At 41.0% G+C, this 72,089-nt stretch overlaps 7 non-coding genes across 7 annotated transcripts; all 7 read left to right on the plus strand.

Moving 5' to 3' along the window:
* The first annotated feature begins 17,330 nt into the window (after positions 1-17,330).
* On the plus strand, positions 17,331-17,521 carry LOC147270648 (U2 spliceosomal RNA). The gene has a single exon (XR_015116415.1). It is a non-coding gene; the product is annotated as a U2 spliceosomal RNA (small nuclear RNA).
* A 775-nt stretch (positions 17,522-18,296) lies between these two features.
* On the plus strand, positions 18,297-18,460 carry LOC147270649 (U1 spliceosomal RNA). The gene has a single exon (XR_015116798.1). It is a non-coding gene; the product is annotated as a U1 spliceosomal RNA (small nuclear RNA).
* Positions 18,461-19,046: 586 nt separating this feature from the next.
* On the plus strand, positions 19,047-19,237 carry LOC147270650 (U2 spliceosomal RNA). The gene has a single exon (XR_015117421.1). It is a non-coding gene; the product is annotated as a U2 spliceosomal RNA (small nuclear RNA).
* Positions 19,238-20,012: 775 nt separating this feature from the next.
* On the plus strand, positions 20,013-20,176 carry LOC147270651 (U1 spliceosomal RNA). The gene has a single exon (XR_015116692.1). It is a non-coding gene; the product is annotated as a U1 spliceosomal RNA (small nuclear RNA).
* A 582-nt stretch (positions 20,177-20,758) lies between these two features.
* On the plus strand, positions 20,759-20,949 carry LOC147270652 (U2 spliceosomal RNA). Its single transcript, XR_015116408.1, has one exon. It is a non-coding gene; the product is annotated as a U2 spliceosomal RNA (small nuclear RNA).
* A 774-nt stretch (positions 20,950-21,723) lies between these two features.
* On the plus strand, positions 21,724-21,887 carry LOC147270653 (U1 spliceosomal RNA). Its single transcript, XR_015116769.1, has one exon. It is a non-coding gene; the product is annotated as a U1 spliceosomal RNA (small nuclear RNA).
* Positions 21,888-35,476: 13,589 nt separating this feature from the next.
* trnar-acg (transfer RNA arginine (anticodon ACG)) lies at positions 35,477-35,549 on the plus strand. The gene has a single exon. It is a non-coding gene; the product is annotated as a tRNA-Arg (tRNA).
* The last annotated feature ends 36,540 nt before the right edge of the window (positions 35,550-72,089 follow it).

The following is a 72,089-nucleotide window of genomic DNA, read 5'->3' on the forward strand; positions in this document are numbered from 1 at the left end:
TCTACGAACCTCAAAATAATGCGAAAGTGATGTCGGAAGAATTGCTAATGATCTCAAAATGATGCGACAGTGATGTAGTTAGAATTGCTAATGAACTCAAAATGATGCCAACAGTAATGGAGTGAAAGTTTCGAATAACCTCAAAGTGATGCTGACAGTCATGTAGTAAGTGTTGCAACGAACCTCAAAATAATGCGACAGTAATGTAGTAAAAGTTGCTACGAACCTCAAAATAATGTTACAGTGATGTCAGAAGAATTGCTAATGATCTCAAAATGATACGACAGTGATGTAGTAAGAATTGCTAATGAACTCAAAATGATGCTAACAGTAATGGAGTGAACGTTTCGAACAACCTCAAAGTGATGCTGACATTAATGTAGTAAGAGTTGCTACGAACCTCAAAAAAATTCGACAGTGATGTCAGAAGAATTGCTAAAGATCTCAAAATGATGCAACAGTTATGTAGTAAGAATTGCTCATGAACTCAAAAGGGTGCTAACAGTAATGGAGTGAAAGTTTCGAATCACCTCAAAGTCATGCTGACAGTCATGTGGTTTGAGTTGCGAGTAAATAAAAAATGATGCAAACAGTGATGTCGTAAGAATTGCTATTGAACTCAAAATGATGCTACAGTGATTTAGTAAGAATTGCAAATGATCTCAAAATGATGCTACAGTGATTTAGTAAGAATTGCTAATGAACTCAAAATGATGCTAACATTAATGGAGTGAAAGTTTCGAATAACCTCAAAGTGATGCTGACAGACATGTAGTAAGAGTTAATACGAACCTCAAAATATTGCGACAGGGATGTCGGAAGAATTGCTAATGAACTCAAGATGATGCTAACAGTAATGTAGCGATAGTTGCTAAAAAACTCAGTGATGCTTACAGTTATGTAGTAAGAGTTTCGAACAACCTCAAAGTGATGCTGACAGTCATGTAGAAAGAGTTGCTAATGAACTCAATTTAATGCTACTGTGATGTCGTAAGAATTGCTAATGAACTCAAAATGATGCTAACAGTAATGGAATGAAAGTTTCGAATAACCTCAAAGTGATGCTGACAGTCATGTAGTAAGAGTTGCTACGAACCTCAAAATAATGCGACAGTAATGTAGTAAAAGTTGCTACGAACCTCAAAATATTGCGACAGTGATGTCGGAAGATTTGCTAATGAACTCAAAATGATGCTAACAGTAATGTCGTGATAGTTGCTAATCAACTCAGTGATGCTTACAGTAATGTACTAAGTGTTTCGAACAACCTCAAAGTGATGCTGACAGTCATGTCTCATTACATCACTGTGGCATCATTTCTTAGGTTAGTAGCAACTCTCATTACATCACTGTCAGCATCATTTTGAGGTTTTTAGCAACTCTTACTGCATCACTGGAGCATCATTTTTTAGGTTAGTAGCAACTCTCACCACATCACTGTGGCATCATTTTAAGGTTTTAAGCAACTCTTACTTCATCACTGGAGCATCATTTTGAGATTTGAAGCAACTCTCACCACATCACTTTCGCATCATTTCTTAGATTAGTAGCAACTCTAACTACATCACTGCAGCATCATTTTGAGGTTTTTAGCATCTCTTCCTACATCACTGTAGCATCATTTTGAGGATAGTAGCAAATCTCACTTCATGACTGTCAGCATCATTTTGAGGTTCGTAGCAACTCTTACTACATCACTGGAGCATCATTTTTAGTTTTTTGAAACTATTACCACATCCTTGTCACATCATTTTGAGATTTTTAGCAACTCTCACGACATCACTGTAGCATCGTTTGGAGGATAGTAGCAACTCTCACTACATGACTGTCAGCATCATTTTTAAAGGTTTTAAGCAACTCTTATTGCATCACTGGAGCATCATTTTGAGGTTTTTAGTCAACCGAATACATTACTGTAGCATCATTTTGAGGATCGTAGCAACTCTCACTACATCACTGTAGCATCATTTTGAGGTTTTTAGCAACCTAATACATTACTGTAGCATCATTTTGAGGATCGTAGCAACTCTCACTACATCACTGTAGAATCATTTTGAGGTTCGTAGCAACTCTCACGACATTACTGTAGCATCATTTTGAGGTTCGTAGCAACTCTCACCATATCACTGTAGCATCATTTCTTAAGTAAGTAGCAACTCTCATTACATCACTTTGGCATGATTTTGAAATTACTATCAACTCTCACCACATCACTGTAGCATCATTTTGAGGTTCCTAACAACTCTCACTACATGACTGTCAGCATCATTTTGAGGTTTTAAGCAACTCTTACTGCATCACTGGAGCATCATTTTGAGGTCCGTAGCAAGTATCACTACATCACTGTAGCATCATTTGAGATTTTAAGCAACTGTCACTACATCACTGTAGCATCATTTGGAGGATAGAAGCAACTCTCACCACATCACTGGAGCATCATTTTGAGGTTCGTAGCAACTCTCACTACATTACTGTCAGCATCATTTTGAGGTCTTTAGCAACTCTTACCACATCACTGTCGCATCATTTTGAGATTTTAAGAAACTCTCACCACATCACTGTAGCATCATTTTGAGGTTTTAAGCAACTCTTACTGCATCACTGGAGCATCATTTTCAGGTCCGTAGCAACTCTCACTACATCACTGTAGCATCATTTTGAGGTTTTAAGCAACTCTCACCACATTACTGTAGCATCATTTTGAGGTCCGTAGCAACTCTCACGACATGACTGTCACCATCATTTTGAGGTGTGTAGCAACTCTCACTTCATCACTTTCAGCATCATTTTGAGGATAGTTGCAACTCTCACGACATCACTGTCAGCATCATTTTTAGGTTAGTAGCAACTCTCACGACATCACTCTTGCATCATTTTGAGGTCGGTAACAACTCTCACCACATCACTGTAGCATCATTTCTTAGGTACATAGCAACTTTCACAACATCACTTTAGCATCATTTTGAGATTAGTAGCAACTCTCACCACATCACTCTAGCATCATTTTGAGGTCGGTAACAACTCTCACCACATCACTGTTGCATCATTTCTTAGGTACATAGCAACTCTCACAACATCACTTTAGCATCATTTTGAGATTAGTAGCAACTATCACTACATCACAGTGGCATCATTTCTTAGGTTTGTAGCAACTGTCATTACATCACTGTAGCATCATTTTGAGGTTCGAAGAAACTCTCACGACATCACTGTCAGCATCATTTAAAGGTTAGCAGCAAGTCTCACTACATGACTGTCACCATCATTTTGAGGTTAGTAGCAACTCTCACCACATCACTTTAGCATCATTTCTTAGGTTAGTAGCAACTCTCATTACATCACTTTAGCATCATTTTGAGATTAGTAGCAACTCTCATTACATCACTGTGGCATCATTTCTTAGGTTAGTAGCAACTCTCATTACATCACTGTCAGCATCATTTTGAGGTTTTTAGCAACTCTCACTACATGACTGTAGCATCATTTTTTAGGTTAGTAGCAACTCTCACCACATCACTGTGGCATCATTTTAAGGTTTTAAGCAACTCTTATTTCATCACTGGAGCATCATTTTGAGATTTGAAGCAACTCTCACCACATCACTTTAGCATCATTTCTTAGATTAGTAGCAACTCTAACTACATCACTGCAGCATCATTTTGAGGTTTTTAGCATCTCTTCCTACATCACTGTAGCATCATTTTGAGGATAGTAGCAAATCTCACTTAATTACTGTTATCATCATTTTGAGGTTCGTAGCAACTCTTACTACATCACTGGAGCATCATTTTTAGTTTTTTGAAACTATTACCACATCCTTGTCACATCATTTTGAGATTTTTAGCAACTCTCACGACATCACTGTAGCATCGTTTGGAGGATAGTAGCAACTCTCACTACATGACTGTCAGCATCATTTTTAAAGGTTTTAAGCAACTCTTACTGCATCACTGGAGCATCATTTTGAGGTTTTTAGTCAACCGAATACATTACTGTAGCATCATTTTGAGGATCGTAGCAACTCTCACTACATCACTGTAGAATCATTTTGAGGTTCGTAGCAACTCTCACCACATCACTGTAGCATCATTTCTTAAGTAAGTAGCAACTCTCATTACATCACTTTGGCATGATTTTGAAATTACTATCAACTCTCACCACATCACTGTAGCATCATTTTGAGGTTCCTAACAACTCTCACTACATGACTGTCAGCATCATTTTGAGGTTTGAAGCAACTCTTACTGCATCACTGGAGCATCATTTTGAGGTCCGTAGCAACTATCACTACATCACTGTAGCATCATTTGAGATTTTAAGCAACTGTCACTACATCACTGTAGCATCATTTGGAGGATAGTAGCAACTCTCACCATATCAGTGTCGCATCATTTTAAGATTTTAAGAAACTCTCACCACATCACTGTAGCATCATTTTGAGATATGAAGCAACTCTCACTACATCACTTTAGCATCATTTGTTCGATGAGTAGCAACTCTCACTGTATCACTGTAGCATCATTTTGAGGGTCGTAGCAACTCTCACTACATTACTGACAGCATCATTTTGATTTTTTTTTTCAACTCTCACCACATCACTTTAGCATCATTTTGAGATTTTTAGCAACTCTTTCCACATTACTTTCGCATCATTTTGAGGTTTGGAGCAACTCTCACTACATTACTGGTGCATCATTTTGAGGTTCGTGGCAACTCTCACTACATCACTGTAGCATCATTTTGAGGATTTTAGCAACTCTCACCACATCACTTTAGCATCATTTTGAGATTTTTAGCAACACTTACAACATTACTCTAGCATTTTTGAGGTTCGTAGCAAGTCTCACTTCATTACTTACAGCATCATTTTGAGATTTTTAGCAACTCTCATCACATCACTTTAGCATCATTTTGAGGATAGTAGCAACTCTCACTACATGACTGTCAGCATCATTTTAAGGTTTTAAGCAACTCTTACTACATCACTGGAGCATCATTTTGACGTTCGTAGCAACTCTCACTACATCACTGTAGCATCATTTTGAGGTTTTAGCAACCTAATACATTACTGTAGCATCATTTTGAGGATCGTAGCAACTCTCACTACATCACTGTTGCGTCATTTGAGATTTTAAGCAACTCTCACTACATCACTGTAGCATCATTTGGAGGATAGTAGCAACTCTCACCACATCACTGGAGCATCATTTTGAGGTTCGTAGCAACTCTCACTATATCACTTTAGCATCATTTTGAGATTTTTAGCAACTCTCACCACATTACTTTCAGCATCATTTTGAGGTCTTTCGCAACTCTTACCACATCACTGTCGCATCATTTTGAGATTTTAAGAAACTCTCACCACATCACTGTAGCATCATTTTGAGGTTTTAAGCAACTCTTACTGCATCACTGGAGCATCATTTTCAGGTCCATAGCAACTCTCACTACATCACTGTAGCATCATTTTGAGGTTTTAAGCAACTCTCACCACATTACTGTAGCATCATTTTGAGGTTCGTAGCAACTCTCACTACATGACTGTCACCATCATTTTGAGGTTTGTAGCAACTCTCACTTCATCACTTTCAGCATCATTTTGAGGATAGTAGCAACTCTCACGACATCACTGTAAGCATCATTTCTAGGTTAGTAGCAACTCTCACGACATCACTCTTGCATCATTTTGAGGTCGGTAACAACTCTCACCACATCACTGTAGCATCATTTCTTAGGTACATAGCAACTTTCACAACATCACTTTAGCATCATTTTGAGATTAGTAGCAACTCTCACCACATCACTCTAGCATCATTTTGAGGTTGGTAACAATTCTCACCACATCACTGTAGCATCATTTCTTAGGTACATAGCAACTCTCACAACATCACTTTAGCATCATTTTGAGATTAGTAGCAACTATCACTACATCACAGTGGCATCATTTCTTAGGTTTGTAGCAACTCTCATTACATCACTGTAGCATCATTTTGAGGTTCGTAGAAACTCTCACGACATCACTTTCAGCATCATTTTGAGATTTGTAGCAACTCTCACCATATTACTTTAGCATCATTTTGAGATTTTTAGCAACTCTCACCACATCACTTTAGCAACATTTTGAGATTTTTAGCAACTCTTTCCACATTACTTTCGCATCATTTTGAGGTTTGGAGCAACTCTCACTACATTACTGGTGCATCATTTTGAGGTTCGTGGCAACTCTCACTACATCACTGTAGCATCATTTTGAGGATTTTAGCAACTCTCACCACATCACTTTAGCATCATTTTGAGATTTTTAGCAACACTTACAACATTACTCTAGCATTTTTGAGGTTCATAGCAAGTCTCACTTCATTACTTACAGCATCATTTTGAGATTTTTAGCAACTCTCATCACATCACTTTAGCATCATTTTGAGGATAGTAGCAACTCTCACTACATGACTGTCAGCATCATTTTAAGGTTTTAAGCAACTCTTACTACATCACTGGAGCATCATTTTGACGTTCGTAGCAACTCTCACTACATCACTGTAGCATCATTTTGAGGTTTTAGCAACCTAATACATTACTGTAGCATCATTTTGAGGATCGTAGCAACTCTCACTACATCACTGTTGCGTCATTTGAGATTTTAAGCAACTCTCACTACATCACTGTAGCATCATTTGGAGGATAGTAGCAACTCTCACCACATCACTGGAGCATCATTTTGAGGTTCGTAGCAACTCTCACTATATCACTTTAGCATCATTTTGAGATTTTTAGCAACTCTCACCACATTACTGTCAGCATCATTTTGAGGTCTTTCGCAACTCTTACCACATCACTGTCGCATCATTTTGAGATTTTAAGAAACTCTCACCACATCACTGTAGCATCATTTTGAGGTTTTAAGCAACTCTTACTGCATCACTGGAGCATCATTTTCAGGTCCATAGCAACTCTCACTACATCACTGTAGCATCATTTTGAGGTTTTAAGCAACTCTCACCACATTACTGTAGCATCATTTTGAAGTTCGTAGCAACTCTCACTACATGACTGTCACCATCATTTTGAGGTTTGTAGCAACTCTCACTTCATCACTTTCAGCATCATTTTGAGGATAGTAGCAACTCTCACGACATCACTGTAAGCATCATTTCTAGGTTAGTAGCAACTCTCACGACATCACTCTTGCATCATTTTGAGGTCGGTAACAACTCTCACCACATCACTGTAGCATCATTTCTTAGGTACATAGCAACTTTCACAACATCACTTTAGCATCATTTTGAGATTAGTAGCAACTCTCACCACATCACTCTAGCATCATTTTGAGGTTGGTAACAATTCTCACCACATTACTGTAGCATCATTTCTTAGGTACATAGCAACTCTCACAACATCACTTTAGCATCATTTTGAGATTAGTAGCAACTATCACTACATCACAGTGGCATCATTTCTTAGGTTTGTAGCAACTCTCATTACATCACTGTAGCATCATTTTGAGGTTCGTAGAAACTCTCACGACATCACTTTCAGCATCATTTTGAGATTAGTAGCAACTCTCACCATATTACTTTAGCATCATTTTGAGGATAGTAGCAACTCTCACGACATTACTGGAGCCTCATTTTGAGATTAGTAGCAACTCTCACCCCATCACTGTGGCATCATTTCTTAGGTTAGTAGCAACTCTCATTACATCACTGTCAGCATCATTTTGAGGTTTTTAGCAACTCTCAACACATCACTTTAGCATCATTTCTTAGATTAGTAGCAACTCTCACTACATCACTGCAGCATCATTTTGAGGTTTTTAGCATCTCTTCCTACATCACTGTAGCATCATTTTGAGGATAGTAGCAAATCTCACTTCATGACTGTCAGCATCATTTTGAGGTTCGTAGCAACTCTTACTACATCACTGGAGCATCACATTGAGTTTTTTGAAACTATTACCACATCACTGTCACATCATTTTGAGATTTTTAGCAACTCTCACGACATCACTATAGCATCATTTTGAGGATAGTAGCAACTCTCACTACATGACTGTCAGCATCATTTTTAAAGGTTTTAAGCAACTCTTACTGCATCACTGGAGCATCATTTTGAGGTTTTTAGTCAACCGAATACATTACTGTAGCATCATTTTGAGGATCGTAGCAACTCTCATTACATCACTTTGGCATGATTTTGAAATTACTATCAACTCTCACTACATTACTGTCAGCATCATTTTGAGGTTTTAAGCAACTCTTACTGCATCACTGGAGCATCATTTTGAGGTCCGTAGCAACTCTCACTACATCACTGTAGCATCATTTGAGATTTTAAGCAACTCTCACTACATCACTGTAGCATCATTTGAGATTTTAAGCAACTCTCACCACATCACTGGAGCATCATTTTGAGGTTCGTAGCAACTCTTACCACATTACTGTCAGCATCATTTTGAGGTCTTTAGCAACTCTTACCACATCACTGTCGCATCATTTTGAGATTTTAAGAAACTCTCACCACATCACTGTAGCATCATTTTGAGATTTGAAGCAACTCTCACTACATCACTTTAGCATCATTTCTTCGATGAGTAGCAACTCTCACTGTATCACTGTAGCATCATTTTGAGGTTTTTAGCAACTCTCACTACATCACTGTAGCATCATTTTGAGGGTCGTAGCAACTCACTACATTACTGACAGCATCATTTTGATTTTTTTTTTCAACTCTCACCACATCACTTTAGCATCATTTTGAGATTTTTAGCAACTCTTACCACATTACTGGTGCATCATTTTGAGGTTCGTGGCAACTCTCACTACATCACTGTAGCATCATTTTGAGGATTTTAGCAACTCTCACCACATCACTTTAGCATCATTTTGAGTTTTTTAGCAACACTTACAACATTACTGTAGCATTATTGAGGTTCATAACAAGTCTCACTTCATTACTTACAGCATCATTTTGAGATTTTTAGCAACTCTTACCACATCACTGGAGCATCATTTTGACGTTCGTAGCAACTCTCACTACATCACTGTAGCATCATTTTGAGGTTTTAGCAACCTAATACATTACTGTAGCATCATTTTGAGGATCGTAGCAACTCTCTCTACATCACTGTTGCATCATTTGAGATTTTAAGCAACTCTCACTACATCACTGTAGCATCATTTGGAGGATAGTAGCAACTCTCACCACATCACTGGAGCATCATTTTGAGGTTCGTAGCAACTCTCACTATATCACTTTAGCATCATTTTGAGATTTTTAGCAACTCTCACCACATTACTGTCAGCATCATTTTGAGGTCTTTCGCAACTCTTACTACATCACTGTCGCATTATTTTGAGATTTTAAGAAACTCTCACCACATCACTGTAGAATCATTTTGAGGTTTTAAGCAACTCTTACTGCATCACTGGAGCATCATTTTCAGGTCCGTAGCAACCCTCACTACATCACTGTAGCATCATTTTGAGGTTTTAAGCAACTCTCACCACATTACTGTTGCATCATTTTGAGCTTCGTAGCAACTCTCACTACATTACTGTAGCATCATTTTGAGGTTCGTGGCAACTCTCACTACATCCTGTAGCATCATTTTCAGGAGTTTAGCAACTCTCCCCACATCACTTCAGCATCATTTTTAGATTTTTAGTAACTCCTACTACATTACTGTAGCATCATTTTGAGGTTCGTAGCAACTCTCACTACATTACTGACAGCATCATTTGAGGTTTTGAGCAACTCTCATCACATCACTTTCGCATCATTATGAAATTTTTAGCAATTCTCACCACATCACTGTAGCATCATTTTGAGGATAGTAGCAAATCTCACTTCATGACTGTCAGCATCATTTTGAGGTTCGTAGCAACTCTGACTACATCACTGGAGCATCATTTTGAGATTTTAAGCAACTCTCACTACATCATTGTAGCATCATTTGAAGGATAGTAGCAACTCTCACCACATCACTGTCGCATCATTTTGAGATTTTAAGCAACTCTCACTACATGACTGTCAGCATCATTTTAAGGTTTTAAGCAACTCTTACTGCATCACTTTAGCATCATTTTGAGATTAGTAGCAACTCTCACCCCATCACTGTGGCATCATTTCTTAGGTTAGTAGCAACTCTCATTACATCACTGTCAGCATCATTTTGAGGTTTTTAGCAACTCTCACTACATGACTGTAGCATCATTTTTTAGGTTAGTAGCAACTCTCACCACATCACTGTGGCATCATTTTAAGGTTTTAAGAAACTCTTACTGCATCACTGGAGCATCATTTTGAGGTTTTTAGTCAACCTAATACATTACTGTAGCATCATTTTGAGGATCGTAGCAACTCTCACTACATCACTGTAGCATCATTTTGAGGATCGTAGCATCTCTCACTACATCACTGTAGAATCATTTTGAGGTTCGTAGCAACTCTCACCACATTACTGTAGCATCATTTTGAGGTTCGTAGCAACTCTCACCACATCACTGTAGCATCATTTCTTAAGTAAGTAGCCACTCTCATTACATCACTTTGGCATGATTTTGAAATTACTATCAACTCTCACCACATCACTGTAGCATCATTTTGATGTCATGAGCAACTCTTACTACATCACTGTAGCATCATTTTGAGGTTATTAGCAACTCTCATTACATCACTTTAGCATCATTTTGACATTAGGAGCAACTCTCACTACAACACTGTAGCATCATTTCTTAGGTTCGTAGCATCTCTCATTACATCACTTGATTATCATTTCTTATGTGAGAAGAAACTCTCACTACATCACTGTAGCTTTATTTTCAGTTAAGAAGAAACTCTCACTACATTACTGTAGCTTTATTTTCAGTTAAGAAGAAACTCTCACTACATTACTGTAAGCATCAATTTGAGGATAGTGTCAACTCTTACTTCATCACTGCATCATTTTGAGGTTCGTAGCAACTCTCACTCCATGACTTTAGCATCAATTTTTAGGTTTTAAGCAACTCTCACTACATTACTGTCAGCATCATTTTGAGCATCCTAGTAACTCTCACTACATCACTGTCGCATCATTTCTTAGGTTCAGAGCAACTCTCATTACATCACTTTAGCATCATTTTTAAATTAGTAGCAACTGTCATTACATCACTTGAGCATCATTTTGAGGTTCGTAGAACTCTCACCACATCAGTGTAACATCATTTTGAGGTTAGTAGCAACTCTCACTTCATCACTGAAGAATCATTTTGAGAATAGTTGAAACTCTCACTACATCACTGTAGCCTTATTTTGAGTTTAGCAGAAACTCTCACTACATTACTGTCAGCATCATTTTGAGGTTTTTAGCAACTCTCACCATATCACTGGAGCATCATTTCTTAGGGTAGTAGCAACTCTTACTACATCACTGAAGCATCATTTTGAGGATAGTAGTAACTCTTACTACACCACTGTCGAATCATTTAAAGGTTCGTAGCAATTCTCACTACATTACTGTCAGCATCATTTTGAGGTTCGTAGAACTCTCACCACATCACTGTAGCATCCTTTCTTAGGTTAGTAGCAAGTCTCATTACATCACTTCAGCATCATTTTGAGGTTCGTAGCAAATCTCATGACATCACTATCAGCATCATTTTGAGGTTAGTCGCAACTCTCACTACATTATTGTGGCATCATTTTGAGGTTTTTCGCAACTCTCACTACATCACTGTAGCATCATTTGTTTGGTTAGTGGCAATTCTTATTACATCACTGTAGCATCATTTGAGCATCGTAGCAACTCTCACGACATTACTGTTGCATCATCTTGCGGTTTTTAGCAACTCTCACCACATCACTGCAGCATCATTTCTTAGGTTTTTAGCAACTCTTACTACATCACTGTAGCATCATTTTTAGGTGAGTTGCAACTCTCAATACATTACTGTAATCATCATTTTGAGGTTTTTAGCAACTCTCACCACATCACTGGAGCATCATTTCTTAGGTTAGTAGCAACTCTCATTACATCACTGTCAGCATCATTTTGAGATTAGTAGCAACTCTCACTACATCACTGTAGCATCAGTTAGAGGTTTTTAGCAACTGTCACAACATTACTGATAGCATCATTTTGAGATTTTTAGCAACTCTCACTACATCACTGTCAGCATCATTTTGAGGTTGGTAGCAACTCTCACTACATCACTGTAGCATTATTTTGAGTTAACAGAAACTCACACTACATTACTGTCAGTATCATTTTTAGGTTTTTAGCAACTCTCACTAAATGACTTTAGCATCATTTTGAGGTTCGTAGCAGCTCTCATGACATCACTTTGGCATCATTTTGAGATTAGTTGCAACTCTCACCACATCACTGTGGCATCATTTCTTAGGTTAATAGCAAGTCTCATTCCATCACTTTGGCATCATTTTGAGGTTTGTAGCAACTCTCACTACATTACTGTAGCTTTATTTTGAGTTAAGCAGAAACTGTCACTACACTACTGTCAGTATCATTTTTAGGGTTTTAGCAACTCTCACTACATCACTGTAGCATTATTTTGAGATAAATAGCAACTCTCACTACATAACTGTAGCATCATTTTGAGGATAGTAGCAACTCTCACTACATCACTGTAGCATCATTTGGAGGACAGTAGCAACTCTCACTACATCACTGTAGCATCATTTGGAGGATAGTAGCAACTCTCACTAAATGACTGTCAGCATCATTTTAAGGTTTCAAGCAACTCTTACTGCATCACTGGAGCATGATTTTGAGGTTCGTAGCAACTCTCACTACATCACTGTAGCATCATTTTGAGGTTTTTAGCAACTCTCATTACATTACTGTAGCATCATTTTGAGGTTTTTCGCAACTCTCACCACATCACTGTAGCATCATTTTGAGGTTCGTAGCAACTCTCACTACATTACTGTAATATCATTTTGAGGTTAGTAGCAACTCTCACTACATTACTGTAGCATCATTTTGAGGTTTTTCGCAACTCTCACCACATCACTGTAGCATCATTTTGAGGTTCGTAGCAACTCTCACTACATCACTGTAGCATCATTTTGAGGTTCGTAGCAGCTCTCACTACATCACTGTAGCATCATTTTGAGGTTCGTAGCAACTCTTCCTACATTACTGACAGCATCATTTTGAGGTTTTTAGCAATTCTCACTACATTACTGTAGCATCATTTTGAGGTTCGTAGCAACTCTCACTTCATGACTGTCAGCATCATTTTAAGGTTGAAGCAACTCTCACTACATCACTGGAGCATCATTTTGAGGTTTTTAGCAACTCTCACAACATCACTGAAGCATCATTTTGAGATTTTTAGCAACTCTTACGACATCACTGTAGCATCATTTTGAGCTTCGTAGCAACTCTCACTACATCACTGAAGCATCATTTTGAGGTTTTTAGCAACTCTTACGACATCACTGTAGCATCATTTTGAGCTTCGTAGCAACTCTCACTACATCACTGTAGCATCATTTTGAGGTTTTAAGCAACTCTCACTAAATCACTGTTGCATCATTTCTTAGGTTTGTATCAATTCTTTTTACATCACTGGAGCATCATTTCTTAGATTAGTAGCGACTCTCACTACATTACTGGAGCATCATATTGAGGTTCGTAGTGTCACGTCCCCATGGTCACGGGCATGGGGGCGTTGCATTATTTTTGACTTCCTTCCCTTCTCAGGTTCGAGCTTCATGGGGCGGAGCTGCTGACTAATTGGGAGCACCTGGGCCCGGCGTCTCCCAGCTATAAAGCAGGCGATCAACCTGGCCGGTTGTCTCTCGCTCACTCCTCCTGGCCCACGTCGGAGCGATGGTTGTGTTTCTTGAGTTATGTCTTGTTTAGTTCTCTGCATCCATCACACCGCACACATACACCCCCTGTACACTCATGCACACACTCGCACTCACCACTGACACTACTGATAACCGCACTCCACTGTACGTTATGGTTTGCCTTGTGTTGATTTTGCGTTACTAATAATAAATTATTAGTTGTGTGTCACGTTTAGTCTGCGTCTCCCTCCTTCGATGTCACGATTTCTGAGCCGGGTCGTGACAGAAGCAAATCTCACCACATCACTGTCGCATTATTTTGAAATTTTAAGCAACTCTCACTACATCACTGTAGCATCATTTGGAGGATAGTAGCAACTCTCACTACATGACTGTCAGCATCATTTGGAGGATAGTAGCAACTCTCACTACATGACTGTCAGCATCATTTTAAGGTTTTAAGCAACTCTCAGTACATCACTGGAGCATCATTTTAAGGTTTTAAGCAACTCTCATTACATCACTGGAGCATCATTTTGAGGTTCATCGAAACTCTCACCACATCACTTTCGCATCATTTATTAGGTTAGAAGCAACTCTCATGACATCACTTTCGCATCTTTTTGAAATTAGTAGATACTCTCATTACATCACTGTCAGCATCATTTTGAGTTCATTATTATCATTGAGGTCATTCGAATCTTTCACTGCATTACTGTTAGCATTATTTTGATTTCATTAGCAATTCTTACGACATCTCTGTCGCATTATTTTGAGGTTATTAGCAACTCTTCCTACATCCCTGTAGCATTGTTTTTGAGGTCGTTAGCAACTCTTCCTACATCACTGTAGCATTTTTTGAGGTTATTCGCAAATCTTACGACATCACTCTCAGCATCATTTTGAGATCATTAGTAACTTTAATTACATCACTGTAGCATCGTTTTGAGGTTCGTAGCAAATATTACTACAAGACTGTCAGCATCACTTTGAGGTTATTCGAAACTTTCACTACATTACTGTCAGCATCACTTTGAGTTTGTTAGCAATCCTTAGAACATCACGGTAGCATCATTTTTGAGTTCATTAGGAATTCTTACGACATTATTGTAATCATATTGAGGTTTTTCGCAACTCTCACAACATTACCATCAGCATCATTCTTTAATTCATTAACAATTCTTCCTACATCACTGTAGCATCATTTTGAGTTTATTAGCAATCTTTATGACCTCACTGTAGCATCATTTTGAGGTTCGTAGCAACTATTACTACAATAATGTCAGTATTATTTTGAGTTTATGAGCAATTCTTACGACATCACTTTCGCATTATTTTGAGTTTTTTAGCAACTCTTACTAGATTACCGTCAGCATCATTTTGAGTTCATTTGCAATTCTTCTGACATCACTGTCGCATCATTTTGAGTTCATTAGCAATTCTTACAACATCACTGTCGCATCATTTTGAGTTCATTAGCAATTCTTACGACGTCACTGTCGCATCATTTTGAGGTTATTAGCAACTATTACTACATTCCTGTCAGCATCACTGAGTTTATTAGCATCTATCACCACGTGACTGTTAGCATCGTTTTGAGTTCAATAGCAATTCTTACGACATCACTGTCATCATCATTTTTAGGTTACTCGCAGCTCTAACCACATGACTGTCAGCATCACTTTGAGGTTATTCGAAACTTTCACTACATTACTTTTAGCATCATTTTGAGTTCATTAGCAATTCTTACGACATCACAGTAGCATTATTTTGAGTTTCGTAGCAACTCTTACTACATGACTGTCAGCATCACTTTGAGGTTATTCGAAACACTTACTACATTGCTGTAAGCATCACTGAGTTGATTAGCAACTATCACTACATTACAGTTAGCATCATTTTAAGTTCATTAGCAATTCTTCCGACATCACTTTCAGCATCATTTTGAGGTTATTACCAATTCTTCTGACATCACTGTCGCATTATTTTGAGGTTGTTAGCAACTCTTACTACATTACTGTTGCATTATTTTAAGCAACTCTTTCTAACTGACTGTCAGCATCACTTTGAGGTTGTTCGAAACACTTACTACATTACTTTAAGCATCACTGAGTTTATTAGCAACTATCACTACATTACTGTTAGCATCATTTTGAGTTCATTAGCAATTCTTACTACATCACTATCGCATTATTTTGAGGTTCGTAGCAACTCTTTCTACTTTACTGTTGCATTATTTTGACGTTATTAGCAGCTCTCACTACATTACTGTCAGAATCATTTTGAGGTTATTAGCAGCTCTCACTAGATTACTGTCAGCATCATTTTGAGTTCATTAGCAATTCTTACTACATTACTGTTGCATTATTTTGAGGTTAGTAGCAGCTCTCACTACATGACTGTCAGCATCACTTTGAGGTTGTTCGAAAAACTTACTACATTACTGTAAGCATCACTGAGTTTATTAGCAACTATCACTACATTACTGTTAGCATCATTTTGAGTTTATTAGCAATTCTTACGACATCACTGTATTATCAATTTGAGGTTAGTTTCAACTTTTCCAAAATTACCGTCAGCATCATTTTGAGTTCATTAGCAATTCTTCCGACATCACTGTCGCATTATTTTGAGATTATTAGCAATTCTTCCGACATCATTGTCGCATTATTTTGAAGTTCATAGAAACTCTTACTACATGACTGTCAGCATTACTTTGAGGTTATTCGAAACTTTCACAACATTACTTTTAGCATCATTTTGAGTTCATTAGCAATTCTAATGCGGCTCGAGGCCACGCTGGTTCACCGAGCAACAAGGTGAGCCTTGAAAACGGCATCGGCCGAGCTTCCCAGGCTTTGGATACCCTGGTGAATTCCCCAAATGTGGGAGTCTCAACTGCATAATTTCTGACAGTGGGGGACTGCGTCCGCGCTCTCCCCTGTGATCGTGTGAAAAAAGGAAAGAAAGAAAGAAAGGCCGACCACGGCGGCGGCAACAACAACGGTGACCGCCTGTCCCGGCCAGTTGGCGGTCTCCTCTTGTGCTGGCCAGCCTGAGGAGACCGCGGAGGACGTAGCCTCGATGAGCTCCCAGTATCTCTCACACCTTCAAGCCCTAAACGAAGAGGGCAGAGTTTCTGCCACATTTAGTTGAGGGTCATGGTATCTGACAAGCCCTGAGCTCAGGACAATACATCCACGGCTCGTCTTCGCAGTAAGTGGAATGATACCAGAGAATTCATGCGTGGGAGGAGATCAACTTGGAAAACCCCGACTCCAGGATGAGTCGCTGGCTTGTGGCTTTGAACACCGCTTTGTTTTACTTTGAGTCGCCCCACTAGCATAGCAGGGTGAAGGCACCGATTGCCTTTGCTTTGGATAGCAGTGGGGACAACCAGTGTGCCAGATGTAGTGTTTATGGCACTGCATTTTGTGTCGCCACCCAAAATGTTGCAGTTCCTGCCCACAGCCGCGGCCGGGATTGGCTGTACCGGGGGTGCTGGCTCTCACGTCGGGTGGCTGACAGGCATCGCTTCTCGGCCTTTTGGCTAAGATCAAGTGTAGTATCTGTTCTTATCAGTTTAATATCTGGTACGTTCCCTATCCGAGAACCATATATTAAATTGCTTTTTGGAACAGGGAGATGGATCGGGAGCTTGCTCCGTCCCTTCCACGCATCAACCTGGTATTGCAGTGTTTCCAGGAGTGGTGCAATGCCCCGCATTTCTCGTCGGAAATAAAACAAGCCTCCGCCAGGCACTCGCTCACCTGCTCCACCCAAAGCCGGACCAGGGTTCTCCTCCTGCACTGCAGCTTTTCCTCAGCCTGCGGCCGCAATGGCCTTCCAGGAACGGTGCGGGCCCCTCCCCTTTTGTCAGGAGCAAATCCCGTGCTCTTCAGGCCAACTCTCGAGTGCTGCACATGAGGCCGGGGCTGGATTTCCGCCCGTGCTGCCGCTGGGCGTCAAGTTGTGGCTCCGTTTGCACTCCAGATAAGGATGGAGGTCCGCTGACGGCACTGCTCTCGGAGCCTTTCCCAAAAGGCTTTGGAATGCACTCTGAAAGACCTGAACCTTCAATGTGCCTGTTTTGCCCAGAGATGGGTTGTGAACTTGATGTTGAAATGTGAAACCCCAGCTTGCTGCCTTCAGTCTTTCGGAATTGGGCCGCTTGCGTTGACAGCTCTCATGGTCGCGACGCTCCATCCAAGGGTGAAAGCGGACGGAGATTGTTTTTTTTACTGCGGGGCACGATGCGTGCGGTTAGAGGCCACGCTGGTGCCCCCAGCGAGAAGGTGAGCCTTGAAAACGGCATCGGTCGAGCTTCCCGGGCTTGGGATATCCGACATCCGGCATCGTTGTGAGAAACAAAGGGGGCTGCGCACGCGGCAGATTGGCACAAGGTAGGAAAGATCAGGCGCTGTGTCGGCCTCCCTGCCTGTCAGTCAGAAGGCTGTGTCCCTGGAGCTCATGTCTGTTCCTAAGCTCAGCGAGTCACACTTACCTGGCAGGGGAGATACCATGATCAGCAAGGTGGTTCTCCCCGGGTGAGGCTCAGCCATTGCACTGGGGCTGGGCTGACCCTGGTGAATTCCCCAAATGTGGGAATCTCAACTGCATAATTTCTGACAGTGGGGGACTGCGTCCGCGCTCTCCCCTGTGATCGTGTGAAAAAAGGAAAGAAAGAAAGAAAGGCCGACCACAGCGGCAACAACAACAACGGTGACCGCCTGTCCCGGACAGTTGGCGGTCTCCTCTTGTGCTGGCCAGCCTGAGGAGACCGCGGAGGACGTAGCCTCGATGAGCTCCCAGTATCTCTCACACCTTCAAGCCCTAAACGAAGAGGGCAGGGTTTCTGCCACATTTAGTTGAGGGTCATGGTATCTGACAAGCCCTGAGCTCAGGACAATACATCCACGGCTCGTCTTCGCAGTAAGTGGAATGATACCAGAGAATTCATGCGTGGGAGGAGATCAACTTGGAAAACCCCGACTCCAGGATGAGTCGCTGGCTTGTGGCTTTGAACACCGCTTTGTTTTACTTTGAGTCGCCCCACTAGCATAGCAGGGTGAAGGCACCGATTGCCTTTGCTTTGGATAGCAGTGGGGACAACCAGTGTGCCAGATGTAGTGTTTATGGCACTGCATTTTGTGTCGCCACCCAAAATGTTGCAGTTCCTGCCCACAGCCGCGGCCGGGATTGGCTGTACCGGGGGTGCTGGCTCTCACGTCGGGTGGCTGACAGGCATCGCTTCTCGGCCTTTTGGCTAAGATCAAGTGTAGTATCTGTTCTTATCAGTTTAATATCTGGTACGTTCCCTATCCGAGAACCATATATTAAATTGCTTTTTGGAACAGGGAGATGGATCGGGAGCTTGCTCCGTCCTTTCCACGCATCAACCTGGTATTGCAGTGTTTCCAGGAGTGGTGCAATGCCCCGCATTTCTCGTCGGAAATAAAACAAGCCTCCGCCAGGCACTCGCTCACCTGCTCCACCCAAAGCCGGACCAGGGTTCTCCTCCTGCACTGCAGCTTTTCCTCAGCCTGCGGCCGCAATGGCCTTCCAGGAACGGTGCGGGCCCCTCCCCTTTTGTCAGGAGCAAATCCCGTGCTCTTCAGGCCAACTCTCGAGTGCTGCACATGAGGCCGGGGCTGGATTTCCGCCCGCGCTGCCGCTGGGCGTCAAGTTGTGGCTCCGTTTGCACTCCAGATAAGGATGGAGGTCCGCTGACGGCACTGCTCTCGGAGCCTTTCCCAAAAGGCTTTGGAATGCACTCTGAAAGACCTGAACCTTCAATGTGCCTGTTTTGCCCAGAGATGGGTTGTGAACTTGATGTTGAAATGTGAAACCCCAGCTTGCTGCCTTCAGTCTTTCGGAATTGGGCCGCTTGCGTTGACAGCTCTCATGGTCGCGACGCTCCATCCAAGGGTGAAAGCGGACGGAGATTGTTTTTTTTACTGCGGGGCACGATGCGTGCGGTTAGAGGCCACGCTGGTGCCCCCAGCGAGAAGGTGAGCCTTGAAAACGGCATCGGTCGAGCTTCCCGGGCTTGGGATATCCGACATCTGGCATCGTTGTGAGAAACAAAGGGGGCTGCGCACGCGGCAGATTGGCACAAGGTAGGAAAGATCAGGCGCTGTGTCGGCCTCCCTGCCTGTCAGTCAGAAGGCTGTGTCCCTGGAGCTCATGTCTGTTCCTAAGCTCAGCGAGTCATACTTACCTGGCAGGGGAGATACCATGATCAGCAAGGTGGTTCTCCCCGGGTGAGGCTCAGCCATTGCACTGGGGCTGGGCTGACCCTGGTGAATTCCCCAAATGTGGGAATCTCAACTGCATAATTTCTGACAGTGGGGGACTGCGTCCGCGCTCTCCCCTGTGATCGTGTGAAAAAAGGAAAGAAAGAAAGGCCGACCACAGCGGCAACAACAACAACGGTGACCGCCTGTCCCGGCCAGTTGGCGGTCTCCTCTTGTGCTGGTCAGCCTGAGGAGACCGCGGAGGTCGTAGCCTCGATGAGCTCCCAGTATCTCTCACACCTTCCAGCCCTAAATGAAGAGGGCAGGGTTTCTGCCACATTTAGTTGAGGGTCATGGTATCTGACAAGCCCTGGGCTCAGGACAATACATCCACGGCTCGTCTTCGCAGTAAGTGGAATGATACCAGAGAATTCATGCGTGGGAGGAGATCAACTTGGAAAACCCCGACTCCAGGATGAGTCGCTGGCTTGTGGCTTTGAACACCGCTTTGTTTTACTTTGAGTTGCCCCACTAGCATAGCAGGGTGAAGGCACCGATTGCCTTTGCTTTGGATAGCAGTGGGGACAACCAGTGTGCCAGATGTAGTGTTTATGGCACTGCATTTTGTGTCGCCACCCAAAATGTTGCAGTTCCTGCCCACAGCCGCGGCCGGGATTGGCTGTACCGGGGGTGCTGGCTCTCACGTCGTGTGGCTGAGAGGCATCGCTTCTCGGCCTTTTGGCTAAGATCAAGTGTAGTATCTGTTCTTATCAGTTTAATATCTGTTACGTTCCCTATCCGAGAACCATATATTAAATTGCTTTTTGGAACAGGGAGATGGATCGGGAGCTTGCTCCGTCCTTTCCACGCATCAACCTGGTATTGCAGTGTTTCCAGGAGTGGTGCAATGCCCCGCATTTCTCGTCGGAAATAAAACAAGCCTCCGCCAGGCACTCGCTCACCTGCTCCACCCAAAGCCGGACCAGGGTTCTCCTCCTGCACTGCAGCTTTTCCTCAGCCTGCGGCCGCAATGGCCTTCCAGGAACGGTGCGGGCCCCTCCCCTTTTGTCAGGAGCAAATCCCGTGCTCTTCAGGCCAACTCTCGAGTGCTGCACATGAGGCCGGGGCTGGATTTCCGCCCGCGCTGCCGCTGGGCGTCAAGTTGTGGCTCCGTTTGCACTCCAGATAAGGATGGAGGTCCGCTGACGGCACTGCTCTCGGAGCCTTTCCCAAAAGGCTTTGGAATGCACTCTGAAAGACCTGAACCTTCAATGTGCCTGTTTTGCCCAGAGATGGGTTGTGAACTTGATGTTGAAATGTGAAACCCCAGCTTGCTGCCTTCAGTCTTTCGGAATTGGGCCGCTTGCGTTGACAGCTCTCATGGTCGCGACGCTCCATCCAAGGGTGAAAGCGGACGGAGATTTTTTTTTTACTGCGGGGCACGATGCGTGCGGTTAGAGGCCACGCTGGTGCCCCCAGCGAGAAGGTGAGCCTTGAAAACGGCATCGGTCGAGCTTCCCGGGCTTGGGATATCCGACATCCGGCATCGTTGTGAGAAACAAAGGGGGCTGCGCACGCGGCAGATTGGCACAAGGTAGGAAAGATCAGGCGCTGTGTCGGCCTCCCTGCCTGTCAGTCAGAAGGCTGTGTCCCTGGAGCTGATGTCTGTTCCTAAGCTCAGCGAGTCATACTTACCTGGCAGAGGAGATACCATGATCAGCAAGGTGGTTCTCCCCGGGTGAGGCTCAGCCATTGCACTGGGGCTGTGCTGACCCTGGTGAATTCCCCAAATGTGGGAATCTCAACTGCATAATTTCTGACAGTGGGGGACTGCGTCCGCGCTCTCCCCTGTGATCGTGTGAAAAAAGGAAAGAAAGAAAGAAAGGCCGACCACGGCGGCGGCAACAACAACGGTGACCGCCTGTCCCGGCCAGTTGGCGGTCTCCTCTTGTGCTGGCATGCCTGAGGAGACCGCGGAGGACGTAGCCTCGATGACCTCCCAGTGTCTCTCACACCTTCCAGCCCTAAATGAAGAGGGCAGGGTTTCTGCCACATTTAGTTGAGGGTCATGGTATCTGACAAGCCCTGGGCTCAGGACAATACATCCACGGCTCGTCTTCGCAGTAAGTGGAAGGATACCAGAGAGAATTCATGCGTGGGAGGAGATCAACTTGGAAAACCCCGACTCTCAATTCTGACGACATCACTGTCGCATCATTTTGAGATCATTAGCAATTCTTCTTACATCACTGTCGCATTATTTTTAGTTTCATAGCAACTCTTACTACATTACTGTGTCATTATTATAAGGTTTTTTGCAACTCTTCATAAATTACTGTCAGCATCACTTTGAGTTTATTAGCAACTATCACTACATTACTGTCAGCATCATTTTTGAATTCATTAGCAATTCTTCCGGCATCACTGTAGCATCATTTTGAGATCATTAGCAATTCTTACTACATCACTGTCACATCATGTTGATATCATTAGCAATTCTTACGACATCACCGTAGTATTATTTTGAGGTTAGTAGCAACTCTTACTACATGACTGTCAGCTTCACTTTGAGGTTGTTCAAAACACTTACTACGTTACTGTAAGCATAACTGAGTTTATTAGCAACTATCACTACATGACTGTCAGCATCACTTTGAGGTAGTTCGAAACACTTACGACATTACTGTAAGCATCACTGAGTTTATTAGCAACTATCGCTACATTACTGTTGGCATTATTTTGAGTTCATTAGCAATTCTTACTACATGACCGTCACATCATTTTGATATCATTAGCAATTCTTACAACATCACTGTAGCATCATTTTGAGATCATTAGCAGCTCTTACTAGATTTCCGTCAGCATCATTTTGAGTTTATTAGCAATTCTTCCGACATCGCTGTCGCATTATTTTGAGTTTTGTAGCAACTCTTACTACATGACTGTCAGCATCACTTTGAGGCCATTCGAAACTTTCATTCCATTACAGTTAGCATCATTTTGAGTTCATTAGCAATTCTTGCTACATCACTGTCGCATCATTTTGAGACCATTAGCAATTCTTCCAACATCACTGTCGCATTATTTTGAGGTTCGTAGCAACTCTGACTACATGACTGTCAGCATCACTTTGAGGTATTTCGAAACACTTACTACATTACTGTTAGCATCATTTTGAGTTTATTAGCAATTCTTATGACAACAGTGTAGCATCATTTTAACGTTAGTTTCAACTCTTCCTACATTACCGTCAGCATCATTTTTAGTTTTTTAGCATCTCTTACTACATCACTGTAGCATCATTTTGAGTTCATTAGCAACTCTTCCGACATCACTGTCGCATTATTTTGAGTTTAGTAGCAACTCTTACTACATGACTGTCAGCATCATTTTGAGGGAGTTTGAAACTCTTACTACATTATTGTAAGTATCACTGAGTTTATTAGCAACTATCACTACGTTCCTGTTAGCATCATTTTGAGTTCATTAGAAATTCTTCTGAAATCACTGTCGCATTATTTTGAGGTTATTAGCAACTCTTAATACATTACTGTCCGCATCATTTTTAGGTTACTCGAAACTCTAACCACATGACTGTCAGCATCACTTTGAGGTTATTCGAAACTTTCACTACATTACTGTTAGCATCATTTTGAATTTATTAGCAGCTCTTACTTGATTACCGTCGCATCATTTTGAGATCATGAGCAATTCTTCCGACATCACAGTCGCATTATTTTGTGGTTTTTAGCAACTCTTACTACATGACTGTCAGCATCACTGAGTTTATTAGCAACTATCACTACATCACTGTCGCATCATTTTGAGATCATTAGCAATTCTTCTGAAATCACTGACGCATTACTTTGAGGTTCGAAGCAACTCTTACTACATTACTGTCAGCATCACTTTGAGGTTAATCGAAACTCTAACCACATGACTGTCAGCATCACTTAGTTTATTAGCAACTATCACTACATTACTGTTAGCATCATTTTGAGTTCATTAGCAATGTGGGGCTTTGATTGGGAATTGTAAGAAAAATCACTGAATGAACAACACAAACACAGACTGTGTCTGAAATTCCAAACCTGCACCCGAAACCAGTGTGGAATCAATTGTATCCACTGTCAATCCTGATTCTGGAGAAATTTCTTTGTGTGTTTTGATGGACGCGAGCCAAGCAGAAATTTCCCACAATGCAATAGGGCGGCGTTTGGTCAGTGTTGAGCAGGCGTCAGTCTGACAATGATGTCATATTATTGTGTCATCACTTGACCAGACCCAAAAGTAGGCTCAGGTATCAGTTTCTTCTCAATGCTAATGTCTGCTAGCTTAGTCTGCTACTTTGATGGCTCTGCCTGCTCAAAGGTCCAGACCCCTGGATGTGGTGGTTCCTACCTGAACGTAGATTCTGTCAGCTCATGTTGTTAAATCAACTCACCAGGAACACCAGTAGATTTCAATGGACTGACAATGAGTCTCATTGAATGGGTGTCTCGTCCAATGAGAAACAATCAGTCTCAGGTTGAAGCTCATCAATGAGGTCTTGTGGATCAGTGGCTTGCATGAATGAATGAGTTGGAAGACTTCTTGGAAATTAAAGAGGATTTAATACAATTAAGAAAACACTTAAGACAGAGTGATAATTCCAGCAGAGTAATTAAGGCCCATATTGAGTAGCAGGTATGAATTAGCCTGGATTTATCTGAGCTTCAAGTAGACGGCTAAGAGGCAGGTGGAAAGGTGTGTAGGATGAACGATGGTGACCTCCAACCAAATGAAGAGGACTGAGTGGAGGCTGACCAGCTCTACGGAGTCAGGCGGAGTTTGGCAGCGAGACAGGAGTCCAGGCCTGAATTGGTGAAAACCAACGTAACCGGCTTACGTTCTCAGCTGGATTCTCCCATCGATGTACGACGCCTCTCCAACGAACTGGTGGGAGGACGGCCTCCAAAGCCTCCACCTCGTCGACCGTGGCTCCCGCTGAGATTCGCTCGATGAAGAAGGGAAGCGCGTTGATTGGCTACCCTCTGGTCTCAGGCTGCTGGCTGCCTGGACTAAGCTGCTCTTCTCCAACACAAAGGTGGCTTCTCTCTCTTCAAGGCTCACAGGAGGTCAAGAGTGTAGCGACCGTGAGCCGAGATCGATGATGAATTACAAAAATAGAAAATCAAAAAATAAATTAGAGGAATAGAAAAGAAAAGGGGGGGGGGCGGACCAGCTGCTCTAGGAGCTCACACACAAAGGGCAGAAACAAGAAGCACTGAAGAGAGCGCCAGCAGTGGATGGTGCCACCACTGTTACAGTAAACTGGTCCGCCTCAGAGCAGTGACCTTTGACCTGTGAGGGGTTGTTGGCCAATCAGCACACTTTGCTGTCTTCAGTCCTTCTCAGATATCAACAAATGAAGCTGGTTGAACAGACAGCAATCATCATCACTCAGAGACATCACCTGGAGAGGAAGACTGCTCAGAGTTCTGACAATGACAGTGAAGAGACAAGGAGAGCTGGACAACCACAGACAGTGAAACATTCGGAACATCATGTTGATACACGTGTGTGTGTGTGTGTGTGTGTGTGTGTGTCAGAATCGGAATCAGAATCTTTTATTTTCGTTGTAGGGGGGGGGGTACAGTGACAATAGTTAGAGCGCTCTTCCAGAGCCACCGTGCACCACAGAATGCAGATACAAAGAAAAGATAGAAAAGATAAAAGCAAGATAAAAGACACTGTTAGAACAGAAAGATCCATAAACCCACCAACCAGAGGTGTGTCTGGTACAGATGTGGAATTATTGGCTCACACAATGTTGAGGCAACTGGAAGAAGACAAACAAAAAAGGCTGGTGAGATCCAGACCTTCATCAAAAATGGTCCTGGAGAACTGTTCAATGTGTCAGGACTTCTGTCCATTGTCTTCTGCTTATCCTGTTCAGGGTCATGAGGGGGTGGAGCCTATCCCAGCAGCTTTTGGGCGACAGGCCGTGTTCACCCTGGACAGGTCACCAGTCCATCACAGGGCCAACACATCCACAGACAAACATTCCAAGCCAGACTCAGGAGGATCTCTCCACCCTACAGACTGTAAAGGAACCATCAAAGATGGCAGTTGGAGTTCTGTGGATCTGTGCTGGATTCCTCGTCCTCACGGACCAGAAGTCTGTCTGAAATACTGCACTGATTGATGATCTTTTCATGAATCTGGAAAAGCTTCTAAAATGAAAGGAAAACAATCCTATCTTCTTCATGTCTCAAGCCAAATCAAACCAAGAGTTCTTTTATCATATTTTTTTAACCGGACGTCTGCTTTGACTGGTTGGTTGTTGAAAGAGAGCAGGACAGGACAGACAGCAGAAGACAAATATAGAGAAGGAAAGACAAAAGACAGAGAGAAAGGAGGGAGAGAATGACAAAAAGATGGGAACAAGATGAGGGTGAAAGACAAGCAGAGAGAAAGACAGAGGGACAGGGGGATGGAAGACAGACACACAACCAACAACAGCAGCAGCAATAATAGTAAACTAGCTGCCAATGATAACGTCTCCTGGTCGCTGAAGCAATCAACTTCATAATAGGAGGATTGAAGAGCCAGGAAATAAAATATTAGCACAATACTGATGTGAATGTTCGTGCAATACTGAGAACACTGATATGTAGACGACTAGTAGGGGCGGCACGGTGGTGCAAGAAGACAAACAAAAAAGGCTGGTGTGATCCAGACCTTCATCAAAAATGGTCCTGGAGAACTGTTCAATGTGTCAGGACTTCAGAAGCTCCAATCCTCTCTAAGGTCCAGTGAGAGTGGAAGAGATTATAAATGAGAGAAGCAGAGCCCTCACTCAGAACTGAACCAGCTCAGTTGGGAGAGCCTTAGACTGAAGATCTAAAGGTCCCTGGTCCGATCCCAGGTTTCAGCAGAGGAGCAGCATTGACTTTACTTTCCAGTGGAGGAACTGCAGACATGAAGGAAACTAACATCTTGTCCTGTGCAGTCTTGTGACATTCAGGACATTTTTGGAGCCTCTTGTTGGATTTTGCCACAGAGAATCAGAGCCAATCAAAAGCATGGTGGACTTCAACATGGAGGACTGAACAAGTCAAGAAAGCATCAGTTTGACCTTCACAGGTGTTTCTGTTCCTGTCTCAATGCTGTAGAAAGAGCCTGAGGAGCTCAGACGGTAGAGCATCAGACTTTTAATGTGAGGGTCCAGGGTTCAAGTCCCTGTTCAGGTGCTGTGGAGGTTCCAGTGTTTGACAACATGGTACTGGATGAAGTTTAGTGTTGAACAAACTGTCAACATTAAAAGTAGAAGTGTTCTTGTCTTGCCACTGTGAGACAGTCGCTAGAAAACTGACCAACAATAATTTCATGTGGCATGCAATTAACAAAAGACCTACATTGATGGTCGAGGGGGGGGCTGGAGCCTATCCCAGCATCTACAGGCCAGAGGCGGGGTTCACCCTGGACAGGTCACCAGTCCATCACAGGGTCAGCACACAGAGACGAACAACCATTCACACTCACATTCATACCTACGGTCAATTTAGAGTGTCCAATCAGCCTCGTCCCCAATTACATGTCTTTGGACAGTGGGAAGGAGCCGGAGTACCAGAGAGAACCCACGCATTCATGGGGAGAACATGCAGGCTCTACACAGAAAGATTCCCCACCCGAGCCTGGACTCAAACCCAGAACCTTCTTGCTGTGAGGCCACAGTGCTCACCACTGCACCATCATGCTGCCAAGCTCTCTTCTACTTTCCTCAATTGTGTTTCTTTCATGTCCTCCTGAGATCAAAGACAGAATTCTAGCGATTGTCAAAGCCCTGATGACATCATCAGGAATTCTGACTTTGATCTGGAGACTCTTGCTTTAATCTGAATTTGACCTGACTAATGTTTTAGTTTAGGTTGCATGATACCGACCACCTCATTTCTCCTGATGGACTGGTGACCTGTCCAGGGTGAACCCTGCCTCTTGAACAACGTCACCTGGGATCGCCCCCCCCCCCCCCCCATGACCCCATACCCCCTTCCCTCATGTGACTCTTTCATGCGGGCCTCTCAAAACAAAAACATGGCCGCCGCTCCTGTCATTTTCGGAGGAAAGTGCCTTCTTCCAAGATAGTTTTGATTTAATAAAGCATTCTGATGACATTTCTAGAGAGAAATATGCATTTTGTTTTCATAATCTTTGCTCAGTTCTTGTGTTTAATCTTTGGTTTTTTCGTTATTACGATGAATCTTTCACCTCTCGGAAGAGAGTCGTTACAGTGTCACATTTCTACTGTTGCTATGTTGGTTGCTAAGGACGCCATTACGGACGAGTGTCATTTCAAGATAGGTTTGATTTTTAAAAAGCATTTTAAGGACATTTCTGGCGAGAAATATAAATTTTATTTCCATAATGTTCGCTGTTCAATAAAGAATAATATGAAATGGATTTTAGTGCCCCAGGAATTACAAACATCTGCTTCCGTGGAAGTCGCCCCCGTTCTTCTGTGAGAAAATCCGGTAGTTGTCGCTCACTCCGAGGAAAAAAAACAAATATTTTTAATACTTCATCTTTTGATTAATAAGACAATCTACAAATTCATTTAATTTCTGGATGTTTATTCTACCTACGAAGTCCATTTGTCACCATTATAGATCGACCAATCAGCATTAAGAATATAAACAATGACTCAAACTAATGGCGGTCTGCTGACGTCACATCCGTCACAGAGGCTCACTCCTGCACTCAGAGGTGGCCTTTTAGTTCCATCACTTCACGCTGTATTTACAGATTTATGATTGAGGGGAACAAACCACTCTGATGTCTGGGTTCATCAAGGATATCATTAAAGAAATCCTAACTATCTGGCCAGTTAAATTGATCCTAACTGTTCTTCAGATATTGTGCTGGTAATGTCATGTAGTTTCTTTTCCAATGTAACTTTGTCGTTCTGATGTGTGTATTTTTACTGCTCCAACAAAGCTGTTCCTCTTCTGGGGAAATCAATCATTCAGGCAATCAATAACTGAGTGTCTCTGATGCTGTACTGTAGTATTGCAGTACAACAACACTCTGATCCTTCCTTTTCAAATGTTTTTATTGTGTTTCTCTCATCAGGTGTTCAAAATGATGACAATAAAAATCAATAATTGATATTCAGCTTTGTTTCAACAATAATAACTGATCAGAAATGAGGCCTGATGGCTGCAATAGCAGCTTTGTGCTGTTCAGTGAGTCCTGCTATAAAAAGGAGTCAAGGCGGTCTTAAAGATGTGAAAATGTTCCAAAGATCCTTCTTCATGTTGGTCCTGAACAAGATTGGTGACAGGCCTTTTTTCAAAGGAGCTCCAAAAGGCTCACTTAACCCTTTGAGGCCTGGCTGAGACACGAGGCCTGTTGACCTTTGACCCTGTTGCTCTTTTGCTCTCATTGGCCTCTCCAGTGGATACAGACCTGAAACTTTATGAAATCCTAATCTGGTGGAATAATTCTCGAACCCCCTCCCAAACAGGAAGTGGCTTCAGGAAGGAGGTGGGGCTTCAAAGTTTTAAATATTGGTTTCTGGCAGAGGTGTGAACTCCTCCCAGAAAGCTCATCTCATTTGGAGCAACTTTGACCAGTTATGATGCTTAAAGACTTTACTGGACTTTGCCACGCCCTTTACGGACAGCAGAAAGGACTTAGGGGGGTCAAACCACCACAGATGCGATCCTTCGAGAACAGAACAACACACTCAAATTTCAACTTCCTAGGTTCAAAGAGAAAAAACTATCCCCTTGTGAAACTGGGCAAAATCAGGGTCTGGGACTTCTGCACTCCGAGAGCCTTTTGGAGCAGAATTGAGGATCAAATCTGGGTTCTGGTGTTTGTACTTGGGCTACATCCACCAAACTTTACACACATAGTGTGATGCCCCAGAGTAGCATGTGCTGGGAATTTCAGCCATCTAGGTGCTAAGGGGCCCAAGCACGGTCCCGGGGCATCCACTAACCCTAAGGGGCTCCTCAAAGTCTGGCCCCTCTTCCCTGGTTTCATTTGAGCTGAAGCCACCAAAAGTCACACCAATGGTTGATGTCAGTGAGAGGACTGATTCTGACATTTTCAGCCATCCAGAAGTTACAGAGCTGAAACACAAGACCCCAAAGCCCCTTCCATGTTTGTTGCCAGAGATATCGTAGTCATGACTGTGCACCTCCTTTATGAAGAAAAACAAAACAACTACTGCTTTGGGGCTTGTGTTCAGGGTTATTATATTATATTATTATATTATGTTATGTGTGTAAAGTTTGGTGGATGTAGCCGGATGGGCCGGTGTGAGCAGGCATTTCAAAATATATATTTCTGGTAAAAACGCAGAAACAGCGGTTAGTTTGTTTTTGTGTTAAAATGAGAAACACACCCATCCAGTTGTAGTGCCACCACTCAGCGGCCACCTTGCAGTCAGAAGCCATGAAGAATGTTGCCCAGTAAGAGGAAGGAGAAAGGAGGAGCCGAAAAAGAGAGACTCCGCAAAAGAAAAGCAGCCGAATTTCCAAAACTCGACGCGTTCTTCCAGGGCTGGACTGGGAAGAAGAGACGTCAGGTGTTGGAACGTGTAGTGGAAGAAGAAGGTCTCTGTGAGTAGTGAAAGAGTATCACTCTTTTAACATGGTTACTGTCTTCCATGTAGAATACTGCACTTTATTTTAATTTTTGAAACTTCAAAATGTGCGCATACATCCTCTGGTATGGCGTGTGCTTACACATATCGTGTAAATAACCATGGAGGGCTGCCAGGGATGAAAAATGCCAGGGCCATTTTTTGGTCCCAGTCCAGCCCTGCTTCTTAACCTGCTCACGGTGTCCTGTCAGCTGTCTTCCCTCAAGGAGGTGGCCATTCTTGCTCTGGAGCAGTTTCAAAAATAGGCCTCAGCACACTGCCTCTGTGCCATGCCTCTCTCATGCTCCTCTACTCTTTGGTGCACATGCCTCCAGTCTGTCAGGCCTCTAATGAAGACACTTGGATCACTGGGCTTGCTAAAAGCAGGGCAAACAAAACAAAACAAAGCATGACGTTGACCACAATAAGTCAGCCATTTCCACGTCGTGCCGTCCGTTCTAACGAAGAGCCTCGGACAACAGGGTTTATGGAATCTTGTTGAGGATGAAACTTTAAAAAATCAGTCCTCTGTGTGGAAGAAGGGCGACTAAAATAGTCTCCAACTGACTGATCTGACTCCTCCACTTCCATTGCAACAGCATGGCTTGACTAAGAGAAAGAGAGAGAGCTGAGAGATTTCATTGGACGAGCCCAATGTCCTTCAAGAAAATCAACCAATGGGCCGCGTTTCGCGTCTCCGATACCGTTACGGTCGATTAAAAACTATACACTTTTGAAAAAAAAATTATGACAGTTATGGGCCGGCCCAAAGATGTGCATCGGCCAGGTGGCCAGTCCAGCCCTGGGTTCACCCTTGATGGGTCACCAGTCCATCCCAGGACCAACACACACAGACAGACAACCATTCACACTCACAGTCATTTAGAGTGTCCAGGTAACCACTACCCTCTTGATGTCTTTGGACTGTGGGAGGAAGCTGGAGTACCAGAGAGAACCCACACAGAGACAGGGAGAACCTGCAGGAGGGGTGGAGATCGATGAGTCCTGGAGACGTTCAATAATGTCCACAACTTTGGCACCAGGAAGACAGCAGGTGATGGCACCTGGGAGTTCAACAGACCTGATGATTGAACCACCAATCACAAGGATTTCAGCCTCCATTGTAAACAGAGAGTTTAGATGAGAGAGAACCTGCTGTCAGCCTCACCAGTCAGGGCAGTGGCAGAGGCAGCAGAGTTGAATGAAGCAGGACCACCTGGCAGGTCTCAGCTGGAGGTGATGACATCACTGGCCTCAGTCCTCACCAGTGCTCTGCCTAGAAACAGGGACGATGGAGAGAAACCAGTAGAAGCACTCTGAGAGTTGGAGACAGCAGGAGAGAGACCACGACAGTGTCACCCATGGGAAATTGTTGGATCCACTCAGGACAGGCTGGACAGACACAGATCAAAGACAGAATTGATGATGATGTCATCAGGAGGCTTTGATAGTGTTTTTATTTGTACCTAGAATTCTGTCTTTGATGTCAGGAGGACATGAAAGAAACCCAATTGAGGAAAGTAGAGGAGAACATTCAGCTTCATTAGAAACACTTGAACTGTTGAACAGTAGAATTTGTTTGAAACAGTTTACAACACTGAGTGACAGGATTGAAGAGGGAAGGTTTTTGTGTTTTCAGTTTAATCCTAACTTAAAACTGGGCATGAACATTTTTAGTCGTTCACATTCTAACATACAGAGGAAGTCATGACATTCCCTTTTTTTTAACCTGTCCTGTTCAGGAAATGGAAATGGAAATTTAGCTGCTATGTTGAATCAGAAAAACCTTTTGAAGTCTACTTTTGCTTCAGTCAGAAAGTGGACTGTTGTTAACTCTCACAATGGTTGGTGATTGTGGAGGAAGACAAAGTCCTTATGAACCTCTTTTTAACAGACACACATTTCTAAAGACACTGGTTCATTTTATTTTTCTTCTTTTAGCAGAGGATGGTTTTGATCCATCGACCTCTGGGTTCTGGGCCCAGCACGCTTCCTCTGCTCCACTCTGCTCTACCACTGATGGTGCCAGGAGGCCTAAAAACACAAAACACCAATTCAATCCAGGACCTTGGATCCTAAACTGAAACTCCATCACACGGTGGCTCTGCTGGGGCTCCCACAGGTGAGTGAGGCTGAGCTCCAGTCTGCTCTGAGGAGGCAGCAGACATCTGCACCACTCAGAGGTTTGGTTGGTGGCTTTGACAAAATCCCAACAAACTCAAATCCTGTTGAATCAGGAAGTTCTAGTTGAACTCTCATCCACGTCACATGACCAAGAAAACCTCCTCTTTCATTCAGACCAGAACAGACAAACATAGAAACATTGTTTCAGCTTCTGATCAAACAATAACATGTTCTTGATTGTTTGTCATGTTCTATTAATCAGACTGATGATCTCTGGATGTTCTAGGAGGGGGGTCTGTTTCTGATGAAGCCTGTTTGGTCTGGGGGGGTTAAGATGGTGGGGGCTGTTTCAGCTCTAGTGCTGAAGGCTTTCACCATGACAGTCAGACTCTCCTCTGTCCTTCATGGTCCCTCAAATGTGCAGTGTGGACCTCACACACTGAAATTTAGCCTGAAAAGTCTTCATGAAAAGCAGTGACTCAGAGTCTCTGTGGCGCAATCGGTCAGTGCGCTTGGCTGTTAACCGAGAGGCTGGTGGTTCGAGCCCACCCAGGGACGATGAAGAGGCTCTACTGGTGCTTAGGAGTCGCTGTGTTAATGATCTGAATGTGTACGGACAGATTGACCCTCCACAGCAGACTCATGTCACAGATCTCTGGATGAGACGCTTCAGTGTTAAATTTAGTCGTCGTGTGTCATGCAATGTTGAGGAGGCCTGCTGGCTGTGGGTAAAGTGGGGGCTCAGAGTTTGTGGAGTCGGCTCTGGAATGAAGGGGGTCACTGTTTGGTTCTCAGATGCTCCAGCTCAGGTTAGCGAGGTGGTGGAGAAACCAGTGAGAGCTCTGCCAGCTGGAGCCTCTTGGGTCCTGGGAGGCTTCACTCCTGGAGGTGGAAATGATGAGGAGTTTTAAAATCTGCTCCTCTTTCACGCTGACTTGTTTTCTTGGGTTCCCTCTTTCATTCATGTGTGATTTTAGTCTCAGCTCTCTAAACCTGAATGGAGCCAAACCCATTTTAAAAGAGCTGCTCTTTTAAACTCCTGGAGATCAAGAGGATCCTGCCATGTTTGTCCAGGAGACCCACAGCACAACAGTCAGTGAATGGGGATGCAGGCAGGCTTTTAATGGAGGTCATTTGAAGTCCCAAGTCCAGTTGGAGCAGAGGCTGGAGTTTGATTCTCCAGGAGTTTTTGTTGTTGTTTTTTTACCAGTTTCTTTTGGTTTGGAGGAAATCATTCCAGGTGTTTGAAAGAAGGTGAGAGCAACTTTGGCAAATGTTCAACTGGTGTTTTTAAATGTCTTTGCACCAACAAATGGTGGACAGGACAGCTTTTGAGACATTTTAATGCCACCGTTCAACAGTGAATCTGCTGGTGTCCTGTTTTTAGGAGCTGATGGGAGCTGCACAGAGAAGCTCTTTGAGACAGGAACCATTCAGAGCTCCATCCTGCTTCTTCCAGCAGGATCCACTGATCCACCAACACACCAGCTGTTTGATGAGTGGAGGCTTTTGACCAGGATTCCTAGACAGCACAGCTGGACTCACGCAACAGCTAACTTGTTAGCACCGACTAGACAGGAGCGCTTCTATGGTTTTACTCAGTGGTTCAATATTTTTAAGAGATGTCCCATTCAGCCTGTGGGTTTGAGTGATCACTCTTCAGTCTCCTGTTCTGTTTTATTAAAATATTCATTTAAAAGCTCCTGAGAGAGAGAGAGGGAGAGGGAGGGAGAGAGAGAGAGGGAGAGAGAGAGATAGAGGGAGGGAGAGAGAGAGGGAGAGAGAGAGAGAGAGAGGGCGGGAGGGAGGGAGAGAGAGAGGGAGAGAGAGAGGGAGAGAGAGAGAGAGAGGATCAAACTGATCTCAAACTTGACTTCAAAATTCTGATTATAATCATTTTTACTCCTTGATAGATTCATCACTACAGTGTCATAGAGGGTCCATTACTATTGCAGTATATTAAAGAATATAAGAACGAGGTTACCATCCATGGAAATATAGTATTTCATGTATTGCAGTATATTTTCAAAGATATAACACTTTAATTTTTTTTAATAAGAGAGGCTTTAATGTCTGTCTTTGATGTCTAAACTCTGACTCTGATGTCATTGGTGGTGACTGAATTCTACCCCCTGACAGACTGGGAAGGCTCCTATTGGTGATGTCATCATAAATACATGAAGGTCTTGTTTCAATGTTTTAACATTAAAGCTCATCTTGGTAAAACAATCAAGTTACCTGAACTAAGTTCTTGAAAAAAATGACTGTCACTGACTTAAATAAATCAAATCTACTTCAAAGTTCCTTCTGTTGTCATAAGTCGGCCATTTTAAGTGTACTTGTAGTTCCAGAACATTCCAAGAGGAGATGATATGAATCATGTTGTTAGATGAACTCTGTTCCTCTGCTTTGATGTTGGTGGACTGAGGGGAGTTTGCCTGAACCTGCTTGGACCTGCTGGCTCCTGCTCAGTCCCTCACTCAGCCTCACTCAGCCTCAGCAGCACGGCTCCACTGAGGACTGATTCAGGTTCCTTGCAACCAAATAGGAGGAGAGCTGAACCTTCTTGCTGGGAGGCCACAGTGCTGACCACTGCACCATTGTGTCCCCTGAAAATGCCACCACCTTGTTGGGCTTTTCTGTAAAAGCAAGCACACATGAACACAGCAGCTTCTTCACAGGGCTGGTGGCGCAATGGATAACGCGTCTGACTACGGATCAGAAGATTCTAGGTTCAACTCCTGGCCAGCTCGCTTTGAACTTTATACTGAGAAGATGAAGTGAGAACCAGTGATCAAAGTCACTGAAGTCCTCCCAGGTTTCCTCCTTGTCTGCTGGAAACATGAACACATGAATGATCCTGCTACCTCTCATGTTAAGCTGCACTTGACAGTGACAGCAGGAGAACAAAAATCCCAGTGTGTCATCAACATTTCCTGTCAAATCAATGATAGAAGCTGTTGAATTTCTGGATCAGAACAAGGAGAAACCCACCCCTCACAGCCAGAAAAGCAATCTGTTATACGCTGTCAGATGCAGTGAGGCCTGCACGGATCTCTACATAGGGGAAACCAAACAGCCCCTCAACAAGCGCATGGCCCAACATAGAAGAGCCAACTCTGGAGGACAGGACTCAGCGGTTTTCCTCCACCTCAAGGAGGAAAGCCACTCCTTCCAGGACGACCATGTCCAAATACTCGACAGAGAGGACAGATGGTTTGAAAGAGGAGTTAAAGAAGCCATCCACGTCAGGATAGAGAAACCATCTTTGAACAGAGGAGGTGGACTGCGACATTTCCTTTCACCTATTTACAACCAAGTCCTTTCAAAACTTCCCCAAAGAGCTCAGCTGAAAGACCTACGTGGAACGGCTGATGCCAGCACAGCCCATTAGCATCTGAGTGGTCGGTGAAACACCCTAACGACCACCCCTGAAACTCCCTGACACCTCACAACGACTGTCGTTTGGAGAGGCCAGGTGAGTCTCGGGAGGGTCGTTTCCACCACAATAGCACTGACCACTCCCAAATAGGTTTATAAGCTGGAGTTTCCACACTCTTCACTAGAACTGAAGAAGCCTCTCGGATGAGAGGTGAAACGTCTTCAAGATAAACTTACGTCCAGTTGACCAGATTTTACTTCGCTTCGATCTACGATGACCTGGATGAATGAGAACCTACACATACATTACTGTCAGCATCACTTTGAGTTTATTAGCAACTATCACTAAATTACTGTTAGCATCATTTTGAGTTTATTAGCAATTCTTACGACATCACTGTAGCATTAAATTGAGTTCATTCGCAACTCTTACTAAATGACTGCCAGCATCACTGTGAGGTTGTTCGAAACTCTTACTACATTACTGTAAGCATCACTGAGTTTATTAGCAACTATCACTACATTACTGTTAGCATCATGTTGAGTTCATTAGCAATTCTTACGACATCACTGTCCCATCAGTTTGAGATCATTACCAATTCTTCTGACATCACTGTCGCATTATTTTGAGGTTCAAAGCAACTCTTACTACTTTACTGTTGCATTATTTTGAGTTTCGTAGCACCCTTACGACATGACTGTCAGCATCACTTTGAGTTTGTTCGAAACACTTACTACATTACTGTCAGCATCACTTTAACTTTATTAGCAACTATCACTACATTACTATTAGCATCATTTTGAGGTTAGTAGCAACTCTTACTACATGACTGTCAGCATCACTTTGAGGTTGTTCGAAACTCTTACTACATTACTGTAAGCATCACTGAGTTAATTAGCAACTATCACTACATTACTGTTAGCATCATTTTGAGTTCATTAGCAATTCTTCCGACATCACTGTAGCAATATTTTGAGGTTCGTAGCAACTTTTACTACATTACTGTCGCATTATTTTGAGGTTCGTAGCAACACTTACTACATGACTGTCAGCATCACTTTGAGGTTATTCAAAACTTTCACTCCATTACTGGTAGCATCAATTTGAGTTCATTAGCAATTCTTACTACATCAGTGTCGCAACATTTTGAGATCATTAGCAATTCTTCTGACATCAGTGTCGCAACATTTTGAGATCATTAGCAATTCTTCTGACATCACTGTCGCATTATTTTGAGGTTCGTTGCAACTCTTACTTAATGACTCTCAGCATCACTTTGAGGTTGTTCGAAACTCTTACTACATTACTGTAAGCATCACTGAGTTTATTAGCAACTATCACTACATTACTGTTAGCATCATTTAGAGTTCATTAGCAATTGTTACGACATCACTGTCGCACTATTTTGAGGTTCGTAGCAACTCTTACTACATTACTGTTGCATTATTTAAAGGTTCGTAGCAACTCTTACTACATTACTGTCAGCATCACTGAGTTTCTTAGCAACTATCACTACATTACTGTTAGCATCATCTTGAGTTCATTAGCAATTCTTCCGACATCACTGTCGCAATATTTTTAGGTTCGTAGCAACTTTTATTACATTACTGTCGCATCTTTTTGAGTTCATTAGCAATTCTTACTAAATCACTGTCGCATCATTTTGAGATCTTTAGCAATTCTTCTGACATCACTGTCGCATTATTTTGAGGTTCGTAGCAACTCTTACTACATGACTGTCAGCATCACTTTGAGGTTATTCGAAACTTTCACTCCATTACTGTTAGCATAATTTTGAGTTCATTAGCAATTCTTACTACATCACTGTCGCATCATTTTGAGATCATTAGCATTTCTTCTGACATCACTGTCACATTATTTTGAGGTTCGTAGAAACTCTTACTACATGACTGTCAGCATCACTTTGAGGTTGTTCGAAACACTTACTACATTACTGTAAGCATCACTGAGTTAATTAGCAACTATCACTACATTACTGTTAGCATTTTTTTGAGTTCATTAGCAATTCTTACGACATCACTGTCCCATCAGTTTGAGATCATTACCAATTCTTCTGACATCACTGTCGCATTATTTTGAGGTTCGAAGCAACTTTTACTACTTTACTGTTGCATTATTTTGAGGTTCGTAGCAACTCCTACTACATGACTGTCAGCATCACTGAGTTTATTAGAAACTATCACTACATTACTGTTAGCATCATTTTGAGGTTAGAAGCCACTGTCACTACATGAGTGTCAGCATCACTTTGAGGTTGTTCGAAACTCTTACTACGAATCTAACAGTAATGGAGTGAAACTTTCGAATAACCTCAAAGTGATGCTGACAGTCATGTACTAAGTGTTGCTACAAACCTCAAAATAATGCGACAGTAATGTAGTACAAGTTGCTTCGAACCTAAAAATATTGCGACAGTGATGTCGGAAGAATTGCTAATGAACTCAAAATGATGCTAACAGTAATGTAGTGATAGTTGCTAAGAAACTCAGTGATGCTTCCAGTAATTTAGTGATACTTGCTAAAAAAATCAAAGTGATGCTGACAGTAATGCAGTAAGAGTTGCTACGAACCTTAAAATAATGCGACAGTAATGTAGTAAAAGTTGCTACGAACCTCAAAATATTGCGACAGTGATGTCGGAAGAATTGCTAATGAACTCAAAATGATGCTAACAGTAATGTAGTGATAGTTGCTAATCAACTCAGTGATGCTTACAGTAATGTAGTAAGTGTTTTGATTAACCTCAAAGTGATGCTGACAGTCATATAGTAAGAGTTGCTACGAACCTCAAAATAATGCGACAGTAATGTAGTAAAAGTTGCTACGAACCTCAAAATATTGCGACAGTGATGTCGGAAGAATTGCTAATGAACTCAAAATGATGCTAACAGTAATGTAGTGATAGTTGCGAATCAAGTCAGTGATGCTTCCAGTAATTTAGTGATACTTGCTAAATAAATCAAAGTGATGCTGACAGTAATGTAGTAAGAGTTGCTACGAACCTTAAAATAATGCGACAGTAATGTAGTAAAAGTTGCTCCGAACCTCAAAATATTGCGACAGTGATGTCGGAAGAATTGCTAATGAACTCAAAATGAGGCTAACAGTAATGTAGTGATAGTTACTAATCAACTCGGTGATGCTTAATGTAATGTAGTCAGTGTTTCAAATAACCTCAAAGTGATGGTGACAGTCATGTAGTAAGAGTTGCTACGAACCTCAAAATAATGCGACAGTGATGTCGGAAGAATTGCTAATGATCTCAAGATTATTTCTAAAAGTAATGTAGTGATAGTTGCTAAGAAACTCAGTGAAGCTTACAGTAATGTAGTAAGTGTTTCGAACAACCTCAAAGTGATGCTGACGGTCATTTAGTAAGAGTTGCTAATGAACTCAATTTAATGCTACAGTGATGTTGTGAGAATTGCTCAACAACTCAAAATGATGCAAACAGTAATGTAGTGATAGTTGCTAATAAACTCAAAGTAATGCTGACAGTAATGTAGTATGAGTTGCTACGAACCTCAAAATATTGCAACAGTGATGTCGGAAGAATTGCTAATGATCTCAAAATGATGCGACAGTGATGTAGTAAGAATTGCTAATGAACTCAAAATGATGCTAACAGTAATGGAGTGAAACTTTCGAATAACCTCAAAGTGATGCTGACAGTCATGTAGTAAGTGTTGCTACAAACCTCAAAATAATGCGACAGTAATGTAGTACAAGTTGCTTCGAACCTCAAAATATTGCGACAGTGATGTCGGAAGAATTGCTAATGAACTCAAGATGATGCTAACAGTAATGTAGTGATAGTTGCTAAGAAACTCAGTGATGCTTCCAGTAATTTAGTGATACTTGCTAAAAAAATCAAAGTGATGCTGACAGTAATGTAGTAAGAGTTGCTACAAACCTTAAAATAATGCGACAGTAATGTAGTAAAAGTTGCTCCGAACCTCAAAATATTGCGACAGTGATGTCGGAAGAATTGCTAATGAACTCAAAATGATGCTAACAGTAATGTAGTGATACTTGCTAATCAACTCAGTGATGCTTACAGTAATGTAGTAAGTGTTTCGAATAACCTCAAAGTGATGCTGATAGTCATGAAGTAAGAGTTGCTACGAAACTCAATATAATGCGACAGTAATGTAGTAAAAGTCGCTACGAACCTCAAAATATTGCGACAGTGATGTCGGAAGAATTGCTAATGAACTTGAAATCATGCTAACAGTAATGTAGTGATAGTTGCTAATCAACTCAGTGATGCTTACAGTAATGTAGTAAGTGTTTCGAATAACCTCAAAGTGATGGTGACAGTCATTAGGAAGAGTTGCTACGAACCTCAAAATAATGCGACAGTGATGTCAGAAGAATTGCTAAAGATCTCAAAATGATGCGACAGTGATTTAGTAAGAATTGCTCATGAACTCAAAATGATGCTAACAGTAATGGAGTGAAGGTTTCGAATAACCTCAAAGCGATGCTGACAGTCATGTACTAAGAGTTGCTACGAACCTCAAAATAATGCGACAGTGATGTCGGAAGAATTGCTAATGAACTCAAGATGATGCTAACAGTAATGTAGTGATAGTTGCTAAGAAACTCAGTGATGCTTACAGTAATGTAGTAAGAGTTTCGAACAACCTCAAAGTGATGCTGACAGTCATTTAGTAAGAGTTGCTAATGAACTCAATTCAATGCTACAGTGATGTCGTGAGACTTGCTCATAAACTCAAAATGATGCTAACAGTAATGTAGTGATAGTTGCTAATAAACTCAAAGTGATGCTGACGGTAATGTAGTAAGAGTTGCTACGAACCTTAAAATAATGCAACAATAATGTTTTAAGAGTTGCTACGAACCTCAAAATAATGTGACAGTGATGTCAGAAGAATTGCTAATGATCTCAAAATGATGCGACAGTGATTTATTTAGAATTGCTAATGAACTCAAAATGATGCTAACAGTAATGGAGTGAAAGTTTCGAATAACCTCAAAGTGATGCTGACAGTCATGTACTAGGAGTTGCTACGAACCTCAAAATAATGCGACAGTAATGTCAGAAGAATTGCTAATGATCTCAAAATGATGCGACAGTGATGTAGTAAGAATTGCTAATGAACTCAAAATGATGCTAACAGTAATGGAGTGAAACTTTCGAATAACCTCAAAGTGATGCTGAAAGTTATTTAGTAAGAGTTGCTACTAACCTCAAAATAATGCTACAGTGATGTTGAAGAATTGCTAATGAACTCAAAATGATGCTAAAAGTAATGTAAGAAGAGTTTAAACTAACCTCAAAATGATGCGACAGTGATGTAGTAAGAATTGCTAATGAACTCAAAATAATGCTAACTGTAATGTAGATATAGTTGCTAATAAACTCAAAGTAATGCTGACAGTAATGTAGAAAGTGTTTCGAACAACCTCAAAGTGATGCTGACAGTCATGTAGTAAGAGTTGCTACGAACCTCAAAATGAGTCTGACAGGAATGTAGTAAGTCTGCTAATAACCTTAAAATAATGCTACAGTGATGTACGAAGAATTGCTCATGAACTCAAAATAATGCTTACAGTAATGTAGTGATAGTTGCTAATAAACTCAGTGATGCTTACAGTAATGTTGTAAGTGTTTCGAACAACCTCAAAGTGATGCTGAAAGTCATGTAGTCAGAGTTGCGACGAACCTCAAAATAATGCGAAAGTGATGTCGGAAGAATTGCTAATGATCTCAAAATGATGCGACAGTGATGTCGTAAGAATTGTTATTAAACTCAAAATCATGCTAACAGTAATGTAGTGATAGTTGCTAATAAACTCAGTGATGCTTACAGAAATGTAGTAAGTGTTTCGAACAACCTCAAAGTGATGCTGACTGTCATGTAGTAAGAGTCGCTACTAACCTCCAAATAATGCTACAGTGATGTCGGAAGAAATGCTAATGATCTCAAAATGATGCGACAGTGATGTAGTAAGAATTGCTAATGAACTCAAAATGATGCTAACAGTAATGGAGTGAAAGTTTCGAATAACCTCAAAGTGATGCTGACAGTCATGTGGTTAGAGTTGCGAGTAACCTAAAAATGATGCTGACGGTGATGTCGTAAGAATTGCTATTAAAATCAAAACGATGCTAACAGTAATTTAGTGATAGTTGCTAATAAACTCAGCGATGCTTACAGTAATGTAGTAAGTGTTTCGAACAACCTCAAAGTGATGCTGACAGTCATGTAGTAACAGTTGCTACGAACATCCAAATAATGCGACAGTGATTTAGTAAGAATTGCTAATAAACTCAACATGATGCTAACAGTAATGTAGAGATAGTTGCGAATAAACTCAAAGTGATGCTGACAGTAATGTAGTAAGAGTTGCTATGAACCTTAAAATAATGCGACAGTGATGTCAGATGAATTGGTAATGATCTCAAAATGATGCGACAGTGATGTCCTAAGAATTGCGAATGAACTCAAAATGATGCTAACAGTAATGGAGTGATAGTTGCTCATAAAGTCAGTGATGCTTACAGTAATGTAGTAAGAGTTTCGAACAACCTCAAAGTGATGCTGACAGTCTTGTAGTAAGAGTTGCTACTACCCTCAAAATAATGCTACAGTGATGTAGTGGGAGTTTCAACTGTTCTCAAAAGGATGCTTCAGTGATGTAGTGAGATTTGCTTCTAACCTCAAAATGATGCTACAGTAATGCAATGAGAGTTGCTATTGACCTAACAAATGATGCTACTGTGATGTGGTGAGAGTTGCGAAAAACCTCAAACATGCTGACAATAATGTAGAAAGAGTTGCTAAAAATCTCAAAATGATGCCACAGAAATGTAGTGAGAGTTGCTACTAATTTAAAAATGATGCTTACAGTAATGTCGTGAGAGTTGCTACGAACCTCAAAATAATGCTACAGTGATGTAGTGGGAGTTTCAACTGTTCTCAAAAGGATGCTTCAGTGATGTAGTGAGATTTGCTACTAACCTCAAAATGATGCTACAGTAATGCAATGAGAGTTGCTATTGACCTAATAAATGATGCTACTGTGATGTGGTGAGAGTTGCGAAAAACCTCAAACATGCTGACAATAATGTAGAAAGAGTTGCTAAAAATCTCAAAATGATGCCACAGAAATGTAGTGAGAGTTGCTACTAATTTAAAAATGATGCTTACAGTAATGTCGTGAGAGTTGCTACGAACCTCAAAATGATGCTACAGTGATGTGGTGAGAGTTGCTACGAACCTCAAAATGATGCAACAGTGATGTGGTGAGAGTTGCGACTAACATTAAAATGATGCTCCAGTGATGTAGTGAGAGTTGCTAAAAACCTCAAAATGATGCTACAGTCATGTAGTGAGAGTTGCTACTATCATCAGATTGATGCTACAGTAATGTCGTGAGAGTTCTCCTCACCTCAAAATAATGCTGACAGTAATGTAGTGAGAATTGCTAGGAACCTTTAAATGATTCGACAGTGGTGTCGTAAGAGTTACTACTATCCTCAAAACGATGCTCCAGTGATGTAGTAAGAGTTGCTACTACCCTCAGAAATGATGCTCTCGTGATGTGGTGAGAGTTGCTAAAAACCTCAAAATGATGCTACACTGATGTGGTGAGAGTTCTACGAACCTCAAAATGATGCTAGAGTGATGTGACAGTTGCTACTAATTTAAAAATGATGCTAAAGTGATGTAATGAGAGTTGCTACGAACCTAAGAAATTATGCGACAGTGATGTAGTGAGAGTTGCTACTAATGTTAAAATGATGCTGACAGTGATGTAATGAGAGTTGCGACGAACCTCAAAATGATGCTTACAGTGATGTAGTGAAACTGCGACTAACATCAAAATGATGCTTGCAGTGATATAATGAGAGTTGTTACGAACCTCAAAATGATGCGAACGTGATGTAATGAGAGTTGCTATTAACCTAAGAAATGATGCGACAGTGATGTCGTGAGATTCGCTACGAATCTCAAAATGATGCTAAAGTGATGCAATGAGAGTTGCTACGAACCTAAGAATGATTTTACACTGATGTAGTGAGAGTTGCTCCTATTTTCAAAGTGATGCTTCAGTGATGTAATGAGAGTCGCTACTAACCTAAGAAATGATGCTACAGTGATGTGGTGAGAGTTTCAACTAATCTCAAAATGATGCTTCCGTGATGTGAGAGTTGCTCCTAACCTCAAAATGATGTTACAGTCATGTGGTGAGAGTTGCTACTAATCTCAAAATGATGCTAAAGTGATGTAATTAGAGTTGCTACTAACCTAAGAAACGATGCGACAGTGATGTAGTGAGAGTTGCTGGGATGCTCAAAATGATGCTGACAGTCATGGAGTGAGAGTTACTACAAACCTCAAAATGATGCTGCAGTGATGAAGTAAGAGTTGACCCTATCCTCAAAATGATGCTTACAGTCATGTAGTGAGAGTTTCTGCTTAACTGAAAATAGAGCAACAGTGATGTAGTGAGAGTTGCTACTCATCTAAAAATTATGCGACAGTCATGTAATAAGAGTTTCTTCTCAAATAAGAAATGATAATCAAGTAATGCAATGAGAGATGCTACTAACCTAAGAAATGATGCTACAGTGATGTAGTGAGAGTTGCTACTAATGTCAAAATGATGCTGACAGTGATGTAATGAGATTTGATACTCACCTAAGAAATGATGCTACATTAATGTAGTGGGAGTTGCTACGAATCTCAAAATGATGCTGACAGTGATGTAATGAGAGTTGCGACAAACCTCAAAATGATGATTACAGTGATGTAGTGAGAGTTGCTACGAATCTCAAAATGATGCTTAAGTGATGTAGTGAGAGTTGCTACTAATGTCAAAATGATGCTACAGTAATGTAGTGAGAGTTGCTACTAATGTCAAAATGATGCTGACAGTGATGCAATAACAGTTGCTACTAATTTCAAAATGATGCTAAAGTGATGTAATGAGAGTAATGAGAGTTGCTACTAATTTCAAAATGATGACAAAGTGATGTAATGAGAGTTGCTACTAACCTGAGAAATGATGCGACAGTGATGTAGTGAGAGTTGCTTACAACCTCAAAATGATGCTAACAGTCTTGTGAGCTTCATCAAGACACAGGCCACTATTTGTGGTCATGCATCATTGTGGCTGACCAATGGTCCAACTTCATCAGTCAGTCAGTCAGAGACATTAGCATTTGTCGGCCTGGCCTGCTGCCAAAGACTAACTCTGCTTTAGTTGATTTACCTGTGCAGCCATGTCACGCTCCTCTCGGCCACCTCCACGGTCAGACGCCAGGTTAAACCAGCCAATGGCGTAAGAATCACTCTCAGAATCTGAAGCGCTCGTAGCTGCAGGGTTTTTCCACACAGCTTCTGTTGAGAGACAAAGTCCATCACTTGATTAACTCTCACCAACAGAAATGTGCAGTTTTCCACTCAGGACAGCTGCTGCATGCTGCTGTTTGTAAAAAGAAGGTCCAGTGGATCCGTTCAGTTCTACATTATTCAGCAGAGAGATGTCACCATTGAATAATGACCATATTTCCTAAAATTATAGCTCAACCACAGAGGGACCAGGCTACTAGAATGACCTCTGTTTACTAGAAGTGCTTCTCCTATGGTGGTGAACTCCTCAGCTGTCAGTGGAGTCAAATCTGTCTTAGAGAGGCCAGAGGTTCCCACACTGGTTCCCTCTCATCATGCAGCCCTGACAGCTGTGTGTGCTGTTCCAGCGTGTTGGCACCTCACTGATGAGTTTCAGGGTTGGCCCTCCCATCTGTTGCTGCACCTGAGCCAGCTTCTCCTTGGCTGTAGTGCTGATCTGAAGGATGTGACAGTGTTCCTGGCTTTGTGTCTGATGATGGAAGTGGGGATCTGATCACAGGATTTTCTGACTCCGAGATTCAGACGATGTGCAGTGCAGACTGAGTGGTGAATTTGGAGCTGTCTAGTGGATGCTGTCATGTTTGGTGCTGCGTCGCTCACAAGACACTTGACTTTGTTGGTGATGGCCCAGTCCTCCATCAGGCCTCTTTGGACTGGGGCCAAACTGTCAGCAGGGTGACTTTGTGGAAAGTCTTGCACTCCCAACACATTCATTCTCACGAATGCAGTGACAGGTCAGAGCCAAGGGAGCCTCCATGTCCACAGATGTCCACATGGCAGCTGGACTTCCTTTTTCACTCCTTCCCGTTCCTCCTGGTACTTTTTGACCACCGTTTGTTTGATGGTCTGAAAATGACACCCAGAGTAAATCAATACATTGAAATTAGAGATGAAATAAACTGGAGATATCAACTACTGCTTTAGATCATTTCCACACAAACCTTTCTGGTTGGCAAACATATGAGGCTCAAGGACCTGAACCAGTTCCCTGAACCCTTCCCTCTCAACAGTGCTGAGGGGCTGGCAGTCCTTCAGGATGAAATTCAGCAGAGCCTCATCCAGCATCTGCTTCCTGGAAGCTGGATGGTTAAAGATGAAGGAGAGAAGAAATGAATAGGAATTAATGATCAATGAAGCAACTGTGAGTCAGTTGGAGAGTGGCTGTATACCTGAGTTCATCCTGGTGGATCTGGGACTTCATTCTCATGCCTGGCCCCATCATGCCTCAGCACTGAAGAGGTGCTTTTGTTGAGATGAGACGCTTCTGTCCAACAAATGCCACATTCAACCTGCAGAAAAGAACATGAGTACTCAGCTAAAAGTTCCTTTCTTCATGGTGACTGGTGTTTCTTAGTCTTAGACCACCAGGTTTCCAATGAGGTGTATCGGATACGTTGTTGTGTGCCGCTGAAATCCGTCCAATTCCGGCGTTGTTTCCTCATGAAATATGTTTGCCTTAAAGCTCATTAAAGTGTTGAACCACAATATCGTTCACCATAACTGAGTCAACTTCAAGATCACCTACTTCTACATTCCAGTCCCGGCTGCTCCTGTTCTGCTGCAGTCCAGAAAACAACAACCCGATACAATTGGCGCTCCTTCCCACAGCTCCGGCCCGGATCCGCATGGTTCCGCTGACTGACTGTGAGACGCGCTCCCTCCTGAGTGGCACAGCCCGATGGGGTCCTTATCTGGCACGGGGGCGTAAAACAGGTGCGACTGGAAAGCCTGGTTTATTCTGCGTCGAGGGAACGCGTTGCTCTGCAATTCACCGCCAAGCCGCTAGGGGGTGTGGCTTTGTCTTTGTATTGTTTACGGATGTAAACAATGTCGGATTCCTTGGTTTTCTTCCGGTCACAGACAACAATTGTTGGCCATTTGTCAGTCTTTGTAGTGCCGCGCAGAGGCGTTGTAGAGGTGGTCGTACTTGAGCACCTCCTCGATAATCCTTTCTTCAGCTTGGTCCATTTTTTCTTGGAGCTTTTACCACAGAAACTTTGAAAATGGCGGAGTTGTGCTGCGACTGAACCGGAAATGACGTTCTGGGCGGACCAATCACAGTCCTCGACGTTGACGTCACCACGCGTCGACGCGATGCGTATGCAGGATTTTTTGGAGGCGCGTTTCAGGCTACGGCGGAGGTACGAATACTACTCGACACAGAAGCATAAATCAGGCTTAAATCAGGCTTTATAGTCCAACAGGAAGTTAGCATGTCAGGGATGAGACACCCTGATAGTCCAAAAGGAAGTTAGCATGTCACGGATGAGACACCCCCATAGTCCAACAGGTAGTTAGCATGTCAGGGATGAGACACGCTTATCGTCCAACAGGAAGTTAGCATGTCAGGGATGAGACACGCTTATCGTCCAACAGGAAGTTAGCATGTCAGGGATGAGACACGCTTATCGTCCAACAGGAAGTTAGCATGTCAGGGATGAGACACGCTTATCGTCCAACAGGAAGTTAGCATGTCAGGGATGAGACACGCTTATCGTCCAACAGGAAGTTAGCATGTCAGGGATGAGACGCTTATCGTCCAACAGGAAGTTAGCATGTCAGGGATGAGACACCCTGCTAGTCCAACAGGAAGTTAGCATCTCCATGGTTCCCTTGACCAGAAGCCAGTGGGATCGTTCCATTCTGACATCTTGATTGACATTTGTCCTTCTCTTAGCTAAATAGTTGGCAATCATTTGAAAAAAACCTTGATTTACTTTTTGTATTTTGATCTTCAGCTCATTTGCATACTTTTGTTAAAATTCTCCCCTTTTTGTCTTTTTTTTCTGCTGTTTTTCGCACAAAGTCCACCTGGTGCCTAAAGACCAGTTCAGCATGGACTACGTTGAACCTTCAGTCCGCTGCATCAGCACCCATGGACGGTTCCCCCCTGACAGGAGGATTCTGGTGAGGAATATTAGTGGGACAGCGCTCTTGTTAGAACGGTTCTGATCCACCTTCCCTCCCCCTGTAGCTCCTCCTGTGTCCCCTCAGCGCTCTTGTTAGAACGGTTCTGATCCACCTTCCCTCCCCCTGTAGCTCCTCCTGTGTCGCCTCAGCGCTCTTGTTAGAACGGTTCTGATCCAGCTTCCCTCCCCCTGTAGCTCCTCCTGTGTCCCCTCAGCGCTCTTGTTAGAACGGTTCTGATCCACCTTCCCTCCCCCTGTAGCTCCTCCTGTGTCCCCTCAGCACTCTTGTTAGAAGGGTTCTGATCCACCTTCCCTCCCCCTGTCGCTCCTCCTGTGTCCCCTCAGCGCTCTTGTTAGAACGGTTGTGATCCACCTTCCCTCCCCCTATAGCTCCTCCTGTGTCCCCTCAGCGCTCTTGTTAGAATGGTTCTGATCCACCTTCCCTCCCCCTGCAGCTCCTCCTGTGTCCCCTCAGCGCTCTTGTTAGAACGGTTCTGATCCACCTTCCCTCCCCCTGTAGCTCCTCCTGTGTCCCCTCAGAGCTCTTGTTAGAACGGTTCTGATCCACCTCCCCCCCCCCCGTAGCTCCTCCTGTGTCCCCTCAGCGCTCTTGTTAGAACGGTTCTGATCCACCTCCCCTCCCCTTGTAGCTCCTCCTGTGTCCCCTCAGCGCTCTTGTTAGAAGGGTTCTGATCCACCTTCCCTCCCCCTGTAGCTCCTCCTGTGTCCCCTCAGCGCTCTTGTTAGAACGGTTCTGATCCACCTTCCCTCCCCCTGTAGCTCCTCCTGTGTCCCCTCAGTGCTCTTGTTAGAACGGTTCTGATCCAACTTCCCTCCCCCTGTAGCTCCTCCTGTGTCCCCTCAGCGCTCTTGTTAGAACGGTTCTGATCCACCTTCCCTCCCCTTGTAGCTCCTCCTGTGTCCCCTCAGGCTCTTGCTAGAATGGTTCTGATCCACCTCCCCCCCCCCCCCGTAGCTCCTCCTGTGTCCCCTCAGCGCTCCTTTTAGAACGGTTCTGATCCACCTTCCCTCCCCCTGTAGCTCCTCCTGTGTCCCCTCAGCGCTCTTGTTAGAAGGGTTCTGATCCACCTTCCCTCCCCCTGTAGCTCCTCCTGTGTCCCCTCAGTGCTCTTGTTAGAACGGTTCTGATCCACCTTCCCTCCCCCTGTAGCTCCTCCTGTGTCCCCTCAGAGCTCTTGTTAGAAGGGTTCTGATCCACCTTCCCTCCCCCTGTAGCTCCTCCTGTGTCCCCTCACGTTTCCAAACTCCCTCCCACTGGCTGGTGCTGAAGGAGGGCCAGAGCTCCTCCTACAGGAGCCCATCCTGGCCTCCCCCGCTGCAGCTCCTCCACTGACCTCCCACCAGAGAGATGAGCCCCCTGGTTCAGAGGTGACAGACCACCTCTGGGAGCAGACAACAGAGACCACATCAGGCTGGACTCCGTGCAGGTACGGAGGCTGACGGCTGCTGAGTGAGTGAGTTTACGACGCTCCCACCACTGCTGCTGGATTGATTTAACACATCTGGAATATTTAGATTTATTCTGGGTCAACATCTGCATCTGTTGAAGTCCTCAGTCTCCATGCAGGTGGTGTTGTTCCAGATAAAAGGTCTCAATAACAGCATCACTCCAGGTGAAACCATTCCAAAGAAGGCTAAGTGGAGCTGGCATATCAGCCCCCAATGGAAGCCTGCTGCTGCTGCCAAGCTCTCCATGTCATCATGGAAAAGTTGATTGTTCAACTCAATGTTTTTCCCATTGAGAGGAGATTTGTTGTTCCACCATGAAGTCTTTTCTTGTGATGAGTTTGTGTGTTGTAGTAGCATGAAGATATCTTGTTATCATGATCAACTCATCTGGCCTGGTGGAAGAACGCTGCTGTGTTTGGATTCAGACGAGTCAAATCTGAACCAGGGACTTGTAGTTTTATCCTCGGTCTCTGGACTCATAAAATGGAGACCGGCCCAGTTTGACACTTTTGAACTCCTCCATGATGTTCAAATCTCATGACTGAGATTCGTGATTGGAAACATCGGCGGTTCAGGAAAGAAAACATGTACCATTGAACATCGCTCTCATCCTTCTACTCAGAACGCTGCGGTGGACTCCACCGTGTCCAGGCTTTGGGCAGATACGTCTTCATCCTCCACCACCACCAGCCGCTCCACCCCACCCACCCTGTGCAGGTCTACATTACCAGGGTCGGATCTGGCAGGGTGGAGGATCTTTGATTCATCTTAGCTTTCCTGCTCCGGCTGTTTGAGAAACATTCAAATGGAGATGGTTGTTTGTGTCTTTCAGGCCACGCCAACGCCTCCTTCTGTCCCCACGCTTACGGCTGCCGAAACGTGCCGGTGTCTGAAAACCAGATCATTCTGGATGTGCCGGACCACCAGGTCCTCCTCACCTGCAGGTTCCTGCAGAAAGAGCAATGTGGTGGTAGGTTTCCTGCTCCTCTGCTGGACTGATACCCTCTCCCTTTCCCGACACGTATCTGCTGTTTCTACTGTGTGCCTCCTTCTCCTCTGTCAGGCCTGGACTTCTTCCTTCTGTCTCTCCAGGATCACGTCCTGGTGGTGCCTGAGAGCAGCTCCAGCTCCAGCTCCCTGAACCAAGAACCACTGGAGAAATCTGACCACTTCATCAGCAACTGTGGCCTCAACAGCTTTCATGTCAAGTCGGTGTCTCTCAGCCTGAGTTGGTCCATGTTCTGTATCCCTGAATGTTCTAGAGGAACTAAACTGGGCCTGACTGGGACGCTTCTGTCTGCTCAGATTTGGGTTGTGAATGCATTCAGATGTCATTTACAAGCATTGGAACTAAAGACCTGAGCCTCAAGAATATTTAGTTCTTGATTTACTTTCTCTTGCAGGGTTTCATTTTGTGCAAATTTTCTTTTGAAGATCTTTGTTTTTTGTTGTCCTTCCATTTAGCAAGTTTGGCTAAGAACCGTTTCCCCACTAAACTAATTTTCCTAAAATGTCTCGCTAACGTTTCCTTTTTCTCTGTCGTCCCTCCTGTCCTTCGTCTCCATTCTGTCTCAGCTCAGCTGTGTCTCTTGGGCTCTCTTCAACAACGGCGCCCTGCCTTGTGCCTGCCATGAGGTTGGAGCTGAGAGTGACACCTGCGAGTCATTTGGTGGTTGGTGCCGCTGCAGGCCCCACGTGATTGGCCGAGACTGCTCCATGTGGGCCGTGGGTTGCTGGGTATTCCCCACTGCAGACGTGAGTGTCAGATTGGATGAATGATGAGTAATAAGGGCTTTTAATGATGAGTGAGAGGACAGACCAAACCAACATGTCCAACCATCAGAGGACAGTTTGTTGTTCTAGTTTCAACTCTTTATACATTACCGCCAGCATCACTTTGAGTTTATTAGCAACTATCACTCCATTACTGTGAGCATCATTTTGAGTTCATTAGCAATTCTTACTACATCACTGTCGCATTATTTTGAGTTCATGAGTAATTCTTACGAAATAACTGTCGCATTATTTTTAGGTTCGTAGCAACTCATCCTACATGACTGTAAGCATCACTGAGTTAATTAGCAACTATCATCACATTACTGTTAGCATCATTTTGAGTTCATTAGCAATTCTTCCGACATCACTGTGGCAATATTTTGAGGTTCGTAGCAACTTTTACTACATTACTGTCAGCATCACTTTGAGTTTATTAGCAACTATCACAACATTACTTTTAGGATCATTTTGAGTTAATTAGCAATTCTTCCGACATCACTGTCGCAATATTTTAAGGTTCGTAGCAACTCTTACTACATGACTGTCGGAATCACTTTGAGGTTGTTCGAAACTCTTACTACATTACTGTAAGCATCACTGAGTTGATTAGCAACTATCACTACATTACTGTTAGGATCATTTTGAGTTCATTAGCAATTCTTCCGACATCACTGTCGCAATATTTTGAGGTTCGTAGCAACTTTTACTACATTACTGTCGCATTATTTTGAAGTTCGTAGCAACACTTACTACATGACTGTCAGCATCACTTTGAGGTTATTCGAAACTTTCACTCCATTACGGTTAGCATCATTTTGAGATCATTAGAAATTCTTCCGACATCACTGTCGCATTATTTTGAGGTTCGTAGCAACTCTTACTACATGATTGTCAGCATCACTTTGAGGTTATTCGAAACGTTCACTCTATTACTGTTAGCATCATTTTGAGTTTATTAGCAATTCTTACTCCATCACTGTCGCATCATTTTGAGATCATTAGCAATGCTTCCAACATCACTGTCGCATAATTTTGAGGTACGTAGCAACTCTTACTTCATGACTGTCAGCATCACTTTGAGGTTATTCGAAAATTTCACTACATTACTGTTAGCATCATTTTGAGTTCATTAGCAATTCTTCCGACATCACTGTCGCATTATTTTGTGGTTAGTAGCAACTCTTACTAAACGACTGTCAGCGTTACTTTGAGGTTGTTCGAAACACTTACTACATTCCTGTTAGCATCTTTTTTAGTACATTAGCAATTCTTAATCCATTACTGTCACATCATTTTGAGATCATTAGCAATTCTTCCAACATCACTGTCGCATTATTTTGAGGTTGGTAGCAACTCTCACGACATGACTTTCAGCATCATTTGAAATTGTTCGAAACACTTACTACATTACTGTAAGCCTCACTGAGTTTATTAGCAACTATCACTACATTGATGTTAGCATCATTTTGTGTTCATTAGCAATTCTTCCGACATCACTGTCGCATTATTTGGAGGTTCGTAGCAACTCTTAGTACATCACTGTCGCATCTTTTTGAGATCATTAGCAATTCTTCCGACATCACTGTCGCATTATTTTGAGGTTACTCGCAACTCTTACTACATTACTTTTGCATTGTTTTGAGGTTAGTAGCAACCCTCACTACATGACTGTCAGCATCACTTTGAGATTATTCGAAACGTTCACTCCATTACTGTTACCATCATTTTGAGATCATGACCAATTCTTCTGACATCACTGTCGCATCATTTTGAGATCATTAGCAATGCTTCCAACATCACTGTCGCATTATTTTGAGGTTCGTAGCAACTCTTACTACATTACTGTCAGCATCACTTTGAGGTGATTCGAAACTTTCACTACGTTAGTGTTAGCATCATTTTGAGTTCATTCGCGATTCTTCCGACATCACTGTAGCATTATTTTGTGGTTAGTAGCAACTCTTACTACACGACTGTCAGCATTACTTTGAGGTTGTTCGAAACACTTACTACATTACTGTCAGCATCACTTTGAGGTTGTTCGAAACATTTACTACATTTCTGTAAACATCACTGAGTTTATTAGCAACTATCACTACATTACTTTTAGCATCATTTTTAGGAGATTAGCAATTCTTAATCCATTACTGTCACATCATTTTGAGATCATTATCAATTCTTCCAACATCACTGTCCCATTATTTTTAAGGTTCGAAGAGAGTCTTACGACATGACTGTCAGCATCACTTTGAGTTTTTTAGCAACTATCACTACATTACTGTTAGCATCATTTTGAGTTCATTAGCAATTCTGACTACATGACTGTCAGCATCACTTTGAGATCATTAGCTATTCTTCCAACATCACTGTCGCATTATTTTGAGGTTCGTAGCAACTCTGACTACATTACTGTTGAATTTTTAAAGGTTCTTAGCAACTCTTACTACATTATTGGCAGCATCACTTTGAGTTCATTCGCAACTTTCACTCCATTAATTTTAGCATCATTTTGAGTTCATTAGCAATTCTTTCTAAATCACTGTCGCATCATTTTGAGATCTTTAGCAATTCTTCTGACATCAGTGTCGCATTATTTTGAGGTTCGTAGTAACTCTTACTACATTACTGTTGCATAATTTTGAGGTTCGTTGCAACTCTTACTGCATGACTGTCAGCATCACTTTGAGGTTGTTCGAAACACTTAGTACATTACTGTAAGCATCATTTTTAGTACATTAGCAATTCTTACTCCATCACTGTCAGCATCATTTTGAGATCATGAGCAATTCTTCCGACATCACTGTCGCATTATTTTGAGGTTCGTAGCAACTTTTACTCCATTACTGTCGCATTATTTTGAGGTTCGTAGCAACTCTTACTACATGACTGTCAGCATCACTTTGAGATTATTCGAAACTTTCACTCCATAACTGTTAGCATCATTTTGAGTTCATCAGCAATTCTTCCGACATCACTGTCGCATTATTTTAAGGTTCGTAGCAACTCTTACTACATTACTGTCAGCATCACTTTGATTTTTTTAGCAAGTATCACTAAATTACTGGAAGCATCACTGACTTGATTCGCAACTATCACTACATTACTGTTAGCATCATTTTGAGATCATTAGCAATTCTTCTGACATCACTGTCGCATTATTTTGATGTTCGTAGCAACTCTTACTACATTACTGTTGCATTATTTAAAGGTTCGTAGCAATTCTTACTACATTACTGTCAGCATCACTTTGAGTTTGTTCGAAACTCTTACTACATTACTGTAAGCATCACTGAGTTGATGAGCAACTATCACTACATTACTGTTAGCATCGTTTTGAGTTCAATAGCAATTCTAACGACATCACCTTCAGCATCATTTTTTATTTACTCGCAACTCAAACCACATGACTGTCAGCATCACTTTGAGGTTATTCGAAACTTTCACTCCATTACTGTTCGCACCCTTTTGAGTTCATTAGCAAATTCTTACTACATCACTGTCGCATCATTTTGAGATCATTAGCAATTCTTCCGACATCACTTTTGCAATATTTTGAGGTTCGTATTAACTCTTACTACATGACTGTCAGCATCACTTTGAGGTTATTCGAAACTTTCACTCCATTAATGATAGCATCATTTTGAGTTCATTAGCAATTCTAACTAAATCACTGTCGCATCATTTTGAGATCATTAGCAATTCTTCCGACATCACTGTTGCATTATTTTGAGGTTCGTAGAAACTCTTACTACATGACTGTCAGCATCACTTTGAGTTTATTCGAAACGTTCACTCCATTACTTTTAGCATCATTTTCAGTTCATTAGCAATTCTTACGAAATCACTGTCGCATCATTTTGAGATCTTTCGCAATTCTTCTTACATCACTGTCGCATTATTTTGAGGTTCGTAGCAACTCTTACTGCATGACTGTCAGCATCATTTGAGGTGGTTCGAAACACTTCGTACATTACTGTAAGCATCACTGAGTTGATTAGCAACTATCACTACATTACTGTTAGCATCATTTTGAGTTCATTAGCAATTCTTCCGACATCACTGTCGCAATATTTTGAGGTTCGTAGCAACTTTTACTACATTACTGTCGCATTATTTTGAGGTTCGTAGCAACTCTTACTACATGACTGTCAGCGTCACTTTGAGGTTATTCGAATCTTTCACTCCATTACTGTTAGCATCATTTTGAGTTCATTAGCAATTCTTACTAAATCACTGTCGCATCATTTTGAGATCATTTGCAACTCTTACTACATGACTGTCAGCATCACTTTGAAGTTGTTCAAAACACTTACTACATGACTGTCAGCATCACTTTGAGGTTGTTCAGACTCTTACTACATTACTATTAGCATCATCTTGAGTTCATTAGCACTTCTTACTAAATCACTGTCGCATCATTTTGAGATCATTAGCAATTCTTCTGACATCACTGTCGCATTATTTTGAGGTTAGTAGCAACCCTTACTACATGACTGTCAGCATCACTATGAGGTTATTCGAAACTTTCACACCATTAATGTTAACATCATTTTGAGTTCATTAGCAATTCTTACTACATCACTGTCGCATCATTTTGACATCATTAGCAATTCTTCTGACATCACTGTCGCATTATTTTGAGGTTAATAGCAACTCTTACTACATGACTGTCAGCATCACTTTTAGTTATTTCGAAACACGTAACACATTACTCGAAGCATTACTGAGTTGATTAGCAACTATCACTACATTACTGTTAGCATCGTTTTGAGTGCAATGGCAATTCTTACGACATCACTGTCGCAATATATTGAGGTTCGTAGCAACTTTTACTACATTACTGTCAGCATCACTGAGTTGATTAGCAACTATCACTACATTACTGTCAGCATCATTTTTCATTTACTCGCAACTCAAACCACATGACTGTCAGCATCCCTTTGAGGTTATTCGAAACTTTCACTCCATTACTGTGAGCATCATTTTGAGTTCATTAGCAATTACTACTACATCACTGTCGCATCATTTTGAGATCATTAGCAATTCTTACGACATCACTGTCGCAATATTTTGAGGTTCGTATTAACTCTTACTACATGACTGTCAGCATCACTTTGAGGTTGTTCGAAACTCTAACTACATTACTGTAAGCATCACTTTGAGGTTATTCGAAACATTCACTCCATTACTGTTAGCATCATTTTGAGTTCATTAGCAATTCTTACGCCATCACTGTCGCATCATTTTGAGATCATTAGCAATTCTTCCGACATCACTGTCGCAATATTTTGAGGTTCGTATTAACTCTGACTACATGACTGTCAGCATCACTTTGAGGTTATTCGAAACTTTCACTCCATTAATGTTAGCATCATTTTGAGTTCATTAGCAATTCTTACTAAATCACTGTAGCATCATTTTGAGATCAATAGCAATTCTTCTGACATCACTGTCGCATTACTTTGAGGTTCGTAGCAACTCTTACCACATAATTGTTGCATTATTTTAAGGTTCGTAGCAACTCTTACTACTTTACTGTCAGCATCATTTTGAGTTTATTAGCAACTATCACTACATTACTGTTAGCATAATTTTTAGTTCATGAGCAATTCTCACGACATCACTGGAGCCTTAAATTCAGTTCATGAGCAACTCTTACTACATTACTGTAAGCATCAATGAATTGATTAGCAACTATCACTACATTACTGTTAGCATAATTTTGAGTTCATTAGCAACTCTTACAACATCACTCTCCAAACAGTTTGAGATCATTACCAATTCTTCTGACATCACTGTCGCATTACTTTGAGGTTCGTCGCAACTCTTACCACATTATTGTTGCATTATTTTAAGGTCCGTAGCAACTCTTACTACATGACTGTCAGTATCACTTTGAGTTTATTCGCAACTATCACTACATTACTGTTTGCATCATTTTGAGTTTAATCGAAATTCTTACATCACTGTAGCATTAAATTCAGGTTAGTCGCAACTCTTACTACTTTACTGTTGCATTATTTTGAGGTTCGTAGCAACTTTTACTACATTACTGTCGCATTATATTGAGGTTCGTAGCAACTCTTACTACATGACTGTCAGCATAACTTTGAGGTTTTTCGAAACACTTCCTACATTACTGTCAGCATCACTTTGAGTTTATTAGCAACTATCTCTACATTACTGTTAGCATCATTTTGAGTTTATTCGCAATTCTGACTACTTTACTGTTGCATTATTTTGAGGTTCGTAGCAACTCTTACTACATGACTGTCAGCATCACTTTGAGGTTGTTCGAAACTCTTACTACATTACTGTCAGCATCCCTGAGTTTATTAGCAACTATCACTACATTACAATTAGCATCATTTTGAGATCATTAGCAATTCTTCTGACATCACTGTCGCATTATTTTGAGGTTCGTAGCAACTTTTACGACATGACTGTTGCATTATTTTGAGTTCATTAGCAATTCTTCTGACATCACTGTCGCAATATTTTGAGGTTCGTAGCAACTTTTACTACATTACTGTCGCATTATTTTGAGGTTCGTAGCAACTCTTACTACATGACTGTCAGCATCACTTTGAGGTTGTTCGAAACGTTCACTCCATTACTGTTAGCATCACTTTGAGATCATTACCAATTCTTCTGACATCACTGTCGCATTATTTTGAGCTTCGTAGCAACTCTTACTACATGACTGTCAGCATCACTTTGAGGTTGTTCGAAACACTTACTACATTACTGTAAGCATCACTGACTTGAACAGCAACTATCGCTACATTACTGTTAGCATCATTTTGAGTTCATTAGCAATTCTTCCGACATCACTGTCGCAATATTTTGAGGTTCGTAGCAACTTTTACTCCATTACTGTCGCATTATTTTGAGTTTATTCGCAACTATCACTACATTACTTTTAGCATCATTTTTAGTTCATGAGCAATTCTCATGACATCACTGTAGCATTGAATTGAGTTTATTAGCAACTCTTACTAAATGACTGTCAGCATCACTTTGAGGTTGTTCGAAACTCTTACTACATTACTGTAAGCATCACTGAGTTTCTTAGCAACTATCACTACATTACTGTTAGCATCAACTTGAGTTCATTAGCAATTCTTCTGACATCACTGTCGCAATATTTTGAGGTTCGTAGCCACTTTTACTGCATTACTGTCGCATTATTTTGAGGTCCATAGCAACACTTACTGCATGACTGTCGGCATCACTTTGAGGTTATTCGAAAGTTTCACTCCATCACTGTTAGCATCATTTTAAGTTCATTAGAAATTCTTCCGACATCACTGTCGCAATGTTTTGAGGTTCGTAGCAACTTTTACTACATTACTGTCGCATTATTTTGAGGTTCCTAGCAACTCTTAGTACATGACTGTCAGCATCACTTTGAGGTTATTCGAAACACTTCCTACATTACTGCAAGCATCACTGAGTTGATAAGCAACTATCACTACTTTACTGTTAGCATCATTTTAAGTTCACTAGCAATTCTTCCGACATCACTGTCGCAATATTTTGAGGTTCTTAGCAACTTTTACTACATTACTGTCGCATTATTTTGAGGTTCCTAGCAACTCTTAGTACATGACTGTCAGCATCACTTTGAGGTTCTTTGAAACACTTACTACATTACTGCAAGCATCACTGAGTTGATAAGAAACTATCACTACTTTACTGTTAGCATCATTTTAAGTTCATTAGCAATTCTTCCGACATCACTGTCGCAATATTTTGAGGTTCGTAGCAACTTTTACTACTTTACTGTCGCATTATTTTGAGGTTCGTAGCAACTCTTACTACATCACTGTCAGCATCACTGAGTTGATTAGCAACTATCACTACATTACTGTTAGCATCATTTTGAGGTTAGAAGCAACTGTTACTACATGACTGACAGCAACACTTTTAGTTTGTTCGAAACATTTACTACATTACTGTAAGCATCACTGAGTTAATTAGCAACTATCACTCCATTACTGTTAGCATCATTTTAATTTCATTAGCAATTCTTACTACATCACTGTCACATCATTTTTAGATCATTATCAGTTCTTCCGACATCACTGTCGCAATATTTAGAGGTTCGTAGCAACTCTTACTACATTACTGTAAGCATCACTGAGTTTCTTAGCAACTATCACTACATTACTGTTCGCATCAACTTGAGTTCATTAGCAATTCTTCTGACATCAATGTCGCAATATATTGAGGTTCGTAGCAACTTTTACTACATTACTGTCGCATTATTTTGAGGTTCGTAGCAACTCTTAAGACATGACTGTCAGCATTACTTTGAGGTTATTCGAAACACTTACTACATTACTGCAAGCATCACTGAGTTGATAAGCAACTATCACTACTTTACTGTGAGCATCATTTTAAGTTCATTAGCAATTCTTCCGACATCACTGTCGCAATATTTTGAGGTCCGTAGCAACTTTTACTACATTACTGTCGCATTATTTTGAGGTTCGCAGCAACTCTTCGTACATGACTGTCAGCATCACTTTGAGGTTATTCGAAACACTTACTACATTACTGTAAGCATCACTGAGTTGATTAGCAACTATCACTACATCACTGTTAGCATCATTTTAAGTTCATTAGCAATTCTTCCGATATCACTGTCGCAATATTTTGAGGTTCGTAGCAACTTTTACTACATTACTGTCGCATTATTTTGAGGTTCGTAGCAACTCTTAGTACATGACTGTCAGCATCACTTTGAGGTTATTCGAAACATTCACTCCATTACTTTTAGCATCATTTTGAGATCATAACCAATTCTTCTGACATCACTGTCGCATCATTTTGAGATCTTTAGCAATTCTTCTGACATCACTGTTGCATCATTTTGAGGTTCGTAGCAACTCTTAGTACATGACTGTCAGCATCACTTTGAGGTTGTTCGAAACTCTTACTACATTACTGTTAGCATCACTGAGTTTCTTAGCAAATATCACTACATTACTGTTCGCATCATTTTGAGTTCATTAGCAATTCTTCCGACATCACTGTCGCATCATTTTGAGATCATTAGCAATTCTTACTACATCACTGTCGCATTATTTTGAGCTTCGTAGCAACCCTTACTACATGATTGTCAGCATCACTTTGAGGTTTTTCTTAACTCTTACTACATTACTGTAAGCATCACTGAGTTTATTAGCTACTATCACTACATTACTGTTAGCATCATTTTGAGTTCATTAGCAATTCTAATTACATCACTGCACATCATTTTGAGATCATTTGCAATTCTTCCGACATCACTGTCGCAATGTTTTGAGGTTCGTAGCAACTCTTACTACATTATTGTTGCATTATTTCGAGGGTCGTAGCAACTCTTACTACATTATTGTTGCATTATTTTAAGGTTCCTTGCAACTCTTACTACATTATTGTCAGCATCACTTTGAGTTGATTAGCAACTATCACTACATTACTGTTAGCATCATTTTGAGTTGTTGAGCAATTCTCACGACATCACTGTAGCATTAAATTGAGTTCATTAGCAACTCTTACTAAATGACTGTCAGCATCACTTTGAGGTTGTTCGAAACACTTACTACATTACTTTAAGCATCACTGAGTTTCTTAGCAACTATCTCTACATGACTGTTAGCATCATCTTGAGTTCATTAGCAATTCTTCCAACATCACTGTCGCAATATTGTGAGGTTCGTAGCAACTTTTACTACATTACTGTCGCATTATTTTGAAGTTCGTAGCAACACTTACTACATGACTGTCAGCATCACTTTGAGGTTATTTGAAAGTTTCACTCCATTACTGTTAGCATCATTTTGAGTTCATTAGCAATTCTTACTACATAACTGTCGCATCATTTTGAGATCATTAGCAATTCTTCCGACATCACTGTCGCAATATTTTCAGGTTCGTAGCGACTTTTACGACATTAGTGTCGCATTATATTGAGGTTCGTAGCAACTCTTACTACATGACTGTCAGCATCACTTTGAGGTTATTTGAAAGTTTCACTCCATTACTGTTAGCATCATTTTGAGTTCATTAGCAATTCTCACGACATCACTGTAGCATTAAATTGAGTTCATTAGCAACTCTTACTAAATGACTGTCAGCATCACTTTTAGGTTTTTCGAAACTCTTACTACATTACTGTAAGCATGACTGAGTTTCTTAGCAACTATCACTACATTACTGTTAGCATCATCTTGAGTTCATTAGCAATTCTTCCGACATCACTGTCGAAATATTTTGAGGTTTGTAGCAACTTTTACTACATTACTGTGCATTATTTTGAGGTTCGTAGCAACTCTGAGTACATGACTGTCAGCATCACTTTGAGGTTATTCGAAAGTTTCACTCCATTACTGTTTGCATCATCGTGAGTACATTAGCAATTCTTCCGACATCACTGTCGCAATATTTTGAGGTTCGTAGCCACTTTTACTCCATTACTGTCGCATTATTTTGAGGTTCGTAGCAACTCTTACTACATTACTGTCAGCATCACTTTGACTTCATGAGCAATTCTCACGACATCATTCTAGCATTGAATTGAGTTCATTAGCAACTCTTACTAAATGACTGTCAGCATCACATTGAGGTTGTTCGATACTCTTACTACATTACTGTAAGCATCACTGAGTTTCTTAGCAACTATCACTACATTACTGTTAGCATCATTTTAAGTTCATTAGCAATTCTTACTACATTACTGTGAGCATCATTTTGAGATCATTAGCAGTTCTTCCGAAATCACTGTCGCAATATTTTGAGATTCGTAGCAACTCTTACTACATTATTGTTGCATTATTTTAAGGTTCGTAGCAACTCTTACTACATTACTGTCAGCATCACTTTGAGTTTATTACCAACTATCACTACATTACTGTTAGCATCATTTTGAGTTCATGAGCAATTCTCACGACATCACTGTAGCATTAAATTGAGTTCATTAGCAACTCTTACTAAATGACTGTCAGCATCAATTTGAGGTTGTTCGAAACTCTTACTACATTACTGTAAGCATCACTGAGTTTCATAGCAACTATCACTACATTATTGTTAGCATCATCTTGAGTTCATTAGCAATTCTTCCGACATCACTGTCGCAATATTTTGAGGTTCGTAGCAACTCTTACTACATGACTGTCAGCATAACTTTGAGGTTATTCGAAACACTTACTACATTACTGTAAGCATCACTGAGTTGATTAGCAACTATCACTACATTACTGTTAGCATCATTTTGAGTTCATTAGCAATTCTTACTACATCACTGTCGCATCATTTTGAGTTCATGAGTAATTCTTCCGACATCACTGTCGCAATATTTTGAGGTTCGTAGCAACTCTTACTACATTATTGTTGCATTATTTTAAGGTTCGTAGCAACTCTTACTACATTACTGTCAGCATCACTTTGAGTTTATTAGCAACTATCACTACATTACTGTTAGCATCATTTTGGGTTGTTGAGCAATTCTCACGACATCACTGTAGAATTAAATTGAATTCATTCGCAACTCTTACTAAATGACTGTCAGCATCACTTTGAGGTTTTTCGAAACTCTTACTACATTACTGTAAGCATCACTGAGTTTCTTAACAACTATAACTACATTACTGTTAGCATCATCTTGAGTTCATGAGCAATTCTTCCGACATCACTGTCGCAATATTTTGAGGTTCGCAGCAACTCTTAGTACATGACTGTCAGCATCACTTTGAGGTTATTCGAAACGTTCACTGCATTACTGTTAGCATCATTTTGAGTTCATTAGCAATTCTTACTAAATCAATGTCCGATCATTTTGAGATCTTTAGCAATTCTTCTGACATCACTGTCACATTATTTTGAGGTTCTTAGCAACTCTTACTACATTATTGTTGTATTATTTAAAGGTTCGTAGCAACTCTTACTACATTACTGTCAGCATCACTTTGACTTCATGAGCAATTCTCACGACATCATTCTAGCTTTGAATTCAGTTCATTAGCAACTCTTACTAAATGACTGTCAGCATCACATTGAGGTTGTTCGAGACTCTTACTACATTACTGTAAGCATCACTGAGTTTCTTAGCAACTATCACTACATTACTGTTAGCATCATTTTAAGTTCATTAGCAATTCTTACTACATGACTGTGAGCATCATTTTGAGATCATTAGCAGTTCTTCCGACATCACTGTCGCAATATTTTGAGGTTCGTAGCAACTCTTACTACATTATTGTTGCATTATTTTAAGGTTCGTAGCAACTCTGACTACATTACTGTCAGCATCACTTTGAGTTTATTAGCAACTATCACTACATTACTGTTAGCATCATTTTGAGTTCATGAGCAATTCTCACGACATCACTGTAGCATTAAATTGAGTTCATTAGCAACTCTTTCTAAATGACTGTCAGCATCACTTTGAGGTTGTTCGAAACTCTTACTACATTACTGTAAGCATCACTGAGTTTCTTAGCAACTATCACTACATTATTGTTAGCATCATCTTGAGTTCATTAGCAATTCTTCCGACATCACTGTCGCAATATTTTGAGGTTCGTAGCAACTCTTACTACATGACTGTCAGCATCACTTTGAGGTTATTCGAAACACTTACTACATTACTGTAAGCATCACTGAGTTGATTAGCAACTATCACTACATTACTGTTAGCATCATTTTGAGTTCATTAGCAATTCTTCCGACATCACTGTCACAATATTTTGAGGTTCGTAGCAACTCTTACTACATTACTGTCGCATTATTTTGAGGTTCGGAGCAACTCTTACTCCATGACTGTCAACATCACTTTGAGGTTATTCGAAAATTTGACTCCATTACTGTTAGCATCATTTTGAGTTCATTAGCAATTCTTACTACATCACTGTCGCATCATTTTGAGTTCATGAGCAATTCTTCCGACATCACTGTCGCAATATTTTGAGGTTCGTAGCAACTCTTACGACATTATTGTTGCATTATTTTAAGGTTCGTAGCAACTCTTACTACATTACTGTCAGCATCACTTTGAGTTTATTAGCAACTATCACTACATTACCGTTAGCATCATTTTGGGTTGTTGAGCAATTCTCACGACATCACTGTAGCATTAAATTGAGTTCATTTAGCAACTCTTACTAAATGACTGTCAGCATCACTTTGAGGTTTTTCGAAACTCTTACTACATTACTTTAAGCATCACTGAGTTTCTTAGCAACTATCACTCCATTACTGTTAGCATCATTTTGAGTTCATTAGCAATTCTTGCTACATCACTGTCGCATCATTTTGAGATCATGAGCAATTCTTCCGACATCACTGTCGCAATATTTTGAGGTTTGTAGCAACTCTTACTACATGACTGTCAGCATCACTTTGAGTTTATTAGCAACTATCACTACATTACTGTTAGCATCATTTTGAGTTGTTGAGCGATTCTCACGACATCACTGTAGCATTAAATTGAGTTCATTAGCAACTCTTACTAAATGACTGTCAGCATCACTTTAAGGTTGTTCGAAACTCTTACTACATTACTGTAAGCATCACTGAGTTTCTTAGCAACTATCACTACATTATTGTTAGCATCATCTTGAGTTCATTAGCAATTCTTCCGACATCACTTTCGCAATATTTTGAGGTTCGTAGCAACTCCTACTCCATGACTGTCAACATCACTTTGAGGTTATTTGAAAATTTCACTCCATTACTGTTAGCATCATTTTGAGTTCATGAGCAATTCTTCCGACATCACTGTCGCAATATTTTGAGGTTCGTAGCAACTCTTACTACATTATTGTTGCATTATTTTAAGGTTCGTAGCAACTCTTACTACATTATTGTTGCATTATTTTAAGGTTCGTAACAACTCTTACTACATGACTGTCAGCATCACTTTGAGATTATTAGCAACTATCACTACATTACTGTTAGCATCATTTTGAGTTGTTGAGCAATTCTCACGACATCACTGTCGCATTATATTGAGGTTCGTAGCAACTCTTACTACATGACTGTCAGCATCACTTAGAGGTTATCTGAAACACTTACTACATTACTGTAAGCATCACTGAGTTGATTAGCAACTATCACTACATTACAGTTAGCATCATTTTGAGTTCATTAGCAATTCTTCCGACATCACTGTCGCAATATTTTGAGGTTCGTAGCAACTTTTACTACATAACTATCGCAATTTTTTGAGGTTCGTAGTAACTCTTACTACATGACTGTCAGCATCACTTTGAGGTTATTCGAAACACTTACTACATTACTGTAAGCATCACTGAGTTGATTAGCAACTATCACTACATTACTGTTAGCATCATTTTGAGTTCATTAGCAATACTTCCGACATCACTGTCGCAATATTTTGAGTTTAGTAGCAACTTTTACTACATTACTGTTGCATTATTTTGAGGTTTGTAGCAACTCTTACTACATGACTGTAAGCATCACTTTGAGGTTATTTGAAAGTTTCACTCCATTACTGTTAGCATCATTTTGAGTTCATTAGCAATTCTCACGACATCACAGTAGCATTAAATTGAGTTCATTAGAAACTCTTACTAAATGACTGTCAGCATCACTTTTAGGTTGTTCGAAACTCTTACTACATTACTGTAAGCATCACTGAGTTTCTTAGCAACTATCACTACATTACTGTTAGCATCATCTTGAGTTCATTAGCAATTCTTCCGACATCACTGTCGAAATATTTTGAGGTTTGTAGCAACTTTTACTACATTACTGTCGCATTATTTTGAGGTTCGTAGCAACTCTTAGTACATGACTGTCAGCATCACTTTGAGGTTATTCGAAACGTTCACTCCATTACTGTTAGCATCATTTTGAGTTCATTAGCAATTCTTACTAAATCACTGTCGCATCATTTTGAGATCTTTAGCAATTCTTCTGACATCACTGTCACATTATTTTGAGGTTCTTAGCAACTCTTCCTACATTATTGTTGTATTATTTAAAGGTTCGTAGCAACTCTTACTACATTACTGTCAGCATCACTTTGACTTCATGAGCAATTCTCACGACATCACTGTAGCATTGAATTGAGTTCATTAGCAACTCTTAGTACATGACTGTCAGCATCACTTTGAGGTTATTCGAAACGTTCACTCCATTACTGTAAGCATCATTTTGAGTTCATGAGCAATTCTTTCTGAATCACTGTCGCATCATTTTGAGATCTTTAGCAATTCTTCTGACATCACTGTCGCAATATTTTCAGGTTCGTAGCGACTTTTACTACATTACTGTCGCATTATTTTGAGGTTCGTAACAACTCTTCGTACATGACTGTCAGCATCACTTTGAGGTTATTCGAAACGTTCACTCCATTACTGTTAGCATCATTTTGAGTTCATTAGCATTTCTTACTAAATCACTGTCGCATCTTTTTGAGATCTTTAGCAATTCTTCTGACATCACTGTCACATTATTTTGAGGTTCGTAGCAACTCTTACTACATTATTGTTGCATTATTTAAAGGTTCGTAGCAACTCTTACTACATTACTGTCAGCATCACTTTGAGTTTATTAGCAACTATCACTACATTACTTTTAGCATCATTTTGAGTTCATGAGCAATTCTCACGACATCACTGTAGCATTGAATTGAGTTCATTAGCAACTCTTACTAAATGACTGTCAGCATCACTTTGAGGTTGTTCGAAACTCTTACTACATTACTGTAAGCATCACTGAGTTTCTTAGCAACTATCACTACATTACTGTTAGCATCATTTTAAGTTCATTTGCAATTCTTACTACATTACTGTTAGCATCATTTTGAGATCATTAGCAGTTCTTCCGACATCACTGTCGCAATATTTTGAGGTTCGTAGCAACTCTTACTACATTATTGTTGAATTATTTTAAGGTTCGTAGCAACTCTTACTACATTACTGTCAGCATCACTTTGAGTTTATTAGCAACTATCACTACATTACTGTTAGCATCATTTTGAGTTCATGAGCAATTCTCATGACATCACTGTAGCATTAAATTGAGTTCATTAGCAACTCTTACTAAATGACTGTCAGCATCACTTTAAGGTTGTTCGAAACTCTTACTACATTACTGTAAGCATCACTGAGTTTCTTAGCAACTATCACTACATAATTGTTAGCATCATCTTGAGTTCATTAGCAATTCTTCCGACATCACTTTCGCAATATTTTGAGGTTCGTAGCAACTTTTACTACATTACTGTCGCATTATATTGAGGTTCGTAGCAACTCTTCCTACATGACTGTCAGCATCACTTTGAGGTTATTCGAAACACTTACTACATTACTGTAAGCATCACTGACTTGATTAGCAACTATCACTACATTACTGTTAGCATCATTTTAAGTTCATGAGCAATTCTTCCGACATCACTGTCGCAATATTTTGAGGTTCGTCGCGACTTTTACTACATTACTGTTGCATTATATTGAGGTTCGTAGCAACTATCACTACGTTACTGTTAGCATCATTTTCAGTTCATTAGCAATTCTTCCAACATCACTGTCGCAATATTTTGAGGTTCGTAGCGACTATTACTCCATTACTGTCGCATTATATTGAGGTTCGTAGCAACTCTTAGTACATTACTGTCAGCATCACTTTGAGTTTATTAGCAACTATCACTACATTACTGTTAGCATCATTTTGAGTTCATGAGCAATTCTCACGACATCACTGTAGCATTGAATTGAGTTCATTAGCAACTCTTAGTACATGACTGTCAGCATCACTTTGAGGTTATTCGAAACGTTCACTCCATTACTGTAAGCATCATTTTGAGTTCATGAGCAATTCTTTCTGAATCACTGTCGCATCATTTTGAGATCTTTAGCAATTCTTCTGACATCACTGTCGCAATATTTTCAGGTTCGTTGCGACTTTTACTACAATACTGTCGCATTATATTGAGGTTCGTAGCAACTCTTACTCCATGACTGTCAACATCACTTCGAGGTTATTCGAAAATTTCACTCCATTACTGTTAGCATCATTTTGAGTTCATTAGCAATTCTTACTACATCACTGTCGCATCATTTTGAGTTCATGAGCAATTCTTCCGACATCACTGTCGCAATATTTTGAGGTTCGTAGCAACTCTTACTACATTATTGTTGCATTATTTTAAGGTTCGTAGCAACTCTTACTACATGACTGTCAGCATTACTTTGAGTTTATTAGCAACTATCACTACATTACTGTCAGCATCACTTTGAAGTTGTTTGAAACACTTACTACATGACTGTCAGCATCACTTTGAGGTTGTTTGAAACTCTTACTACATTACTGTAAGCATCACTGAGTTTATTAGCAACTATCACTACATTACTGTTAGCATCATCTTGAGTTCATTAGCAATTCTTACGACATCACTGTCGCATCATTTTGAGATCATTAGCAATTCTTCTGACATCACTGTCGCAATATTTTGAGGTTCGTATTAACTCTTACTACATGACTGTCAGCATCACTTTGAGGTTATTCAAAACTTTCACTACATTCTTGTTGGCATCATTTTGAGTTCATTAGCAGTTCTTACTAAATCACTGTCACATCATTTTGAGATCTTTAGCAATCCTTCCGACATCACTGTCGCAATATTTTGAGGTTTGTAGCAACTTTTACTACATTACTGTCGCATTATTTTGAGGTTCGTAGCAACTCTTAGTACATGACTGTCAGCATCACTTTGAGGTTATTCGAAACGTTCACTCCATTACTGTTAGCATCATTTTGAGTTCATGAGCAATTCTTACTAAATCACTGTCGCATCATTTTGAGATCATTAGCAATTCTTCCGACATCACTGTCGCATTATTTCGAGGTTCGTAGCAACTCTTACTACAAGACTGTCAGCATCACTTTGAGCTTATTCGAAACGTTCACTCCATTACTGTTAGCATCATTTTGAGTTCATGAGCAATTCTTACTAAATCACTTTCGCATCATTTTGAGATCTTTAGCAATTCTTCTGACATCACTGTCGCATTATTTTGAGGTTCGTAGCAACTCTTCCTACATGACTGTCACCATCACTTTTGAGGTTATTCGAAACACTTACTACATTACTGTAAGCATCACTGACTTGATTAGCAACTATCACTACATTACTGTTAGCATCATTTTAAGTTCATGAGCAATTCTTCCGACATCACTGTCGCAATATTTTGAGGTTCGTCGCGACTTTTACTACATTACTGTTGCATTATATTGAGGTTCGTAGCAACTATCACTACGTTACTGTTAGCATCATTTTCAGTTCATTAGCAATTCTTCCAACATCACTGTCGCAATATTTTGAGGTTCGTAGCGACTATTACTCCATTACTGTCGCATTATATTGAGGTTCGTAGCAACTCTTAGTACATTACTGTCAGCATCACTTTGAGTTTATTAGCAACTATCACTACATTACTGTTAGCATCATTTTGAGTTCATGAGCAATTCTCACGACATCACTGTAGCATTGAATTGAGTTCATTAGCAACTCTTAGTACATGACTGTCAGCATCACTTTGAGGTTATTCGAAACGTTCACTCCATTACTGTAAGCATCATTTTGAGTTCATGAGCAATTCTTTCTGAATCACTGTCGCATCTTTTTGAGATCTTTAGCAATTCTTCTGACATCACTGTCACATTATTTTGAGGTTCGTAGCAACTCTTACTACATTATTGTCAGCATCACTTTGAGTTCATTAGCAACTATCACTACATTACTTTTAGCATCATTTTGAGTTCATGAGCAATTCTCACGACATCACTGTAGCATTGAATTGAGTTCATTAGCAGCTCTTACTAAATGACTGTCAGCATCACTTTGAGGTTGTTCGAAACTCTTACTACATTACTGTAAGCATCACTGAGTTTCTTAGCAACTATCACTACATTACTGTTAGCATCATTTTAAGTTCATTTGCAATTCTTACTACATTACTGTTAGCATCATTTTGAGATCATTAGCAGTTCTTCCGACATCACTGTCGCAATATTTTGAGGTTCGTAGCAACTCTTACTACATTATTGTTGAATTATTTTAAGGTTCGTAGCAACTCTTACTACATTACTGTCAGCATCACTTTGAGTTTATTAGCAACTATCACTACATTACTGTTAGCATCATTTTGAGTTCATGAGCAATTCTCACGACATCACTGTAGCATTAAATTGAGTTCATTAGCAACTCTTACTAAATGACTGTCAGCATCACTTTAAGGTTGTTCGAAACTCTTACTACATTACTGTAAGCATCACTGAGTTTCTTAGCAACTATCACTACATAATTGTTAGCATCATCTTGAGTTCATTAGCAATTCTTCCGACATCACTTTCGCAATATTTTGAGGTTCGTAGCAACTTTTACTACATTACTGTCGCATTATATTGAGGTTCGTAGCAACTCTTACTCCATGACTGTCAACATCACTTCGAGGTTATTCGAAAATTTCACTCCATTACTGTTAGCATCATTTTTAGTTCATTAGCAATTCTTACTACATCACTGTCGCATCATTTTGAGTTCATGAGCAATTCTTCCGACATCACTGTCGCAATATTTTGAGGTTCGTAGCAACTCTTACTACATTATTGTTGCATTATTTTAAGGTTCGTAGCAACTCTTACTACATGACTGTCAGCATTACTTTGAGTTTATTAGCAACTATCACTACATTACTGTCAGCATCACTTTGAAGTTGTTTGAAACACTTACTACATGACTGTCAGCATCACTTTGAGGTTGTTTGAAACTCTTACTACATTACTGTAAGCATCACTGAGTTTATTAGCAACTATCACTACATTACTGTTAGCATCATCTTGAGTTCATTAGCAATTCTTAAGACATCACTGTCGCATCATTTTGAGATCATTAGCAATTCTTCTGACATCACTGTCGCAATATTTTGAGGTTCGTATTAACTCTTACTACATGACTGTCAGCATCACTTTGAGGTTATTCAAAACTTTCACTACATTCTTGTTGGCATCATTTTGAGTTCATTAGCAGTTCTTACTAAATCACTGTCACATCATTTTGAGATCTTTAGCAATCCTTCCGACATCACTGTCGCAATATTTTGAGGTTTGTAGCAACTTTTACTACATTACTGTCGCATTATTTTGAGGTTCGTAGCAACTCTTAGTACATGACTGTCAGCATCACTTTGAGGTTATTCGAAACGTTCACTCCATTACTGTTAGCATCATTTTGAGTTCATGAGCAATTCTTACTAAATCACTGTCGCATCATTTTGAGATCATTAGCAATTCTTCCGACATCACTGTCGCATTATTTCGAGGTTCGTAGCAACT

Source organism: Aulostomus chinensis, chromosome 1 (genome assembly GCF_037954235.1).
Source record: "Aulostomus chinensis isolate RoL2024-O1b breed Wild chromosome 1, RoL_Achi_v1.0, whole genome shotgun sequence".
Lineage (NCBI taxonomy): Eukaryota > Metazoa > Chordata > Actinopteri > Syngnathiformes > Aulostomidae > Aulostomus > Aulostomus chinensis.